The sequence below is a fragment of the Canis lupus genome, chromosome 6 (assembly GCF_011100685.1).
Source record: "Canis lupus familiaris isolate Mischka breed German Shepherd chromosome 6, alternate assembly UU_Cfam_GSD_1.0, whole genome shotgun sequence".
In the NCBI taxonomy this organism is placed as follows: domain Eukaryota; kingdom Metazoa; phylum Chordata; class Mammalia; order Carnivora; family Canidae; genus Canis; species Canis lupus.
The window spans coordinates 43762514-43826163 of NC_049227.1; the positions used below are offsets into that span (position 1 = coordinate 43762514).

At 37.6% G+C, this 63650-nt stretch overlaps 1 protein-coding gene across 4 annotated transcripts; it reads left to right on the forward strand.

The window, feature by feature from the left end:
* The first annotated feature begins 702 nt into the window (after positions 1-702).
* LOC611915 (calcium-binding mitochondrial carrier protein SCaMC-1-like) lies at positions 703-50585 on the forward strand. 4 transcript variants are annotated; one of them, XM_038541162.1, is made up of 10 exons: positions 703-988; positions 20470-20596; positions 26852-26939; positions 28215-28326; positions 35949-36107; positions 38660-38812; positions 43602-43709; positions 46140-46307; positions 48319-48469; positions 50443-50585. In XM_038541162.1, the coding sequence occupies exons 1-10, from the start codon at positions 737-739 to the stop codon at positions 50451-50453; spliced, it is 1329 nt and encodes a 442-aa protein (XP_038397090.1). In that variant the 5' UTR covers positions 703-736; the 3' UTR covers positions 50454-50585. The 4 variants fall into 4 exon arrangements, with proteins under 4 accessions (XP_038397090.1, XP_038397087.1, XP_038397088.1 ...); XM_038541159.1 differs by lacking the exon at positions 50443-50585 and adding an exon at positions 49661-50436; XM_038541160.1 differs by lacking the exon at positions 50443-50585 and adding an exon at positions 49661-50436 and having other exon boundaries at positions 703-919.
* Positions 50586-63650: the final 13065 nt, after the last annotated feature.

Below are 63650 nucleotides of genomic sequence, written 5' to 3' on the forward strand. Positions count from 1 at the left end.
GAGGCGGGGTGCGGGCGCCCGGACACATCCCCAAGGTCCCCTGCAAGCGCCTCCGAGCGAGGGCGGAGGCCCCGGGAGGGGAGGAGGGGGCGCCGCCGCGGGAGGCTCCAGTCCGCCCCGGCCGCTCACCAGCCGCCGCCAGCCGCTCCGCGCCCGGAGACCCCGGGGGCTCTTCCGCGCCGGCCCAGCGCAGGTGGGCCCGGGAGCGAGCGCAGGTGGCCAGGGAGCGAGCGCAGGTGGGCCCGGGAGCGAGCTCAGGTGGGGCCGGGAGCGAGCGCAGGTGGGCCCGGGAGCGAGGGCCGGTGGGGCCGGGAGCGAGCGCAGGTGGGCCCGGGAGCGAGGGCCGGTGGGGCCGGGAGCGAGCTCAGGTGGGCCCGGGAGCGAGCGCAGGTGGGGCGGGAGCGTCCGCGGTGCGGGCACCGCCGCCTCTGGCGCCTCGGCTTCCTGCTGCGGGGCGCGGCGCCCGTCGCGAGGCGAGGGCCCGGCTGGCACGAGGCGGGCCTTCCGAGGGCCTCCGGGGGGCGCCCGTGCCCAGCGCGCGGGTCAGCTCGCCCCAGGCCCTGTCGGGCCGTTGCGTCGGCCGCCCGGGCGCGCGAACCGCCTGCCTCCAGCAGCCCCGCTAGGCGGCGGGGCGGGGGCGGGGCCTGGGGGCTGGGCGGGGCCTGAGAGGGCCCGGGGCGGGGGGCTGGGCGGGGCCGGGCCGGGGCGGGGCTGGACCCCACGGGCCGGCCGGACCATGCTGCGCTGGCTGCGGGGCTTCGTGCTGCCCACGGTGGCCTGCCAGGAGGACGAGGACTCCTTCGGCTACAAGATCCTCTTCCAAAACCTGGACCGCGACGGGGACGGCTTGGTGGACATTGTCGAGCTCCAGGAGGGGCTGAGAAACTGGAGCTCCTCGTTCGGTGTGAACTCTGGGGCTGTGAGTGACCGAGGGGCGCGCCCGGGAGCGTGGGGAGCTGTGCCGAGAAGTCGTTCCAAGAACCGCCTTGTAAGCGTGGCGATCTCTTCTGAGAGGCCGCAAAGGACAGCAGTGCACCCCAGCGAAACACGTTCTCAGCCTCCTTTTTTTTTTTTTTTTTTTTTTAACATTTTATTTATTCATGAGAGACACGCAGAGAGAGGCAGGGACACAGAGGGGGAGGCAGGCCCCCTGCGGGAGCCCCGCATCCCAGGACCGGGGGTCACGACCTGAGCCAAAGGCAGCCACCCAGGCCTCCCATCCTGCCTTCTTAAAACAGTCACTTTCCACAACGACCAGAGCCTTCTCCTCGGCTCTTTGGGAGACGCTGAGTGGGTTTCTGGAGACTCGCCATCTACTGAACCCGCTCAGAATTTCAGGGGCCATGTCAGTTGGCCTTTGTGAACTCCTGAGCCCTTTTCGCGGGATGTTCGCGGCCTGGGTTCCTGCGTCAGGGTCTTGTACAGAAGACAGGCACACAGGGATCCTCAGATGCTCTTTCTGACCCGGACACCAAGGTCTAAGGGGAATCAGACCTGAATGACTGACTGACTGACTGACCGACTTAGTGCTTTATGTAAATTGGGGATGTCTTCCTTCTCTGGACCAGTCTTGGCTTGATTATTTAAGAACTGTTAGGTGAAAGTTTCAAGATATCAAGAAAAGCAATTATTCTATTTCCCCTCTGTCAGTGCCGGACAGTCCTCAGGTCATCCCACTTGGTTCAGCTCTCTACTGGCCAGTCGTGTACAGTTAGGAATCCGCAATGTTCCCAGGGCTCAGGAAATTCCTGTATGTGGTAGGACTAGTGGAACTTCTACTTATTATACAGCCCCTTGCTCTATAGTAAGATCTTCGGCCCAACGTGATGTAATGTGTGACCTTATGTCAAAAGACCACATACTCTTTAGCTACTGGATTGTCCTGCTGGCTGAGGCCCTGCAGGCAATGCGGCAGACACATACCTAAGATATATGTCAAGATGAAACACTGCACCTTTCAGGGTGGGATAGTTTCAGAGTCATTAACTTGCTGCTCAGTGGCTGGTGGGTTTCCTGAAGGGATGATGTCATGTCGGTGGCCCAGTATTAGTCTCTGATGCTACTAAGTTGGGCATTTGGCAGCAGCAGCAGCTCTATTAGGTCTGGGGAGCGGGAGTCCATGCTGTTTGGCCACTCCATATGACAGCACTGCGTAAGTCCGGGTGTTCATGGTGTCCACCGAGAGAGCCTGGCTGACTTCATCTGGCTGGGTCATTCCGTCTACTTGGTTGTTCCGTACCTCTGCCTTGGTAGTAACTATACAACGTAAACCTATTTTTGCTTGGTGTCCACTCCCATAGATCCCCCTTTGTACGTATCCCCCATACCTCTTTGTCTCTGATTTCTAGTCTTTTTTGCTTCCAGGCTACTGGCCATGTGACCAAGCATTACTACTGGCCATGAGCCTATCTACATTGTTATCCCTTGACACTTCTCTTTTTACATAAAGCGAATATTCAGGTGCAGTAATTGAAATTGTTTTCACTGAGTAGATTTCCTCTCACTGCTACCTTTCAGGATTATTCCTGAGTAGTGCCAAGCAGTGCCTAACGGACCTTTTGCAGTTTGCACTCACATACTAAGAAATGTGTCCATGAATCAAGCTCATCCCATTTAGTCCTGGTCAGCTGGTCATATTGAATCTCCATGTAGTTATAGGTGTGAGTTTGGGGAGAGATAATGGTCTAACAGTGATGGGGTGTGGAACTTTGCTTGGCTCTTTGTGTGTGGGGCTTGCTTGTGCTCAGATTCCGCTTGTGCTTGATCTCAGATATACTGTTCCATCATATGGTTTGCTGCTGCAGTCACCAAAACTTATAACTTGGTGGGTTTGCCTAACTCAAGATAGGCAATCCGGCTGTATGTCGTTTGATATCCTAGGTTTCAGCACTCTGTTTCTTTCACGGCCCCCTAGCATACCAGGAACTGCCACAGTTTTCTGCAGTAGATTCTCCTTTTGAGAGAATTTGCTATAAACCCCACATCACATCTTTTCTGCCTTTGGTACTTGCAATACCACAGAATCTACTGGGTCAGGTGGCCCAAGAGGCAGGGCTGCTTGCTACATGACTTGGATCTGCTGAAGAGCTCTTTCCAACTATGTCCCTATTGAAAGGTGTTAACATTTCTTGTTCCTCAGAAATGGGTCACAAAAGTTTTCTTAATTTTGAAATATTTTACTTCCAGAACTTGAAGAGGCCTCTTTCAGGTATGTGTTTCCTTCCTAGATGGGTATGAGATACAACCATTTGCCCTTTATTTTCAGTGGTGGTAGGGATATGTCCTGACACCCTTCAGACTACTGGTCCTGGAAATTAATTAATTCATGTGGTAGATCCCTGAATCCTCATGGACTCTATTATCTCCCACCTTCTGGAATACATGTATTTTACCAATGCTTCCAACCTATTGCTACTTTTTTAAAATAAGAGAATTATTATTATTTTTTAAAGATTCACTTATTTATTTTTAGAGGAAGAGAGAGTGTGTGGGGGTGAGGAGCAGAGGGAGAGGGAGAGAGAGTCCCAAGCAGTCCTTCCACTCAGCTCGGAGCCCAGTGCGGGGCTTGATCTTGGGATCCCAAGATCACAACCTGAGCGGAAAGCAAGAGTTGGACACTGAACTGATTCACCCCTCATCACCACCCCCAATTGCTATTTCTTGTTCATCTAGTCAAACTAATGTGATGTTACCAATATAGTGAATGTGTAGATGGACCAGGTCCCTCTGTGACAGAGGGCAGGAGATTTAAACATATATTATTGCCTACGCCATGGGAATGCCAACTGCTTCTGGTTCTCCTTCTTAGTAAATGGAAAACAGTGCATTCATCAGATCAGTGTCCCTGAGGCTGTGTTAATCTGCTCTTGTAAAGATACCACATCTGGATCCAAAGCCTGCAATTGACTCCTCTGCTGCTTGGTTGAGTTTGAATTAGTCCGCTGTCATCCTCCACTGTGATCCACCTAGGTTTTGTAGGACTCGGCATAGTGAATTAGACGATGGACACTTCCACTTTTGAATTCTTTAGTGAGTCTATTAAGTACCAATCTGTGCTATTTATTTTGGGATGTGATTTTTCTCCAATTATTTTGTTGTGGTAAAATACATATAACATAGGGCGCCTGGGTAGCTCCATTGCTGAGCGTCTGCCTTTTGTTCAGGTTGTGATTCCAGGGTCCTGGGATCAAGTCCCACAACAGGCTCCCCGCAGGGAGCCTGCTTCTCCCTTTGCCTATGTCTCTGCCCCTCTCTGTCTCTCATGAGTAAATAAAATCTTTTAAAAATGCATATAACATAATATTTATCCTCATAATCATTTTTAAGTATAGAGTTCATTGGTATTAAACAGATTCATAATGTCGTGCAAGCATCTGTCTCCATAACCCTTTTCATCTGGTGAAATGAAAATTTTATGCCCATTAAAAAATAACTTCTCATTCCTCCCTCCCTATAGCCCTTGGCAACCATCTTTCTACTCTCTGTGTCTATGATTTTGACTAAGTACTTCATGTAAGTGAAATCATATAGTATCTGTCTTTTTGTGATTAGCTTATTTCACTTGGTGTCATATCCTCAGAGTTCATCCATGTTGTAGAAGACATGAGAATCTTTACTTTTTAAGCATGAATAACATTCCATTGTATATTTATATCACAGTTTTGGTGCTGTATTATTGCCAATGCATTGATGGCCTACAGTAACATCTATCCAATTCCATAGTACTTGTAATTGGTATTTCTCCTGAATTTATCAAAAGCTGAGGTCATCAGCCAATGCATTCTCTTCCTATAACAGTTCACCGTCTACCCCCCATGATGGCGTATCATGTGGAGTCTGCTTCCTAAGACCATTTCTGGTGCCAGCTGTCAGTGTTGTGTCCCATGATAGCTGCCTGTGATACTCAGATTCATGTGCAAAAAGTTTACTGAGGAATACTTCTAGGGCTAATACCTGTGAGAGCTGGAGTGTGAGTGAGTAAGAGTGCTTGGTTTGGGTATTTGAGGTCCCTTAGAAACAGCTAGGTGGATACAGCAAGTAGCAGTCGTGTAAATCTTGGAGAGATGTCAGGTTAGAGACGTACATTGTCAACATTATATATTTAAAGCTTTTTGTTGGGCGAGGTTCCCTAGGTAGAGGGCATATAAGACCTGCTCTGGAGACTGAGTCCTGGACCATTGCAACAGTTTGAGGTCAGGAACAGGAAGAGCCAACATAGGAGACAGAAGAGAAGTAGTTAATGATGTGGAAGGGAGGTCAGGAGAGTATTGGGAAAAAATGTGGGTGCAGTATTTCCAGGAGAGTTATTATATGGAACTGAGAGGTCTGTTGAGACATCTTGTAAGATGAAGACTGAATTTAACTGTGGGGTTGTCAAGGTGAGGGAAGTGTCTAACCTTGAGTAATTTCATGTATGTGTGTACCTTGTTTGCTGGTTGTGTCTCTGAGGAAAGTGAGAGGGCTAGGATCCTGAATTGCTGGCTGCCTGACCACCTTCCTGTGCTAGTGATACGCTAGTGAAAAGTGATGGTGGGTGTACAACACAGAGGATGCTCTGAGCTGGAGTTTTGGTCTGGCTCTGCATTTGATTCCTGTCTGTGATGAGGGAAGTGGTGCTGGGCTACAGGTGGGCCTTGGTCTTCTTGCCTTCCAAACACAATCCAGGCTAGTGGGTCTCCAAACTTGAATACATAGAAAGGAAAACTATTCTTGTATTCCCAAGGATTGAGTGAAATCATTTTTATCATGTTATTTAGATATATCTTTAAATAAAAAAAGCATAAAATATACAAGTTTATAGAGCTTGTATACAAGCTCTATACATAAAATATACAAGCTTATAGCTCTTTTATAATCATAAATCCTAACAGATATACAAATGAAACACAAACAAGACTATAAAAACCACTGAAATTCTAATTAATAACATTTATTTAATGGGACAACTAATAGCATTAGGCTGGAACTAAGTTTCTACTCTCTTATGAATATTCTACTGATTGGTAAATTTGTTTGAGTTAAGCATCCTGAAATTGTCACATGTTTGATGTTTGCTTATTTCTCCCCCACTTTCTTTTTTTTTTTTTTTTTGTTTGAATATTGTGAGAACTGTCATTCATGTAGCAGGCTCTGATTTCACTGGATTTTACTTGGCAAAGAATGCGTTATTGCCTATGAGGTGAACCTCTGTTCTCCTTTTCATCAGCCCTCAACAAAGTGGTATTACTTGAAAGTAGCTGGTGTGTGAACTCAAATACACAGGGGCAATGAAATCAATATTAGGCCTACTTATAAGGTGGCTATCTGGTTGTTAGTGCTATTGGTCTTCAGATTACCTTCAAAAGGAAAACACAAAATTAGCACATTTCCATAGAAAACACTCAGACCCCGAGCAGTTTGTTGATTTCAGGCTGAGAAATACCCAGATTGTGAGCAAATTTAAGTTGTTAGTGCCTTCTTTTCCCCTGGGCTCCACCCTGTTTCCCACCTCCCCTTAGAAGGGCCTAGAAAACCATCATAGAGCTTACTATGCAGAAAGAAATGCACAAGTCTTAGAATTCTCATTATAATCTTTTTACTCCATCCAGTAAAACTCCCCTGTTTTAGGACCGGGCCTCATTATTTTTGATCTGCTATCAGTGCTCTTATTCCTTTAGGAAGGAGAGGAAAGTAGCAGGAAGACAGCTTTCCTTCTCTCACTACCACCCAAACCTTTCTGTGATTTCTGGAACTTTTGTTCTGTGGTTAAATAACCTCTCTCAGCACACAACCTCTTTGCAGAGCTTTGCCTTCCCCTGCTGTTCTGAAGTGAAGCAGCTCTCCTCTGAAGAGTCCTCCTGTAGCCCTCTCAGGATTGGAGTCCCTCCTCCCCTCTCTCCTCTCTCCCCTCTAGCCACCTGCTTCATGGAAGCTCATGCCACCTGCCATCTGATCTGACCATTTTATTCTTTGCTGCTCACTGACCTTCTACATAAACTTTTTTGTCACTGAAGACTCAGCACCTGCTAACAGTCTTCATCTCCACTGCAGTTGAAGTCAGTTGGTAGAAAATCCCACCTGACGATTCTGATAAAAAAGTGTTTCAAAGGTTCCAAGGAGAAGAAAACATTTTTCTGATTACCTTACTCCTAATAATCTCTATGACCATTTAAACTCCATGGCGTACACAGTATAGCATCTTAGGAATACCTGCTTTCCAAAGGAAAAAAAAATACATACCTTGGAGTTTCATTAAACAAACACTACAATAGAAAATTGTGAATTGCTTTGGAAGACTTGTTCAGCAAAGGGAATAGAAGAGGAATAAGTGAAGTTGGTAGACAAGGACTAAAAATTTCAGGAAAATGAACAAATGAATAGAAGTTTTTCTTTCTTTTATTTGAGAGACATAAAGTGTGTGCATGTGTAGGGGGAGGGGCAGAGAGAAGAGGAAGAGAATCTTCTTTAAAAAAAAAAAAAGATTTATTTATTTTCAGAAACTGAGAGAGGAGACATGAGCAGGAAGGGCAGAGGTGAGGGAGAGGGGATTCCAAGCAGACTCCGTGCTGAGTATGAGCCCAATGGGTTCGATCTCACAACCCTGAGATGACAATGTGAGTCAAAACCAAGATGCTTAACCCACTCTGCCATCCAGGCACCCTAAAAGGACGAAAGAGAATCTTAAGCGGGATTCATGCTTGCCACGGAGCCCGAGGCAGAGCTTCATCTTACAACCCTGAGATCATGACCTGAGTGGAAATCAGGAGTCAGTCACTCAACTGACTGAGACACTCAGGCACCCCTGGAAGAGGTCTTTCAATCTTATATAGTATTATTTTCATACATTTATAAAATATGGAAAAATTTAGGGAGAAACTTTAAAATTTGGCTGTGATACCCTAGGATTTATTATTTAATTAAAAATTTGAGAGCTTTATAATGATAAATAATGGTAATTTTGCCAATTTGTATTCATGTATTTCTAGATATTTCAGATTTCTAGTAAGTTTGCCAATATTAAAGCAAAGGAAAAATCTAGTTGAAATGTGTTTCACTTATCAGTGAATAGATGTTATGCTATATGATGATAAATAAGAGAGTGCTTCAGATCTTTAAAATTAATTTTAGTATTATATAGGGTGAGAAATCAATGAAAGACATTATAACTACCCTCCATCACCTCTTAAAGGTATAAAGACTTAGTTATCCTCTTACAATATGAACAAACAAAACATCATTTCAACAACTTTCCTGCAACACAAAAAATGTGTACAATTTCTTGTTTTTGTTTGTTTTCCTTAGAATAAAATTCTAGGTGAGTAACTTCAAGCTCAAAAGGTATGAATAAGGATCTTAGTACATACTGCAAAATTAGATTGTACTCATTTATTGCCATGTACAAGAGTGCTTTTTCCTACACCCTCACCAACAGTAGGTAATTTAAAAAAATTATTACCAATTCAATATGACACCTAGCATATTAATAATTTCAAATGAGAGGGATGCCTGGGTGGCTCAGCGGTTGAGCACCTGCCTTCCGCCCAGGGTGTGATCCTGGAGTCCTGGGATTGAGTCCCACATGGGGCTCCCTGCATGGAGTCTGCTTCTCCCTCTGCCCGTGTCTCTGCCTCTCTCTCGGTGTGTCTCTCATGAATAAATAAATACAATCTTAAAAAAATAATTTCAAATGATAAATTATTTCATCATGCCATCTGGTCTTAATACAGAGGTTACTTTTTTAAAATTCATAATGTTTTTGGACCTATTTTTCCTTTTTTTTTTAAAAAAAAGATTTATTTACATATTTTACAGAGAGAGAGAGAGAGAGAGAGAGAGAATGAATGGGAGGTGCAGAGAGAGAGGGAGAGAGAATCTGTGCCACGTGCAGAATCTGACGCAGGGCTTGATCTCACAACCCTGAGACTGCGGCCCCAGCTGAAACCAAGAGCTGGATGCCCAACCAATTGTGCCATAAAGGCGCCCCTCCTTTCCTTTTATATATAGTCAAATATGTCAGTCTTTTGTTTTTGGTTTCTTTTGTCTGAGTTTGATTCTAAATGGTTAATATAATGTGAATAGTAATTTTTAATCTTCCTGTGTATTTTTTATTCCTTAGCGATTTGTATCCAATTTCTACCTGCATAGGTTGTTAGGTTCGGGTATGGAAATCATATTTAAGCCAGCAAACGTAAAAAAAGGTTTACTTTCATTAACAATGCAAATTGAAACAAAGATAAATTTTCTTTCCTTCCTCTTTCCCTTCTTTTCTTTTTTCCTTTCCTCCTTGTCAGTTAAGATTGGCAAACATTGGAAAAGTTTGATGATATTTGGTATTTTTCATAATTTGGGAAAGCAAGCACACTATGATATTTTTGATGAGAATATAAATTGACATTCCTTTTTAAAAATTATTTATTTTAGTATAATTGACATACTAATGTTATATCAATGTCAGGTGTGTAACACAGTGATCAAACTTTCCTATATGTCATACTGTACTTACCACAAATGTAGCTACCATCTGTCACCATACAACTCTATTACAATGCTATTTCTGTGATTACTCATTTCATCACTAGAAGTCTTTAATCTCTCACACTTCTCCACCCATTTTGTCCATCTTCCTACCTCTGTCCCCTATGATGACCATGAGCTTGTTCTCTGTATTTGTAGGTCTGATTATGCTTTTTGTTTATTTGTTGGTTTTGCTTTTTAGATTCCACATATAATTGGAATCGAGTGGTATTTGTCTTTCTTTGTCTGACTTACTTCCTTTTTCATAATACCCTCTAGGTTCAGCTGTGTTGTTGCAGATGGATCTTGTCCTTTTTTATGGCTGAATAATGTTGTATATATCTGCCATATTTTCTTTACCTATTCATCTATCAGTAGACACTTTGTATCTTGGCTATTGTAAATAATACTGCAATAAACATAGAGGTATATAAATCTTTTCAAATTAGTGTTTTTATTTTTTTTGGGGGGGGGCAAATACCCAATAGTTGAATTATTGGATCATACAGTATTTCTGTTTTTAATTTCTGAGGAACCTCTCTCCTGTTTTCCACAGTGGCTGCAACCAATATACATTTCTACTAATAGTGCATAAAGGCTCCTTTTTCATTACATCCTCTCCAGAACTTGTTATTTCTTGTCTTTTTTGATTCTAGCCAGTCTGACAGGTGTGAAGTTTTGATTTGCATTTCCATGAGAATTAATGATGTTGAACATATTTTCATGCATCTGTTGGCATCTCTGTGTCTTCTTTGGGAAAATGTCTATTCAGTTCCTCTGCCCGTTTTTTAATCAGATTATTATTTTTTTGGCATTGAGTTGTATTAGTTTTTTATATATTTTGGACATTAACTCCTTATTGGATATATCATTTGCCAATATCTTCTCCCATTCAGTAGGTTTCCTTTTTGTTTTGTTGATGGTTTCCATTGTTGTACAAAAGCTTTTTATTTTGGTGTAGTCCCAATAGTTTATTTTCCTTGCATCTGAAGCTATATCTAGAAAAATATTGCTATAGTTAGTATCAGAGAAGTTACTGCCTATGTTCTTTTGTAGGAGTTTTATAGTTTCAGGTCTTTAATCTATTTTGAGTTTGTTTTTGTGTATGGTGTAAAAAAGGGGCCAACTTTCATTCTTTGCATGTAGCTGTCCCATTTTCCTAGGACCATTTATCAAAGAGATTATCTTTCCTTGATGGTACATTAGTGCCCCTTTTTGGTAGAAAATTGACCATATAAACGTGGGTTTATTTCTGGACTCTATTCTGTTCCATTGATCTATGTGTCTATTTTTTTTGTGCCAGTACCATCCTGTTTTGATTACTGCAGCTTTGTAGTGGATCTTGAAATCTGGAATTGTGATACCTCCAGCTTTGTTCTTCTTTCTCAAGATTGCTTTGGCTATTTTGGGTCTTTTGTGGTTCCACAGAAACTTTAGGATTATTTGTTCTGGTTCTGTGAAAATACTGTTGTTATTTTGGTAGGGATTACATTGAGTCTGTAGATTGCTTTGGGTAATATGGATATTTTAACAATATTAATTTTAACAATCCATGAACATGGAATGTCTTTTAATTCGTTCATGTTGTCTTCAATTTCTTTCATCATTTTCCCCCCTTTATCATTGTTTTATAGTTTTCAGAGTACAGGTCTTATACCTCCTTAGTTAATTCTATTCCTAGGTATTTTATTCTTTATTGGTCTACTGTAAGTGGATAAATGGTATTGTTTTCTTCAATTTGTCTTTCTGCTATTTCATTATTAGTGTATAGAAAGCAGTCAATTTGAAGAGACCTTTCCACTAAAAGCATCTAGATCAGTTTAAGATCTCCATCTTTGAGCAGACATGTAGGGTGGCCAAAGAAATGGATTAAAAAATGGTAGGTGAAGTGGGGTGCCTGGGTAGCTTAATCAGCTAAGTGTCCCGACTCTTGATTTCGGCTCAGGTAATGATTTCAAGGTTGTGAGATCGAGCCCTGCATTGGGCTCTATGCTGGATGTGGACCCTCTTTAAGATTTTTTCTCCCTCTGCCCCTCCCTCTGCCCTCACTCTCTCTCTCAAATAAAATAAATGTTAAAAAAAAAATTCATTGTCTGATGCTTCATTTGCTTACCCCTTAGCAGTACCAGCCATTAGATGAAAGTATCTGGCAGAGATTTTTTTTTTATAAAACAGAGGCCATGCCAAGTTTGGGTAGAAAAACAACACACCACCGCGTCACACCAACAGTCAGGACTTCCTGCCCCTGAATTTTAACAGCCATCAATCTGGTCAGGAGATGCACATTCAAGTCAGTCAAAAAGATCAAATGGATACATGCTGATTAAGAATACATTTCCTGGGGGCACCTGATTGGTTCAATCAGTTAAATGTCTGCCTTCAGCTCATGTCATGCCTTTGATCCCTGGGGTCTTGGGATGGAGCTCCTCATCGAGCTCCCTGCTCAGTGGGGAGCCTGCTTCTCCCTCTCCCTGCCGCTCCCCTTGCTTGTGCGCACTGGCGCTCTCCCTCTGTCAAATGGATAAATAAAATCTTTAAAAATATATGTTTCCTGGTGCTTGCTGCGGCAGCACATGAACTAAAATTGGAAAGAATATGTTTCCTGAAATCTTGCTAGGAAGGCAACTTAAGTGAAACTGGTTCTGATAGAAAGCATGCAAGAGAGTTAAGTGCAAGGTGGAATTTGTTTTTTCTTTACAGAACAGAAAATTGACTGAAAGAGCTGTGTCTTCTCATTTTTTGTACCCTAAGAAGAGTACACATATCACCTCTTCTGGAATCTAACACACTGGCTTCATTTTCAAAATGAATCATTTTATTTCCCTCGAATGCAACCATATATTTTAAATGTTAAGCATGTGATAGGTACATGATTTCTTCAGTAACCCCAGGACTTCTACAATGCTACTCTGGAGCTTACAGCCAAATAGTCCAGGGAGTCAAATACTAAAGGTTTCTTCACAGTCATACCTTCCTTTGATATTTGGGTTATTGAACACAGACTCACTGGATAACTTGTCTTAGTATTGTCCATTTCTGTTTCTTAAAGTGTGAGCTGTATTTTTTCTTCCTTTTGTTTTCATTTTATTTTATTTTACTTCACTTTACTTCATTTTGTTTTATTTTCAACACGATAAGTGTACTCTTTAATCCTCATCTCCCCACCCACCTCCCTTTGATAACCATCAATTTGTTCTCTATAGTTAAGAGTTTGTTTCTTGGTTTCTCTCTCTCTCTTTTCTCTTGGCTCATTTTTTGTTTCTTAAATTCCACATGAGTGAAATTATATGGTATTTGTCTTTCTCTGACATATTTCACTTAGCATTATACTCTCTAACTCCATCCATGCCATTACAAATGGCATGATTTCATTCTTTTTTTCCCACAAACTAAAGTTATTTTTAGTAGTGTGAGATACGTAAATTGTTCACTTCATTCTGAGCATGATCAATTAATTCATACTCTGAATGGATACAGAGCAGGATATTATGAGATTCCTTGTCTCTCATGGAGCTATGATTTGTACTTTCCTGACAAGTTTATTTAAAAAATGATTGGATAATTTCATCCTATATTTAAGCATTATTCGAGGTAATGAATCAATCTTTACAAGATACTTAGGGTACTGGAGAACTTGTCTTCAGAAGATGACAAAATTCACTTATAAGTGGCTTTATCCAGCACAGTGCCCTTGAAGGGACTAATCCCTACTCACGTGTAGAGGGTTTCTTTTTTCTCTTTTTTAAATAATTCTTTTAAAAAGAATTGTAATTGATCATCCAATGTTACATTTCAAATCACACAAGTAATTGTAACTATAGAAGGACCATATCTTCATTCTTTAACTTTTTGTTTGCTGGTTTCTTTTGTTTTTAAACAAATTTTTATTTGTTTAATTTTATTTATTTACTTGCAGGTGGAGGAGGGGGGAGGAGCAGAAGGAAAGGGAGAGAATATCAAGCAGAATCCCTGCTGAGTGGAGAGCACCATGGGGGGGCATAATCTCATGAACCTGAGATCATGACCTGAGCTGAAATCAAGAGTTGGATGCTTAACCTGCTGAGCCACCCAGGTGCCCCTGTTTTTTTTTTTTTTTTTTTTTAAGTTTTTATTTAAATTCCAGTTAGTTAACATGTACTATAAAACTATTTTCAGGTGTACAATATAGTGAATCAACAATTCCATACATCACCTGGTGCTCATCACAAGTGCATTCCTTAAACCCATTCCCACTCCTCCTCTCACTACCATTCCCTGTCTCCCCCCACCCCCTTCCCAACCTTACCATCAGTTTGTTCTCTAGAGTTAAGATTCTGTTTCTTGGTTTGCGTCTTTCTCTTTTTTTTCTCTCTGCTCATTTGTTTCTTAAATTCCACATTTGAGTAAAATCATATAATGTATCTTTCTCTTATTTTGCTTAGCATAATACTTTATAGCTCCACCCATGTCATTGCAAATGACAAGATTTCTTTCTTTTTTGTGGCTTTATCAATTAATGTATTGCTGGATAATTGGGCAGGTTCCATAATTTGGATATTTTAAATAATGCTGCAATAAGTATAGGGATGCATGTATCCCTTTGAATTAGTATTTTTGTATTCTTTGGGTAAATGGCCAGTAATGTGATTCCTGGATTGTAAGGTGGTTCTATTTTTAAGGAACCTCCATACTGTTTCACACAGTGGCTGCACCAGTTTTCATTCCCACCAAGGAATGTTTCTCTGATGAGTGATGTTGAGCATCTTTTCATGTGTCTGGTTGCCATTGTATGTCTTCTTTGGAGAAATGTCTATTCATGTCTTCTGCCCATGTCTTAACTGGATTATTTGTGTGTGTTGATTTTGATTAGTTCTTTATAAATTCTAGATACTAGCTCTTTATCTGCTATGTCATTTGCAAATAACTTCTCCCATTCTATCAGTTGCCTTTTAGTTTTGTTGGCTGTTTCCTTCACTGTACAGAAGCTTTTTATCTTAATGAGGGCCCAATAGTTCATTCTTACTTTTGTTTCCCTTGCCTCTGAAGACTTGTCTAGTAAGAAGTTGTTCTGGACAAGGTCAAACTAGCTGTTTTCTCCTCTAGGATTTTGGTGGTTTCCTGTCTTACATTTAGGTCTGTCATCCATTTTGAACTTGCTTTTGTGTATGGTGTAAGAAAGTGGTCTAGTTTCATTCTTCTGCATATTGCTGTCCAGTTTTCCCAACACCATTTATTGAAAAGACTGTCTTTTGTCCCCATTGGATATTCTTACCTGATTTTTTGAAGATTAGTTGACCATACAGCAGTGGGTCCATTCCTGGATTCTCTATTCTGTTCCATTGATCTGTATATTTGTATTTGTGCCAGTACCATGCTGTATTGATGATTACAGCTTGAAGTCTGGAACTGTGATGCTTCCCTCTTTGCGTTCCTTTTTCAACGTTACTTTGGCTATTTGGCTATTTTAGGATTCTTTGTTCTAGCTCTGTGAAAAATGCTGCTGTTATATTGATAGGGATAGAATTGAATGTGTGAATGTGTACTTTGGGTAGTATGGACATTTTAAGAATATTTGTTCTTTCAATCCATGAGCATGAAATGTTTTTCTGTTTCTTTGTGTCTTCCTCAGTTTCTTTCATAAGTGTTCAATGGTTTTCACCTTACAGATCTTTCACCTCTTTAGTTAGGTTTATTCCTAGGTATCTTATGGTTTTTGGTGTAATTATAAATGGGATTCGTTCCTTGATTTCTCTTTCTGCTGCTTCATTATTTGTGTATAGAAATGCAATAGATTTCTGTAGGTTGATTTTATTTCCTGCAACTTTGCTGAATTCATGTATCAGTTCTAGAAAATTTTTGGTGGAGTCTTTTGGGTTTTCTACATAAAGTATCATGTCATCTGTGAAGAGTGAAAGTTTGTCTTCTTCCTTTCGGATTTGGATACCTTTTTTTTCCTTTTTGTTGTCTGATTGCTGAGACTAGGACTTCCAGTACAATGTGGAACAACACTGTGAGAGTGGACATCCTTGTGTATTTTTGACCTTAGGGGAAAGCTGTCAGTTTTTCCTATTGAGAATGATATTAGATGTGGACCTTTTGTATGGCCTTTATGATGTTGAGCTATGTTCCTTCTATCCCTACTTTCTTGAGGGTTTTTATCAAGGAAAGATGCTGTATTTTGCCAAATGCTTTTTCTGCATCTATTAAGAAGATTATGAGGTTCATACCCTTTATTAATGTAGTGTATCACACTGATTGATTTGCAGATGTTGAACTACCCCTGCATCCCAGGAATAAATGTACTGTTGGAGTTTATTAGCTAGTATCTTAAGAATTTTTTCATCCATGTTCATCAGGGATATTGATCTGTAATTCTCCTTTTTAATGGGATCTTTGGTTTTGAAATCAAGGTAATGCTAGCCTCATAGAATGAGTTTGGAAGTTTCCCTTCCATTTCTGTTTTTTGGAACAGCTTCAGAAGAATAGGGAATAATTCCTCCTCCTCCTCCTCCTCCTCTTCTAAATTTTATTTATTTATTCATGAGAGATGCAGAGAGAGAGAGAGAGAGAGTCAGAGACATAGGCAGAGGGAGAAGCAGGCTACCTGTGGGGAGCCTAATGTGGGACTTGATCCTAGGACCCTGGGATCACGACCTGAGCTGAAGACAGATGCTCAACCACTGAGCCACCCAGGCGCCCCACTAATACTTCTTTAGATGTTTGGTAGAATTCTCCTGGGAAGCCATCTGGCCCTGGACTCTTGTTTGTTGGGAGATTTTTGATTAAATTTCTTTGCTGATTATGAGTCTGTTCAAATTTTCTATTTCTTCCTGTTTCAGTTTTAATAGTTTATAGATTTCTAGGAATTGATCCATTTCTTCCAGATTGGCATATAAATATTCTCTTATAACCGTTTGTATTTATGTGGTGTTGATTGTGATTGTTCCTCTTTCATTTGTGGTTTTATTTATTTGTTTTCTTTCTCTTTTCTTTTTGATAAGTCTGGGCTAGGGGTCTATCAATTTGGTTAATTATTTCAAAGAACCAGCTCCTGCTTTCTTTGATCTGGTCTATTTTTTAAAAATTTCTATATCATTTATATCTGCTCTAATCTCAATTATTTCCCTTCTGCTGGTTTTAGGCTTTATTTGCTGTTCTTTTCCTGACTCGTTTAGATGGAAGATTAGGTATTTGAGACTTTCCTTGTTTCTTAAGGAAGGCCTGTATAGCCATATAATTCTGTCTTATGACCACTTTTGCTGTGTCTCAAAGTTTAGACTGCCATGTTTTCATTTTCATTTGCTTCTGTGTATTTTTTCATTTCTTCTTTAATTTTCTGGTTAACCTATTCATTCTTTGGGATGATAGGTGGGAAGTTCTTTAACCTCCATTTATTTGTGGTCTTTCCAAATTTGTTCTTGTGATTGACTTCAAGTTTCATGGTGCTGTGGTCTGAAAACATGCATGGTATGATCTTAGTCTTTTTGTACTAATTGAGGCCTGATTTGTCAGCCAGTGTGTGATCTATTCTGGAGAATGTTCCATGTGCACTTGAAAAGAATGTGTATTCTGCTGCTTTAGGTTGAAAGAAATGTTTTGAATATGTCTGTGAAATCCCTCTGGTCAGGCACGTCATTCAAAGCCATTGTTTCTTTGTTGATATTCTTAGGTCAACAGTTTAAATAATCTGTTGCTGTGAGTGGGGTGTTCAAATCTTTTATTACTATTATATAATTATCAATTATTTTCTTTAAGTTTGTTACTAATTTATTTATATATTTGTCTACTCCCAAGTTTGGGGCATAAATACTTATAATTGTTAGTTCTTATTGGATAGACCCCTTTAGTATGTTGTAGTGCCCTTCTTCATCTCTTACTACAGTCTTTGGCTTAAAATCTAGTTTGTTTGATATAAGTATGCCTATGCCAGCTTTCTTTTAATGTCCTGTTAGCATGGTTCTCCATCCCCTCACTTTCAATCTGGGGGTGTCTTTGAGTATAAGATGAGTCTCTTATAAGCAGTATAGTCATGGTCTTTACCGTATGTCTTTTGATTGGAGAATTTAGATTTTAGAGTAATTATTGATAGATACGAATTTAGTGCCATTGTATTACCTATAAAGTTGCCCTTCCTGTAAATTGTTCCTTTGTAGTCTTTGTTTCAAAAGAAAGACAACAAAAGGTGTCTCTTCCCTGCTCATAGGGTTCCCTTTAACATTTTTTGCAGATCTGGTTTAGCGTTCATGAACTTGTTTAGTTTTTCCTTGCCTTAGGAAGTTTATTTCTCTGTCTATTCTGAATGACAGCCCTGCTGAATATAGTATTCTTTGCTGCCTATTTGTCCTATTCAGGACATTGAATATATCATGCCATTCTCTTCTGGCCAAGCAAATTTCTGTGGAAAGATCTACTGCTAACTTTATGTGTCTACCCTTATAGATTAAGGACCATTTGTCCCTAGCTGCTTTCAGAATTCTCTCTTCATCTTTGTATTTTGCAAGTCTTACTTGCAATAGTATGTCTTGTTGTTGACTTGTTTTTGTTGATTTTGAGAGGAGTTCTCTGTGCCTCTTGGACTTGAATGCCTGTATCCTTCCCCAGATTAGGGAATTTCTCAGCCATAATTTGTTCAAATAAACCTTCTGCTCCTTTTTTCCACTATTCTTCTTCTGGTACTCCTATGATACTGATATTATTGTGCCTTGTGGAATCGCTAAATTCCCTGTCTAAATTTATGATCTGATAATTTTCTTTCCCTCTTCTTTTTCAGCTTCATTATTTTCCATAGTTTTGTCTTCTGTATCACTTATTCGGTTCTCTGCTTTTTCCATCATCTTTCATTACTGTGATTAGATCTAGTCAGTTTTGCATCTCAGTTATATCATTTTTTATTTCAGCCTGACTAGTTTTTAGGTCTTTTATCTCTGCAGCCAGTGTTTCTCTGGTATCTTCTATGCTTCTTTCAAGCCCAGCTAGTATTTTTATGACTGTTGTTCTAAATTCTTGTTCAGATATATTGCTTATATCTGTTTTGAGTAAATCCCTGGTTGTGATTTCTTCTTGATCTTTCTTCTGGGGAGAATTCCTCTGTCTTGTCATTATGTCCAGGTTTCTGTCTTTCACATGTTATGAAAGCTTGTTGTGTTTTCTGCTCCTGAGAGTAATACTATATTAAGAAGGAGTCCTACACTGTCCAGGGCCTGGCACCTTCAGGAAGTGTTTCTGGTATATGCTGTGTGCACTCTGCTATTGTGTTTTGGCTGCTTTCCCCCACAGGTCAGTCCTCTGCAGAGTTCCTCCTTGCTTACAGTGGGGAGTGTTTGGACTTTTAACTAAGTGTGCTTTGATTTAGTTTGTTAAGATATGCTTAAAAAGGACAGGGGGAGCCTGACCCAAGAAAAGAGAAAAAGAAAAGGAGCAACAAACGAACAGACAAACAAAAAAGTATAAGCTTGAGTCCAAAGAAAAAACAGGGAAAAAAAAGAATGAAAAGAAGCCTGATCCAAAAAATGAGAAAAGGTAATAAAGAAACCAATAAATGAGCAAAAGACTATGAGCCTTATTCCAAAGAAAAAAAGAAATAAAAAAGAGAAAAAGAAAAAGAAAGCCTGGTTCTATTTCCACCAGGACTGAAGCTGAGTCTTTGCAGCATTCTATGACCCGTAGACTTGGTACATGAAAGGGTCCTGTGTTGGTCTTCTAGAGAAGAGGCTGGCTTACAGTTAGAACTGCACTTGTAAAGATGCTCCTGCCAGGCACAGGGGCCTGGGGTTTGGTGTAAGGAACTCCAGCCTCCACTGGAGGTGCTGTTTCTCTCTGAAGTCTGACAGTGCTCGTGGGCAGCGGGTGGAAGATGGTGTCACCCTACCCTCTTCTCCTGTGGAGGAGAAGTTGTGGCCACTGCTTTTCAGAAGGCCCTCACAGAAAAGTGAACAATCTCCTCTCCTGTGTCTCAGGCTTTCATCAGATCCCTGCCCTCAACCTGTCTGTGCCTGGGCCATGATCGTACCTGGTGCCACTGTTCTCCTGTATTTTATCTCTGGCTGGTGGCTGGGTTTCAAAATTCCCAACCTTACAGGGTACAGCAAGGTGTGGACCTGCTCCCCTCCCCCAGAGAAGAGCCTTGCAACATTGTGCCTGTTCCTCTCTGCCCCAGAAAAGCAGAGGCCTGGCCGAGCAGGTGGCTGGAGTCTATGGTGAAGCACAGTGACAAGCTGCAAGCAGGTTATCTGCCCTCTGCCTGTGTGTCTGTCCCTGGCTGTTGAACTGCTGCTCAGTGGTGCCCTGTGAGCCTTTCATCCTTGCAGAGGCAAAAACCCTCTTCCAAATGTATTCCTAGAAGGGGAACTTTCTCTCCCTGGGCCACTCAGCGGATCTCCTTACCACAGTGTCTTGGGGAAACCCTGCGTACTGCCCTCTCTCCCTCTCTCCCTGACTTGGTTCTGTGAAAAGGACTCCCTTTCCTCTGTGGCACCAAGGCTTTTCTCTCCCCCAGTTCCCGGCTCCAAACTTCACATCTGCCATGTTCTCTCCCTCCAGTTGTGCAGATTGTTTTCTTAATCCTCAGATCGATTTCCTAGGTGTTCAAAAGGATTTGATATTGATCTAGCTGTGTTCGAGGACCGAGGAGCCTACCACTCCTCTGTCTTAAGTCCTCCTAGAATTTTAAGTATTTTCTCTCATTTAGTTAATAGAGTATGAGGTCTCTGATGGCAAAGAATATATATTTTAGTATCTTTCTTCTCTCAAGGTACTTGGCATTCATTGTTTACCTCTAATAAATACCTGCTTATCAGACTCAGAATTATTTGAAATGACATGGTGACTATTGACTCTAATAATTGCACAAGTTTAAAAAAATCACAAATGTACTTAGTCTTGTAGCTGTGACTGAAAAACGAAGACAATAATTAATGTGAGTGAAATGTGCCAATGTTAGCATGCTATAGTGTATCTACTTGCAGTACATCTCTGCAATGAGTTTCTTTTTTCTTGTAGGAGATTTTTAAAGCTGGAAATACCAATGACGATTCAGGATTGGACTTTGGAGAATTTATGCAGTACCTTAAAGACCACGAGAAAAAAATGAGGCTGGCATTTAATAGTCTGGACAAAAATAATGATGGTATGTGTTTGTGTTTTATTCCCAATTAGCTTAATATTAATAATTGTCAGTACCAAAGGACATTGTTTTATCAACCTTTAACTGACTTGTACCATCAATGATTTAGTTATTTTTATTACATATCTAGCAGTAATTTTTTGTTTCTGAGAATAATATATAAACTATATATATATTATTATATTGTTATAATTTTTGTGTTGTTACTTTTTTTTTTAATAACATAATTTGTCCTCTGAATTTAGAGCTCCTTGGCTTAGGGAGTAGGCCTCTCCACTCTTCTGCAATGTATGAGCTGAAAGTATATGGTAATTTTAAAAATGACATTGTTTACTTGCTGATTTTGAAAATAGTTTGGTTGCGGGAAAATTAGATAACACAGAAAATATCTTAAAAGAAAGTTAAAGTTACTTGTAACCCTGCTGTGTGGGGATCAGTTTTAACATTTTAATGTGTTTTTATATTTCCTTCTGGACTTTCTAATTTCCGTTTTCTTTCTTGGTTTCTCTTTCTCTCTTTAAATGAAATTGTAGTCACACTACATGTCATCTGGTGTCCTACTTTTTTCTTTTAATGTTATAATGTAAGCATTTTCATTTCATTTAATATTCTTCACAAACATAGTTTTTAATGACTCTGAAATATTCTGTTTATGAGTTGACTTATCATTCCTATATTGTAAGACATTTGGGATGTTTCCAATCTTGTACTCTTATACATAGTGTTGCAGCCAGTATCCATGCTGATTTACAGAGGAAAGGTGTACTTTGTCACAAACCCTTAAATCAGAAAGACTATAGGTAAAAGTAGAACACCATTTCTGCATCCAAATATGGCTAAGCAACCGTGGGTAATTAGAACCCAATTATACCCTATTTAGGAAACATATGTATTAATTTTTAAGTTTTCAGAAATCTAGTTTTTGTTAATTGAAAAATTCTAAGTGTACCAAGAGAGCTATACTGTGTACCAGTTCTAAGTGTACCAGCAGATAAGGGTCATACTGATGGATTCTTGGGTAAAACAAAGTGTAACCTGAATGTCGCAGGCTTTAGTGACCTGTGATACCCAAATTTCAGGGCTTCAAGCTTCCATTCACTTTCCAGAAAGAAAAAGGCCTTTCTGGGTCCTGCTACTGAAATAATACCCAGAAGCTTTAGTCTATTTACTAATGTTTTTCAGTTAGAACTGGTCATCAATTGCTGCTGATCTTGGCTGGATAGTTCTGCTCTTGTGCTATTCTGGAATTTCACTGTTATTGGTGATTACCACCATGATCATCATTTGTAAGCTGAAAATCCACTGTGTCAGATAACCAGTGAAATTATAATGTCCTTAGTAAAAACACAATGCTACTATTGTCTCTGGTAAAGCTGCAAATCAGTGCTTATAGCTCTTAGTAATAAAGAAAATACTTTTTCTGAGGCAAGATGGAAATCTGAAAGTAATATAGTGATTAGCAATATAGATCTTTGAATTTCTGCCTTGACTAGTCAAACTGGAATATCACAGCTCAGTCCCCAAAGTTCTGCAGAGGTACTATTGTGGTAGAGCTATTGCCAAATTCCCATGGGCTTCATTTGTTTTGAGCTGTGACAGTTGGTATGAAGCTCTACTGTTGGCCCCAGGGCTACTGCCCACCTGAACTGCAGAGCTTAGGCACTAGCAGAGGTGCTAGGTCTGATTGAGCTGCCTTCTTTCTGTGTCATCATTGTTGCTTCAGTGACCACTTTTGTGTAGAGCTCAGCCAATTTACTTTGGCCAGCATGCTTTTTGTGTGGAAAAGGGAATATATCCTCTGTTATGTGTTGAATTGTACCTGTACCTCATACTCCTCCTGTACCTCATACTGTGACCTCCTGTACCTCATACTGTGACCTTATTTGGAAATAGGTCTTTACAGAAGTAATAAGTTAAAATGACATTAGTGCCCAATACGTAATATGACTGGTGTCATATAAAGGGGAAATTTGAACTCAGAAGCAGATATGCACAGAGGAAGATGATGTGAAATGTCCATTTAGTATCATGGAGTCAGGGATGAAGTGATGATGCATCAACAAGCCAAGGAATACCTGCAGCTACTAGAAGCAAGGAGACAAGCACTAATAGATCCTTCTCTGGTATCTTCAGAGGGAGCATGGCCCTGCTGACATGACACCTTGTTTTCAGACTTCTGCCTTCCAAAACTGTAAGACAAATTCCTGTTGTTCTAAGCTACCCAGATTGTGGTACTTTGTTGTGGCAGCCCTGGGAAACTCCTCCCCACTGTTATACTTAATCAAGTGTCTGAAATACTAGAATATTTGGGGCCTCAAGGTACAGTTTTCTCAATTCATATGAACATGCAGTCACTTTCTTCCAGAGTGCCCAATTGCTTCCATATTGGCTGAGATAGGGTAATTTCTGGTATCAGGTGTGTGTCATTGACCCTGGAGCCAACATTTCCTTCTGAGTTCTATTACGGGATCTGGCTCATTACATCAGATCATCCCCTGCTTTTCCTTCCTGATATCATTGTTCCTGTTGGGACTCTCCCAGCTCATTACACATTGTATTTGTTAAAAATTAATAGTAGACAAGATTCAGTTTTTACCACCTGCTTTCTGTCCCCCAGGAGGCCTTCCAGGCCTTATGCCAATCAGTGGGGGCAAGAGGATGCATGTGGGCTGGTGTACTGTTAAACTCACTAGCAGGAAGTGCTCAAGCCCCAATGTGATCTGATCTATTTAACTTCTCTCAACAAGTAGTATCTGAGCTCCTGCTCCCATTCAGCCAAAATGTCCATGGAATGCGGTTATAATGATGTGAATGAAGTAATTATTGAACATAATTTCATCAGTAAGATTCTTCTTTTAATGGATTTTTTTTTTTTTGGATATTGAGGAAATGGTAGGAGAGGGACTAACTTTATTAGACTTTATTTGCTATGTCTTATTTTTGTCTTACACAAGTCATCACAGTAACTGCATTTTTAGAGGTGAGAACAAACACTGAGGCTAAGGAAGGTTAAATAATTTTGCTTTCCATTGGCTCTCCCAGTGAATCACATCTCTCAGGATGTATGCCTTTGTTAGCCGTGAACCATACAGGCCTAGGCTTGGCCATTTGACTTACTTCAGCCATTAGGACATTAGCAAGGCTTTAAAAAGTACTTGTACATTGAAACTTGTCCTGTTGGAATTCTCTTTCTTCACATCCTGAGCCACCTGAAAAGAGATCTATCAACCCAGCTGGAGAGATCGCTCATTTAGTTTTCAATTGTTCTACATTTCCATCTGAGCTAACTAACAGACATGAGTGAAACCGTCTTGGATTTCTAGCTGTAGTTGAACGAACCTTCAGATGATTAAATTCACAGGAGGAGCTCAGGCAAGACCAGCAGAAGAACCAGTAAGTTTAATCAAGCTCAGATTGCATACTCATAATCAAACACATCGTTTTTAACCACTAAATTTTGGGATAGTTTGTTACCTTTTTTGGATAGTTTGTTATTTAGCAATAAATTGCTGGTACAGCAATGGAATATTTTGCATTTCTTCCTGGAATTGCAATGCTGGAATGGTTGCGGTCCTCCTCTCCATCTAACTACTGTTATTCTGCTGAATTCATTTCAAGTCTATCTTCTCAGTGAAAATTTGCTGCAAATAATTAAAGACAACTTTGAATCTTTAGTTCATAGGCCTTCATCATATTCTGGATCTCATTACCTAATTTTTTTCTACATCTTAGCTTGGAATTTTAGCTTCTTTCAGGTAAAAATTGCTTGATGTATTTTAGTTCAATCAAGTAAACAGTTTTTGAGCACTATATGTGAACTGTTGCACTTGGATTTGTGTTAACAAAAGAGTTCTGAAGTTAACAATTTTGGGTAAATTAATAATAAAGACACAAAAGGTAGACTTTGATAGTTGCTGTTGAAGCAATATAGGAAGAGCTTTATTGTGCCCAGGGACAATTTAGTTTTGTGCTGAATCAATACATAAACAGAAAAAAAAAAAGGCTGAGGGGCTTTTTTTCTTTCCTCTTTCTTCTTTAGGGGCACCTGGGTGCCTCAGTCAATTGAATATCCAACTCTTGCTTTCGGCTCATGTCATGATCTTAGGGTCATGGGATGGCGCCCTGTGTTGGGCTCCATGCTCAGCAGTGAGTGTACTTTAGTTTTTCTCCCTCCCCCTCTCCCATTACTCACATGCTCTCTCTCCTCTCTCTCTCTCTCTCTCTCTCTCTCTCTCTCTCTCAGATAAATATATAAATATTTAAAAAAACAAAAAAACCCAAAGGGTTTCTTGAGCAGAGAGATTATAGTTTGAACAAAGGCAGAATTAGGAAATTGTCAAGGTGAGAATTGGTTAATATGGCATTTCAAGTTTGGCCCTAACTTACTATTTTTGGGGGAAGATTTCATTGACATATAATATATATAGCAATGTGCATAAATTCTAAGTAAAAGCTCCACAAATTTTTCTGAGATAAACATACAGCATGAAAACAGCATCCAGATTAAGAAGCAGAATATTACTAGCATCTCAGGAATGTCCCTTTTACATCCCATCCAAATCACTACCACCCTTCAAAGTAGCTATTATCCTGCTTTCTAGTACCGTATGTAAATTTGCAATCAATCTTTGTTAAACAAGTAAGTGTACCTTGCTCATACTGTACCTTTTGCTGAAAAATGTTTTTTGTTTCTTTGGTGATCTCTTGTTTATCCATTATAGTACTTCATCTGTGACTTTTAACTCTTATTTATCCCTGCAGTACTTTTTATTCATAACCTTTCTGTAACATATATTTGGCACAGAGTGATATATTTTTAAAATAAGTAAGTTCATCCATACAAGCTCCTCAAGGGCTGTTGTTTTATTAATCTCTGGCTTCTCTCACATTTAACATAGTGATTTTAATAGTACACTTTCAAAAATTTTTTATTTTTTTTATTTTTTTATTTTTTATTTTTTTTTATTTTTTTTTTAAACTTTTATTTATTTATGATAGGCACACAGTGAGAGAGAGAGAGAGGCAGAGACACAGGCAGAGGGAGAAGCAGGCTCCATGCACCGGGAGCCCGACGTGGGATTCGATCCCGGGTCTCCAGGACCGCGCCCTGGGCCAAAGGCAGGCGCCAAACCGCTGCGCCACCCAGGGATCCCTCAAAAATTTTTTAAATTATCAAATTAATTAATATAGTGTTCGAACATTGTAATGGGATATAAAGCAGAGGATTCTGTTTCCCCAGTTGGAGAAAAATTTGATTTCTAGGTTAAGGAATAGACCAGTAAATTCTACCCTGTGGAGCTTGGAACACTAGGGGCCTTGGAGTGATCACAATTCTATGCACAAATACTAGGCTTTGTCTATGGGCTAATACATATGTATGCTATTTATAAATGTATGCAGACACAGCCATGGTTCATAAAATAGAAAATAAAGATGTGACTGAGTTTATAGTAGTTTTTTGTTGTTATATATTTTTCAACTAGGTTACATTAGGCTGATTTTTTTTTAAACATGAAAATGCCCTTATATTGTAAAACATTGAGTAGCCTCACTTATTTGTTTTACACAAGGGAGGGATCAAAGATTTTTTGGACTTGGAGAGTGACACGATGAGTTAAGTGTTTTGGAGTTTGAGGTGCATATGGAATGCTTAATTTTTCCTTCACAACATTCAGTAGCATGAGATTGTGATGCATAGCAGGCTTGTATTAAATATATCAGTTGATTCAAGTTATTTAACACAGGATATGGTTGTGTTAAAGTTTGCGTTGTATTGTATTTTAGGTATGTTATTTCTTTAAAAACTTACCTCTTTGGAGTTAGCTCTTTAATTTTTTTCCAAGTAGGTACAATAATCTAGATCTGTTGCAGATGCACAGTCTCTTATGGAAACCCTTAGGGTAAAATGTATTTAGAAATTTAGAATTTGGGTTTTGAGAAAAGCAATATAGTGCATATATGATATATAATACTCCAAGTGGGGTTTGGAGCATCACAGTGCAATTATATACATGAACATTTCTTCAGTGAAACAAATGAATGATCACACAAAATCAGATAAATAATTGACTACCAAATAAATTTTGGTGCCAAATTTATAAAAAGTCATGTAGTTTTCAGAGCTTTTAGCCTTTTTATTGTGAGTATGGGAATACAGGTAAAAAAATATGGGCTTTTAAAAGACTATTGTATTCTAAGTATATTTTGCCTTGTTATCTTTTAAGATACTTTAATTTGATATTTTTTCACTTTTTAAAGGAATAATAGAAACTTCAGAAATAATTGCTGCTTTGAAATCACTGGGTATGCATATTTCTGAAGCTCAGGCAAAAAAAATTCTACAAAGGTCAGCCCTTATCTTTATTTTTGATAGTTTTAATTTTTATTTAATATTCCATGTTAGAAAGTAATTGCTATAGGTGTAGCTCCTCCCTCTCTCCCTGCCTCCCTCCTTTCCCGTCTGCCTGCCTGCCTTTTTAGGTTTGATAATATCAGCTTTTATTGACAGAGTTATAAGAAAGATTGTTAAGGAATTTATTGAATTATGAGAATACTGTTGACTAAATAATAAAGTGTACATACTTTATAGAGTTCCTAGAATAAAATTCTCCCTGCTTTTAGTTTAAAGAATAGGTGTAATTTGCTTGAGCAATTGATTTTTAAAATTTTTAATTTTTTTATGTACAAAAAGCTGTGCATAATTAATATATGCAACTTGATAAGTTTGGAGGTAAGTATATACCTAGGAAACTATTACCACAATCTATGCCATAAACATATCCATCCCTTCCAAAGTTTCCTCTCTTATTACTATTATTTTTTGTGATTAGAAACTTATCATATAAGAAACTATTTTTTGTAGTTAAAACTTAAATTTATTTATATTTTATTGAGGTATAATTGATGTGTAATGTTAGTTTCAGGTGTACAATGTAATATATATATTTTTATCACAGTAAGTCTAGTTAACATCTGTCACCATATGTATTTAAAATTTTTTTCTTGTGATGAGAACCTTTAAGATTTACTCCCTTAGCAACTTTTAAAAATATGCAGTATGGCATATTACCTATAGTTATATGCTGTACATTACATTCGCATGACTTACTTATTTTAGAACTGGAGTTTGTAACTTTCGACCTTTTTCACCCATTTCACTCATCCCCTAAACTTCTGCCTCTGGCAGCCACCCACCAATCTGTTGTCTGTATCTATGAGCTCTTTTCTTTCTTTCTTTCTTTTTTTAAGATTTCACTTATGAGTGAGATCAAATGGTATTTGTCTTTCTCTGTGTGACTTATTTCACTTAGCAAAATGCCCTCAAGTTCCATCTATGTTGTATTAAATGGCTAGATTTCCTTCTTTGTTGTGACTGAATAATATTCCACAGCAAGTGCACATGTGTATATGTGTGTGTGTGTGTGTGTGTGTGCATCATGCCACATTTTCTTTATCCATTCATCCATTAGTAGTCACTTAGGTTGTCTCTATGTAAGAACAATTAACATAAGATATGTCTTAGAAACTTTTAAAATGTTCAATAGTAATTCTTATACTTAGTACTTATTTTTAGAGTATTTGTTATAAATGTTATAAGCACTATTTTTGTTTTAAATTCCAGCATCGATGGTGATGGAACATTGACAGTAGACTGGGATGAATGGAAGTACTACTTTTTACTTCATCCTGCAACAAATATTGATGAAATTGCTCGTTTCTGGAAGCATTCTACTGTAAGATTGCTTTATATTTTGCTCTATTTTTCTTTTTGCCACAAATGTCATATCTGTTATTATGATTACATAATCTTTATAATACTTCCAGCCTCAGTGGCTAAAATAACAACACTATTCCCTCCTTATAATGTTCTACTAGTTGAGCAAAGAGTGTTAGTATTATATGTACAAACGTAGCTATTACAGTTTCTTTGTCTGCTAAAACTTAGAACTTACGGTAGATACTCATTTACTGAAAGGGTCTACTTTGTGTTGAGAATTACTCTGATATAGTTAACTGTCCTAGGAAAGTGGAAAAATAATATACTTTTCTCTTTTTCACAGAGTATATCAGGAATGATATACTCAGCTTTCTGTCCTAGGAAATGTAAAGTAAAAGATTAAGACTCAAAATTTCAGAATCAGAAAGGAATAAATGTATAATCTATCTGTTCTTGTTATGTAAGCACTTGACTCAGAGTTGTGGGGGACAGATGAGGTTTTATAATAAAACACTTTTTTCTTTTTTAGATCTCAGATGCAGAGGGTTAAGTTAATCATTTATTCATGGCTACTATTTGCATCCCTCTCATGGATACTATAGGGCAGGATGAAGAGCAGAGGTTTCAGAGTCAGATGCCTAGGGCTGAGCTTCATTTCTGTCAACCACTAGCTATATAACCCCTCTGTGCCTCAGTTTTCTCAATTATATACTGGAGATAACAATGGTAAGAGTTTTGAGAATTAAATTAGTACATTAGTGAATTTAGAAAAGAGCTGGGCAGGTAACATTTATCTTCAATAAATGTTACTTATTATGATAGGTACTTATTCTAACATGTATAGTCTGTGTCTTCGATATGTATATATTCTTAGGAATCATGTAGTGTTTCGTGTGTGTGTGTTTAATTTAGACAGATAGTAGTCTGCTAAAGGCCACAATTGATTTCTTGATTTGTTCACTCGGCGTTATGATTTTAAAATTTGTCCTTGATATTATGTGTTCACCTAGTTTATTGCTTCTAACTACTACATAGGATGCATTTAGCACTCTTCTTTATCCATTCCCTAGTAATAGACATCTAGATTTTCTCCAGCTTCATCAAATAAATCAATAAATCAATAAATCTATAAATGCAAACTTTCCTCTTTTGTACCTTAGAGAATTTCACCTGGATTTCTGAATCAAAAGGATATATTATGCCTTTGCAAATTTTATGAGGTTATCTGGTCTTAATCCTAAGAAAGATAGCCATGTTACCTCCCAAATGACTTTATATACCAGCTTACATTCCCACCAGCAATGCATGAAGGTTCCTGTTTCTCTACAAATTGCTTGGTATTATCAAATTTTCTATTATTTTCACTCTGTTGAGTATAAGGTGGTATTTTGTCTTAATGTTCATTCCTAACATGTCTTCATAGAAACACTAGAGAGTTACATGTTCTTTTCTATGAATTGTTTGTTTTTATCTTTGTCTATTTTTTTCAAGATTTGTTGAGATAGAATTGACATATGACATTGTGTGAGGTGTACAACATTGATATTTGATACACTTATGTATTGTGAAATGGTTGCCACAGTAGGGTTGTTAACACCTTCATTACCCTCATATAATTGTCATTTCTTTTTTGTGGTGAGGACATTTAAGATTTATTCTCTTAGAAACTTTCAGTACATTATGAACTGTAATCACCATGCTGTATGTTAGGTCCCCAGAATTTATTCACCTCATAACCAGAAGTTTTTGTCCTTTGACCAACACCTTCTCATTTCCCTCAATCCCCAGCTCTTGGTAACTACCATTCTACTATTTCTATGAATTTGGCTTTTTTTAGATTCCATATGTAAGTGATGCCATAAAATATATTTGTCTTTCTCTGGTTGATTCATTTCATTTAGCATAATACCCTTGAGGACCATCCAAATTGTTGCAAATAGCAGATTTTTCTTCTTTCTAATGGCTGGATAATAATCCATTGTGTATATGGCAGCTTCTTTATTTATTCATCTATGGCACTTAGGTTATTTTCCTAACTCGGTTATTGTGAATAATGCTGCAGTGAACATGGAGGTACAGGTATCTTTTTGAGATCCTGATTTCTTTTTTTAATGCTTTATTTATTTATGAGAGAGAGAGAGGGAGTGTGCATACTTAACCAAGCAGGGGAAGAGGCAGAGGGAGAGGGAGACAAGTAGGGAGGGACCCTGAAATCATGACCTGAGCAAAAATAAAGAGTTGGACACTTAACTGACTGATTTGTCTAATGTTTACTTTTGTTATTTATTCTCTTGGTGTCATATCCAAAAGGCCATTGCCAAGACCCACGTAAAGGTCATTTTTCCTTGTTTCCTTTAAGGAGTTTTACAGCTTCAGATCTTATGTTTGAGTTTTTAATCCATTTTGAGTTAATTTTTCTGAGGGGTTTAACGTAGGGATCCAATTTCATTCTGCTGCATGTGATTATCCAGTTTTCCCAACATCATTCTTTGAAGACACTATTCCTTGTCCACTAAATATTCTTGGCTCCTTTGTCAAATATGAGTTTACTGTATATGTAAGGGTTTATTTCTGGGCTCTCAATTCTGTTCCATTGGTTTATGTATCTATTTTTGGTCTGGTATCATACTATTTTCTTTACTATAGCTTTGTAGTATAGCTTGAAATCAAGGAGTATATTGCCTCCAGCTTTGTTCTCTCTCAGGTTTGCTTTGGCTATTTGGAGTTTGTGTTTCCATGTGCATTCTAGGATTTTTTTTTTCTATTTCTGTGAAAAATGCCATTGGAATTTTGTTAGGGATTGCATTGAATGTATAGGTGGCTTTGGGCATGTGGACATTTAACGGTATTAATTCTTTCAATTCATGAGCATAGTATATATTTCCATTGATTTGTGTCATTTTCAATTTCTTTTATCAATATTACCTAGTTTTCAGTGTGCAAGTCTCTTACCTCCTTGGTTAAATTTTTTCCTAAGTATTTTATTGTTTTTGATGCTATTATAAATGAAATTGTTTTTTATATTTCTTTTTCAGATATTTTGTTGTTAGTGTATAGAAATGCAGCTGATTTTTATATATTGATTTTGTATCTTGCAACCTTACTGATTTCATTGATTAGTTCTAACAGATTTTTGGTGGAGTCTTTAGGATTTTCTATATGTAATACCATATCATTTGTAACAGAGACAATTTTACTTTCCCTCTGATTTGGCTGCCTTTTTTTTTTTTTTTCCAAGAAAGAGTGTGTAGGGAAGGGCAGAGGAAGAAGGAGAGAGAATCTTAAGCAGGCTCCATGCTCAGTATGTAACCTGACACGGGGCTCAGTGTCATGACCCTGAGATCATGATCTGAGCTGAAGTCAAGAGTCAGAAGCTTAATTGACTGAGCCACTCCGGTGCCCCTAAATTCCTTTTGTTTCTCTTTCTTGCTCAACTGCTGTGGCTAGGACTTTCAGAATTATGTTGAATAGGATTGGTGAGAAGAATAGTCACCAATTATCTTGTTCCTGATCTTCAAGGAAAGGCTTTCAACCTCTAATCATTGAATATTATGTTAGCTATGGGCTTGTCATATATGGCCTTTAATATGTTGAGTTATATTCATTCTATACCCAATTCTTTTATAGTTTTAATCAGGAAAGGACGTTGAATTTTGTCAAATGCTTTTTCTGCATCTATTGAGATGATCATATGATTTTTATCCTTAATTCTGTTAGTGTGATATATCACATTTTTTGATTTGTGTATGTTTAACCATCTTTGCATTCCAAGGATAAATCCCATTTATTGTGATCCTTTTAATATGCCATTGTATTCTATTTGCTGATATTTTTGTTCATTAGGGCTATTGGTTTGTAGTTTTCTTGTAGTGTCCTTGTCTGACCTTATTATCAGAGTAATACTGGTATTACAAAAATGAGTTTGGAAGGGTTCCATTCTTTTTATTTTTTTGGTAGGGTTTGGGAATGATTGGCATTAATTCTTCTTTAAATTTTGGTAGAATTCACCAGTGATACCATCTGGTTCTGGGCTTTTCTTTGTTGGGAGATTTTTTGATTAGTGATTCAATTTGCTTTGTCATTATTGGTCTGTTCAGATTTTGTTTCTTCATGATTCAGTCTTAGTAGGTTGTATGTGCCTAGGAATTTCCCTAATTCTTCTAGATTATACAACTTATTGGCATATAATTGTTCAAAGTAGTGTCTTATGACCCATTGTATTTCTGTGGTATCAGTTGTAATGCCTCTTCTTTTGTTTTAGCTTTTATTTATTTGAGTCTTCTCTCATTTTAGTCTAGCTAAGGTTTGCCAATTTTGTCTATCTTTTCTTAAAAAACAGCACTTAGTTTTGTTGATCTTTTATTTTTATTGTTTGTTTTTGTTCTTGGTCTCTATTTCATTTATTTCTGCTCTGATCTTTATTATTTCCTTCTTTTTGCTCACTTTGGTCATCACCCAGCTATCCTATCCCTCCATCCACTCCCCCCGCCCGAGTGACTCTCAGTTTGTTTCCTTGTGTTAAGAGTTTGCTTCCCTCTCTGTTTTCATCTAATTTTATTTTTCCTTCCCTTACCCTATGTTCATCTGTTTTGTTTTCTTAAATTCCACATATGAGTGAAATCATATGGTCAGTCTTTATCTGACTTATTTCACTTAGCATAATACTAGTTCTTTAAGGTTTAAATTTAGATTGAGATTTTTTGTTTCTTGTGGTAGGCCTGTATTGCTATGCACTTCCCTCTAAGAACTGCTTTTGCTGTGTGCCATAAGTTTTGGTATGTTGTGCTTTCATTTGTCTCAAGGTATTTTTTTCATTTCCCCTTTGATTTCATCTTTGACTTATTCAGAGGCCTTAGCCTCTGCATTATCTCCTTTATTTTTGCGTTTAAATATCCTGCATTTAAGCACAAGATTTAACATATTTAAGTCAGTACCATTTTTAAAAAGTGTAATCCTACTGAAGTCCCCTCTAGCTGCCTTATCTTTTTTCTCTCTTCACAGCTATACTTCTCATTCACTTCTCAACTAACTGGCTTTGCTTTCACTACTTTATAGAAATTCTTTTACCAATCCAATCTCCCTACTGTTAGTTCAGTGGGTATTTTCTAGATCTTCCTGCTTTCTCTTTTCAAATGTTCTCTTCAGTTGGCTTCCTTGGCAGTGCATTCTCTTGGCTTTCTTCCCACCTCTCTGTCATTACTTTTCTGTCTCCCTTGAGGATCATCCTCCTCAGCCTGTCTCATATATTAGTTCTCTTCTATGTTCTATTTTCAACCTTCCTTGCCTCTCACTCTGTACATTTTTTTCTAGGCAATCCTACTTACTCTTCCACGTTGAGCTACCAGATACAGGCCAATTGATTGCTCCAAATCTTTTTTTTTTTTTAATTTTTATTTATTTATGATAGTCACACAGAGAGAGAGAGGCAGAGACACAGGCAGAGGGAGAAGCAGGCTCCATGCACCGGGAGCCTGACGTGGGATTCGATCCCGGGTCTCCAGGATCGCGCCCTGGGCCAAAGGCAGGCGCTAAACCGCTGCGCCATCCAGGGATCCCGATTGCTCCAAATCTTATGTCTTTGGAGCACACCTTCATTCTACATGTGCAAGCATTTATTGGATATTAATTGGGACACCTCAAACATATACTACATCATTTGTCCCCTAGACATTCTTTTACCATTTCACTGAATGATGTCATCACCTTCCTTGTTGCCCAAGCCAGAAATGTCAACATTATTCTAAAGTCTTTAGCCTTGCTTTACCTTCTTTCCATCCCTATAGATAGTCTTGCAGTTCTTAGAATATCTGCTGTCTTTGAACAAATTATTTTCTTTGCCTAGAACATTCCGTTGGTTAATCCCTACTCCTATAGGGAGATAGTACAGTGTGATGGACAAGAAAGCAACCTTTGGGGATCCCTGGGTGGCTCAGCGGTTTGGCACCTGCCTTTGGCCCGGGGCGCGATCCTGGGGTCCCGGGATCGAGTCCCGCATTGGGCTCCCAGCGTGGGGCCTGCTTCTCCCTCTGCCTGTGTCTCTGCCTCTCTCTCTCTCTCTCTCTCTCTGTGTCTATCATGAATAAATAAATAAATTAAAAAAAAAAAAAAAGAAAGCAACCTTTGAAGTCAGAATACCTGGATTCATATTACTTTGCTACTTCTAAGTCACTTTACGTAAAAAGTGTACCTTGACAGTTCCACTCATCTCCTCCCACCACAAAAATAAAAGAATTCTACACTCCATTAAATATCTCTGTACTGTGTTAAGACACTCTTTTTGCTACCCTTGTTACCATACTTATTCCTCTGTATTATAACTGCTTGTTTCCTTTCCTGTCTTTTGTATTATACTGTAAGATCACAGAGTAAAGAAACTAATTTCTGCACCATATTATGAATACACAGTCCAGCACCTGATGTGTTAATTAATTCAGCAAATATTTACTCAGCACACTTATCTCCACTGACCAAAGTGCAAGGTATACAACCACGCACAAAAAAGACCACATTGCTGCTCTTCTCAGGCTTATGTTCTAAAGGAGGAAACAAGCAAAAGATGGAAATGAATTAATTAGTATTGTGCTAAGTATTAGAGAGGACTCCATGGAAAGAGCCAAGGAGAAATGTCCTAGGTAAATGGAAAATCAAGGACAAAGTCCTGAGGTGGAATGGTACTTGTGAAGGGGACACTCAATGAATGCATAAATGAAGGTGGGAAAACTAAGAAGCAGGGAAGTGACTTGTCACTTGAAACCTAGTGATTGACAAGTGAAAAACGAAACCTAGATCCTCTGCGTTCAGTGTGACACTCTCACCAGGGAGTCACATTGCCTCAACATTTAGTAAAAAATGGCTAATCTTAGCAAAAATATGTATGATGACTAAAAACAAAGTGAAATGCAAACGCTGTTCGAGTCCAGAGTTTTAAAAACAAAATTGTCATTTGAGAGAAGAGTCAATGTAAATAATAGAGAAAGAAGTTAAAGCGTATAAACTACCACTCTCGAATTCTGACAGAATAGGTAAGTACATAGTGGAATTTGAGAGAATTTGAAATAAAATAGAGAAACTTAATTAAGCATTTATTCCTAACATATTGTGTGGCAAGCATTGTGCTGTGTGACTAGGACATGATCCCTGCCTGAGAGTTTACATTTTTCATGGAAAAGATGAATCTAAATAGCTTGATAATTTAAAATTAATAACTCTAATTTAATAGGAATGTATTTTACAGATTTTAAATCTATATGTGAATGTATTATTAAAAATCATTTGGGGGATCCCTGGGTGGCACAGCGGTTTGGCGCCTGCCTTTGGCCTAGGGCGCGATCCTGGAGACCCAGGATCGATTCCCACGTCGGGCTCCCGGTGCATGGAGCCTGCTTCTCTCTGCCTGTGTCTCTGCCTCTCTTTCTCTCTCTGTGACTATCATAAATAAATAAAAAAATTAAAAAAAAATCATTTGGTATAGTACAAGTGGTGAGAAAATTGTCAGTATTCATTAACAGGAGGTGAGATATGAAAACAGTCTTTGGGTTTTGGTCTTTGTAAAAAGTTATCCTTTAAAAAATTATCCTATTAATTTACCAAGAGTTTATACTTTTCTTTATTGTGTAATTCATATTTACATTTCATCAGATAATTGACATAGGGGAGAGTATATCTATTCCAGATGAATTTACTGAAGAAGAAAAGCGTTCTGGAGATTGGTGGAGGCGTTTGGTGGCAGGAGGAATAGCTGGTGCAGTTGCAAGGACATGCACAGCACCATTTGACCGCTTGAAAGTCATAATGCAGGTAGTTTCTCATTAAAATTTCACATTTTTCTGAAAATGTAAATTTTCTTATTTGTAATATTAAAATATTTCTTAATTTTCTTAAGGATGCTTGTGTGCTATTTAAATTAATTTTTATTTGAAGTAATAATAGAACACTCTACTAGAAGTTTTTTCAGAACTCTAACTGAATATATCAAAGAAGTGATAAGATACAATTAGTCTTATTAATCGATTATCTATAGACCCTGGCAACTACATAATAGCATGGTTCTATTGTACTATTTAAGTATAAAGCATATTTTTAGGAATTGGAAAATAAGTTACCTAGAGTGTACTATTGATTGATATTTCACTAGAGGTAATGTTGTCTAATTATCTTTATTTTACTGAATAATGAATTGTCAATAGTAGTTTTAAAATAGTGCATAGTTTAATCTGTGAACTGTCAAAATTTAGTATTTGCTGAATACTTTCGTCACAAGGGTATAGAAATTAACAACTCACAATCTAGTGAGTTTAAATTTGTAATTAAATTCATATACCTGGGTGTTTTATTGTCTTTGCGTTTTTTGGTAACCTTGGTGACGTTTGGTAATGGATTATGAATAGGTTTTTTAAGTTGTTGTCTGATCTCTATTTGTTATTCTTAGAAAATCTTACTTCTGATAGACTCAGATATAGGTAGGAGCTCTCAGAGGTGATAGCCTCCATTTCTCAACAAGCTTCCTGAAATTCTCCTTTGGCTTCCTTCCTTCTCTTAGCCAAAAGTTTAGCGTGTTCTGTGGATTCTTCCTTATTTTTCTTAGCACGTTGTTTCTTCAGAGGCATCATTTGTGTCTCAGGACACATGGAGCAATGAGACGCTGAATGCTGGGCCCTTGGGTCCTGGGTTTCACATCTCTTTGTTCACAGGCTTTCTGACAACATAGTGGTGGGCATCACCTTCTGCAGAGATTAAAAAGTTTGCAGATCCTGCTAGCTTTTGTGGGGCACCAGGTGATGAGGCACAGTAGTATCAGCCTAGAAATACCCTTTTTTGTCCTTTTTTACAATTACCAAGTTGAGAACACTCAGGTCTGATCCAAAATGCAACCCTGAACAGATTTGGGCTTTCTTTCTCCAGATCTCCTGTGTCTATAGAAAGAATGCCCCTTACTCAGTAGCAGTGCTCACCTTATGAATAATTTATATATTATTTTTTGTTTTTGTGATTAACAGTATAGCATGAGGATGTTTTCATGTTATTTCAAATATTCTTCAAATATTTCAAATATTTGTGTATTCTTCAGGTATAGATTTTAATGACTATTATTTCAAGTAGATGTGTCATATTAAATTTTTTATTGTTTTTCTTATTCTTGGACATGTACATGGTTTTTAAAATTTTTTAAATTATAATTCGGAATTGTTCATAATGATGAACATCATTGCTTGTAAATCTTTTTTTTGTATTTAAGATTACTTATTTAGAAAGAATTCCTAGAAGTTAAGTAATGCTATGAACATTTTTAAGGCTGTGTGTGTGTACATATGTGTATACTGTTAAATTCTATTCCAGACTTTTTCTTCACACAGGACATGAGAATGCCCATTTCACTTTGCTTTCTCATTATTATTCTCATATATTTGAGATAAGAGGGTGTTTTACTAATGTTCTAATTTTAACTTTCTTAAAAATAAATAATAATATTATTTTTATTATAAAATAATACATTAGAAAAAATGGGAAACTACAAAAAGTATAAAGGAAGACATTAAAAATGACCTGTAATCCTTTTGTATTGGTTTGCCAAGGATGCTCTAACAAAATATCACATACTGACTGGCTTACACAACAGAATTTTATTGTCTCACAGTTTTGAAAGCTCTAAGTCTGAGATCAAGGTGTCTGCATGGTTGGTTCCTTGAGGGCAGTGAGGAAAGGATCTGTTCCAGGCCTCTCCTCTTGGTTCATAGATGGCTGTCTTTTCTCTATGTCTCTTCATATTGCCTTCGCCCTGTACATGTCTCTGTCCAAATTTCCCTTTTTTATAAAGACAGTAATCATATCAGATTTTAGGGCACACTTTTAGACCTTACTATAAATTGATTATCTCTGTAAAGACCCTAACTTCAAGTAAGGTTACATTCTGAGGTAATGGGCATTAGGACTTCAACATAGAAATTTCAAGGGGACAAAGTTGAAGCCATAACAGGTTGCTACCCTAGAAGTATCCACTATTGAAAATTTGATGTCCTTTCCTCCATTCCTTTCTCAGTGCATATTTCAGTGTACTCTTTAATTTTAGCAGCAACAACACATTTTGTGTATGCAAAAATTTTCTGATAATTAAGTTATTCCTGTTTTCTTTAAGTTGTTCTCTTTGATATATAAGATTAAAGTGTGTATTTGGGAACAACAACAACAGAAATAATCTATCAATTTATATGTCTCTAAAGGACAATGAAAATGGCATTGAAGTTCATAGATGTATACATTTATGTATCATCATTACTTTATTAGCAATAATAACATCAATGACATATTATCAACAAAATAAATTTTAAAATAAATTTCCTGTTCATTTGTAGGTTCATAGTACAAAGTCAAGGAGAATGAGATTGATTGGCGGTTTTGAGCAGATGTTAAAAGAAGGAGGAATTCGCTGTCTTTGGCGGGGAAATGGTGTAAATATTTTTAAAATTGCACCTGAGACAGCGCTCAAGATTGGAGCCTATGAACAGGTAAAATGTTATCGCCTATGGAATTATGTGATAAAGATCAAATTTTATTTTATGATTTTTAAAATTTTATTTATTTATTTCTCATATTGAGAGAGACAGAGAGAGAGGGAGAGAGCACACAGGCAGGGGGAGGGGCAGAGGGAAAGGGAGAAGCAGGCTCCCACTGAGCAGGGAGCCTGATGTAGGACTTGATCTCAGGATCCTGGGATCATGACCTGAGTCAAAGACAGACACTTAACCCACCTGAACCACTCAGGCATCCCAAAGATCAGACTTTAAATTTAATTTAAAAAAATTAGACTTTAATGAGAGAGAAAACTGGAATGTACACAGCAGTAAATGTCACTGTAAATACAGGCATACTGAGAAGATATTGCAAGTTTGGTTCTGGATGAGCTCAATAAAGTGAGTCAAATTTTTGGTTTCCTAGTTCATATAAAAGTATGTTTACACTGTACTGTAGTCTATTCAGTGTATGATAGCATTATGTCTAAAAAATCCTATGTATATACTCTAATTAAAAGTGCCAAGCATCATCTGAGCTTTCAGTGAGTTGTTGTGATCTTTTTGCTGGTGGAGGGTCTTGCCTGGATGTTGAGGGCTGCCAACTGAGCAGGGTGGTGGTTGCTGAAAACTGGAGTGGCTGTGGCAATTTCTTGAAATAAGACAAAATGATGTTTGCTACTAGCATAGGGGACCTTTTGAAACTCTACATTGTTTCCTTAGTAACTCTGTTACCTTTACATTTATATCCTGGGACTGATTTTTAGCTGTCTATAAGGATCTCTTTGAATGCTGCAATGGAAGCCTTATAGGGTTCATAACATGGTTTAAGGAGATAGTTAGCCAACTTGACATTGTCTTCCTTCAGAGTTTCTAAGACAATGAATTAGAATCAGCCAACTCCACAATCCTTATAATTATGCCCATGCTGTTCAAGTATTAGGGCAGCTGCATAATGTAATGTTTTACTGTCTACTAGTACTTCATCCTAAGCTACTATGACTATGAACCTTAATAATCATAATGCTACAGCATACCATAGATTATCATCATCCCACTTACCAACAAAGACCCCATTGTTTGCTAAGTGACTGGTGAGTGATCCAGTTCTAACATCAGCAGGCCAACTTTGTAGGACCACTTTTCAAAGAACCAGCTTTTGATTTTGTTGATTTTTCTCTATTAAATCTCTATTTTCAATGTCACTGATTTCTGTTCTAATTCTTATCATAGTTTTTCCTCTGCTTACTTTGGATTTAATTTGCTCTTCTTTTTCTAGTTTTCTGAGGTGGAAACAGATTACTGATTTTTAGATCTTTCGTATTTTTAAGTATATGTATTCCATGCTATATATTTCCCTCTATGTACTCCTTCTCACTCCTTTTGAGAAATTGTGTCTTCATTTTAATTTAGTTAAAAATATTTTAAAATTTCTCTTGAGACTTCTTCTTTGATCTGTGTTTTATTTAGAAGTGTGTTTTTAAATCTCCACATATTTTGATATTTTAAAAGATTATCTTTCCATTACTGATTTCTAATTTTCATTGTAGTCTTAGAGCATCCATTCTTTTAAATTTGTTAAGGTGTGGGCTATGGGCCAGAATGTGGTCTTTCTTGGTGAATGTTCCATGTAAGCTTGAGAAGAATGTGTACTCTGCTACTGTTAGATGAAATAGTCTATGGATATCAGTTGATTGATGGTGGTGTTGAGTTCAGCTATGTCATTACTGATTTTTTTTTCTGGATCTGTCTATTTCTAATAGAGGTTGCTGAAATCTCCAGCTATGATAGTGGATTCATCTATTTCTCTTTGTACTTCTATCCGTTTTGACCTCATGTAGTTTGGTGCTCTGATGAAAGGCACCTATGGGCTAAGGATTGTTACATCTTCTTGATAATAAACACCTTTATCATTGTTAATGCCCTTCTTTATCCCTGGTAACTTTTCTTTGTCTGAAGTCTGCTCTGTCTAAAGTTAATATAGCTACTCCCACTTTCTTTTGATTGGTGTTAACATGGTATAATTTTCTTCATTCATTTACATTTAATCTATATGTGTCTTAATATCTAAAGTGAGTTTCTTGTAGACAATATATAGTTGGGTCTTGTTTTTTGACACACTGACAATCTCTGACTTTTATTTGGTGTATAGGCCTACTTTTGAAGTAATACCAACTGTTTTAATTTGAATTCCCCTCCTCCCCCCTCCATAGAGTCTAGGTGCAGCTAGTTTATTTGTGAGGAAGAAGGAACAGTGAGACACAGAAGGAAGACGGGCCAATATAAGGGTATAAGTAAGGTTTCAGCTATAGGTGGTAGGGGCTTGATTCTGAGGGAACTTCTAGGAAGTGTACGGAATAGCTCCCAGAATTATCTGTCTGACGGAAGAGAGCTGAGCTATTTATCTACCAGGTTATGTCCTATATTATATGAGGATTGCTCTTAGGACTTTAAATTCCCCAGACTTCTGGGCTGGATAGGCTCCCATAGCTTCAGAGAAGGCCCTTAGGCAAAAAAGAAGAGAGATGAGAGGCTTTTGCTTTTGATGTGTTTCTGTCAGTGAAGTGAATCTGTGAGTCTGCATAGAACTGTCCAGATGTAGGTGGGGCTCTGGAAGTGCCTACCATGGCCAGCTAAAGCCTGCTTAGGTTTGGGGGCCTGAGAGTTGCTTCAGAGAGCAACAGAACATAGGGTGTTACAGGCTTTGCATATGGGTTTTCTAGCATACAGTTCTTTCAAAAACTTCTTACACTTCTCTGTTTCTAGTTAGTATCACATGGAGTAGCAACATCCAAAAATCTCTCCTCTGATATTTTATTTTCCAGCTCCTGTGCTTAGTCATTTCCCTTCTCTCTCATTTTTATAGCAGGCTATGTTGATGTCAATGGAAACAATAGGCTGAAATCAGATGACAACACCCCTAATCTGATTTTGTCAGATAGGCAAGCTCTTTAGAACAATCTCCTTTCCTTGTGTTGTGGTACAGAGCAGGTGGCTTTTCCGACTAGAAGCCCACCATTCTTGACTATCAAGTCAGGCTAAGAGAACTCCCTTAGCAGCGCTCCATTTCCTTCCATTTCTGCTTGAAAATTGGCTTTGGAGAAGGCTCTGAGGCAGAAAAGCAGAGAGCTGCATTAGCTCATGTCTTAAAAGATCTTGATAAAAGCAGCAAGGAGTGGGCAACACCGACCACCATTCTGAGATTTTACAGTTAGTTTTCCTAGAACTTTAGGCTCGAAAAGCACATGATCTACCTTCCAAATTATCATAGGCAGTTTTATCATGCATTTCCACAAAGCATTAGAAAGATCATCATCTTTTTAGACTGTAATATCTGTGTCCTAACAATAAAGCCAGTGTCATATATTTTAGGTTTTATTTATGGTAGTACCCCACATCTAGTAACCAATTTCTGCTCTTGTTGGGGTTCATCCTAAGCTGTTATAATGAACAGATTCCAAAATACAGTAGCTTAATGAGATAGAGGCCAGGGGTCCAGGGCTAGCAGTACACCACTCTGCCATCTTCAATACATGGCTTCAGAGGTTGCTTCCATTTTTGCCATTCCTCAGGTGGAGGAAAGCATAGTCTGGGATAAGCATCTTTAAAGAGATGTCAGAATTTACATACTCAACTTCTCTTTTTACTCACTGGCCAAAATTAGTCACTCAGCTACACAACCTAGCTGCAAGAAAGAAGAGGGAAGTGTAGTTTGCAGCTGAGTCAGCTCTATTACTAAAAGGAGGAAGGAAGATATTACTAAAAGGAGGAGAAGTTAGTACAAGGGACATACAGCAGTCTCTATTACCAACTGAATCAATCACACTTTCTTTATTTTTTTTTTTAAGATTTTTTATTTATTCATGATAGAGAGAGAGAGAGAGGCAGAGACATAGGCAGAGGGAGAAGCAGGCTCCATGCCGGGAGCCCAATGTGGGACTCGATCCTGGGTCTCCAGGATCATGCACTGGGTCAAAGGCAGCCGCTGAACCACTGAGCCACCCAGGGATCCCCAATCACACTTTCTGATAGGGAGTTACTGATTTGAGGACTAGAGTTAGTTCATAGAGAATAGCTGAATCATATTGATGATAGGCCTCTAGAAACACCAAACAGGAAAACATCTTGCCTAGGAGGTGACAAGATAATCAGTTTGCTAATGCTATTTTGGATCCTAAATGAGTTTCTAGTTTCAATCTCCAAGAAGCTTGACTTACTGTAGTTCCTGTGAAGCCTGGACCTTTATGCTATTTGTTTTCCTTATTTCTATATGTGTCATTGCGGTAACCTCCCTGCTATGTAAGTTAACTGGAGTAACTCATTATTTCTTGTAACGAAAGAGCCTCTCACATTGTTACTATTCTTGATTATCCAGTAATCAAACAATATTAAGTACCTTGCATATGTAAGGCATAGGGCTTTAGTCTATTTAGAGATAACATACACAATCCTTTCCCCCTTTTTGTCATTTACATGCTTTTTATGAAATAGTACATTCATGAATATGCTTAAATGACTCACTCTTGCTAGCTCATTTTGTGGGGAAAAAAAAATTGGAGGCCTAATAGAGGAGTCTTACTTATTATCTTAGACAACTAATTGCATAAAAATTAAAATCAAGTATTCCTCTAGATGCTAATATCAGATGTCTAGAATACTTTTTCAAATAATTTTATAATACTAATTAATGTTTTAAACTTAGGAACTATATATATATATATATATAGAGAGAGAGAGATATTACATTTCAGTAATTTTATACATTTCAATACTTTTATTTATACAGTATAAGAAGTGGCTTAGTTTTGATGGTGCTAAAATAGGAATTATTGAGAGGTTTATATCTGGCTCATTGGCTGGTGCAACTGCCCAGACCTGTATTTACCCCATGGAGGTATGTATTATTATAAAACTTTAAGTAAAGTAATGCTTTCAACACAAATTATAACATTTTAAAAAAGATTTATTTATCAATTTATTAGAGAGAGAGAGAGAAAGAGTGTGAGTGGGGCTCTGGGGGTAGCAAGTGAAAGGGGAGAGGGAGAAGGAGGTAGAAGGAGAGAAGTAGATTCCACGCTGATCTCTACTCCACTTGGGGCTTGATCTCACAACCCTGTGATCATGACCTGAGCCAAAAATCAAGACTTGGATACCCAATTAATTGACTAAGCCACCCAGGTGCCTCACAAATTATAATTCTTAAAATAAATGAAAGTAGATCTGGATTTTGTACAATAAGCAGCTTAATAGCTACAGGATTCAAATCTCATACCAAGTGTTAGTTGGCCCTAGTAAATGTTTCTTTTGTTTGCTTGTTTATTTAGGATCAAGGTGGTATTGTAGATGTATCAAGAAGATAAAAAAATCATTGATTGCTTGCTTGCTTGACTGATAGAATCACTTAATCATTAATCAAATCAAATCTGTATTACACAGCTACTAAGTTTAAGGTATTTTTCTAGATGCAGAGACAAATCAGACAAGCATTTTGATCATGCAAATTATAGCCTAGATGGGGAGCTAAAACATGTACATCAATAATGATGATCCAAAATAGAAAGTAAAAATCCTGGAAGGGAGATCAATATGAAGTGTTATGGAAATTCAGAGGGGAGAAATTATTTCCAGTTAGGAGTTTCATGAAAGACATGAATAGAATATGTGAGTTTGGCTTAGATTTTGGACATTCAGAGATAATGAGGAAAGGAATTTTAGGTGGAAATAATGACTTAAGCAAAGGAATGGAGGCAAAAGAGCAGATATTTAGGTTTGGATTGAATATTGAATATTGAATATTGGATTGAATATTGAATATCCATATCCAAATATGGATTGAGGCCAAACCAGAAAGGCTCTTGAATTCAGTGTAAGAAATATAATTTTTATTTCTTAAAAAACAAGAAGCCATTAAAGACTTTGGAGCCTGAAATATAATCTTGGTAAAGTTTTTTAGAGTGAGAGAGACTAGAGATATGGGATGACTACATGCAAGAGATTGCCACCATTCAGGAAAGTGATAGTAAAGCCTTGAAATATATTAACTAAAGGGAACTGACTCATGTTAGAGCTGTCTTGAGAACTGACAGCCTGAGAAGTGGAAGGTAGGACAGAGAGAAAGGAAGAAGGTGATGCTTCGTCTGGGTTCTGTGCCTAAGTATTTAGGAGAGCTACATCTGAGTGATGTAACAGAGTTTGAGAGTGGCGGAAGTAGTCCAGACAGTGAGAGATGATGAGTTCAGGTTTGCACATATTTAATTTGAGTGGTTGGTAGACAACCAGGTTTTGATTTTCAGCAGGCAGTTGCAAATGTGATACTAAGGACTTAAGAGATTTCAAGTCTTGATGTGTCATCTGCAAAGAAGTGCTAGTTTAAGCCATGAGATTATATAGAAAAAAAGCAGTGTTTTGTTTTGTTTTTTTAATCCTGAAAAGAAAATTTTTGAGAAGACCTTAATTTAAGGAGTAAGTGGGAAAAAACCTGCCAGTGAAGTAGACAGAGAAGATTTACTTGGGTAAGAAGGGAGTGAGTACACTGCCCTAGGGAGGGCAGACAGTTTTAAAAATGGGTTATTGAAAGTGTGGGGTGCTACGGGGAAGTTCTTGAAACAAAGCCTTGCAATTGATGACTCAGAGGCAGCTCCATCAAGAAACACAGTTTGCCCAATCAAGAAAAAGTTTATGCCTTTTTTTTTGGCTGTTTTGGAGAACCTTTTCTCCCAGTATTTATAGTCCTCCCTTAAATTAAATTAATGGAAATTAAGAGGATGAGGAGTAAGTTTCTATCAGGAGAATTGCACGGGAATGTTGATCTTGTTAGGCTACTGCTTTATAAGCACATTTAATCATATTAAATGAATATACTTTATCTGCCTCACTGTTACAATAATTTCCAGAATATGTATTTTAAATATGTACAGAATACATTTTTTTTCATATTGCTTCTTCACTTTAACATAACCATATATATTTTTTAACTTGGAATTTGGCTGCAGTTGCTTTATTTTGAAGCAATAATGTTACCTCAAATGAATTTGTTTTAGAGTATGTTACCTGATAGTACATTAAAGAAGGTTGAGTAGATGTTATCAACCAAAACCATAGTGATTAATTACATTTTCCTGTTTAAATAATTTTTTTAAAACTCGGTATTATATCATCTGTTAATAGTTAAAAGCCAAGTAGGGAGAAGCTAAAATTATATATAAGATTACTTTCTTTTCTGATTTCTGTGATAATAAATATTGTAATGTAATACAGTTATTGCATTCCTAGAGGAGTTGAGTGAATCTGATCAATATATTTTTATAATATTCTTCACATTTAGGTTCTAAAGACCAGACTGGCTCTAGGTAAAACTGGACAGTATTCAGGGATCATTGATTGTGGCAAGAAGCTTCTCAAACAAGAAGGTGTTAGAACCTTTTTCAAAGGTTATAGTCCCAACTTGCTAGGCATTCTACCTTACGCAGGTATAGATTTTGCTGTTTATGAGGTGAGTTTATTCTCATAATGTGACATTAAGTGTTAGATTTGAAAATTTGGTATAATAATAGTCTTCATTCTAAAAATCTAGTTGTAAGTAGCTTCTGACCAAGAAGTTTGGTTGAGTTGAATGGTTTTATTTGGTTTTTCATTTTGTGTAATAGTTGTCTAGTATTCTAATAATAACTCCTTTTTTGCTGGGTTTTTGTGTGTGTGTGTGTGTGTGTGTGTGTGTGTGAATTAGATTTTACTGATCATATTTATAGACCTAAATGCTGATACAATGGTGGTTCTTAATTCTGAATGCATATCAAAATCATTTACATGTAGATGTTTAAAAAAGAAGATTCTTGGGCTACCTCTCCCTCTGCCCTCCACCCCCGCCTGCATGCATATTTGCACACGTGTGTGCTCTCTCTCTCTCTGTCTCTTAAATAATAAATAAATCTTAAAAAAAAAAAGAAAAGAAGAAGATTCTTGGGCTACATCCAAGAAATTCTGATTTAATTATTCTGGGAGGAGGCCTGGAATCTAGGTTTTTAACTCTCTAGAAAAATATGATGTACAGTTAAGATTGAGAAAGCTGAGATGATTGTCCAGGTGTGAAAATGAGAATTGACAGGGGGAGTCCTTAGGGGGGATGGAGGGAGAGGCAGCATGTAGATAAGGCAATAAGGCAAATCTCCTGAGTGTAGTGCTTGCTGATGAGGCAGAATTCTGAGTTATTCCTTTTCTAGCCAATCATTTCATTTTTATGACCATACGTATGTTTTAGGCAGGCTGTTGTAATAATATATACCATTTGGTCATCAGAACCAGGTCAGAGTATGTGACTAGTATCACTTAAATTCATTCACAGTGCAAGAAGGACAGCTCTCCAGCCACAGGCCCAGTGGTATTTTTGGCAGGTGGTACCACAATCACATGAAAGATAGCCAATTTTGTTTAGCACTTTAAAAAATGCGTATATCTTTTATAGATGTTTAAAGTATTGAATATTAGAGCATATATTTCTTTTCTCCTTTGTTTTCTTCCTTCTGTGATCTTATTAAAATAAATTCATTGCTCCTGTTTATGTTGGGCTCCCTCCATTCTTTTATTTCTGCAGTTCAATATCTTTTGCCTTCTTACCAGAGTGATGTTACACATTTCTCTTTTCATTATTGCATGACTGATGAATGCACTGAGTTAAGACATTTTGAAACATATTTTTTCAAAAGCATCAAATTACACACTTCATGGCAGTTGCCTCAGTATATAATGGTAAAGCTGTATCCTTTGATAAATGAACAGTTCTAAAGGCACTTAGTGATCTTTTAAACCTACTATTTTAAGATAATTTTTTCTCGCCACTTTTATTCAAGGAAAAGAAAATTTGAAAAGATGAATCTTTCCTAAAAGTTTAGAAAATGTGGTTTTGTTAACATAGAGTGGATTATGCAGTCTTCTCTACATTATTCTGTTAATCCCTCTGAGAATCTCCAGAATTTTGCTTGTGTCTTTCAATGTCATTACAAACCAAAACAACGAGGCAAAATAGAACAAACAAAATCAAAATAAACAAAACACAGACATACAGATGCAAAACATAGGAGTATTCAAACTGAGGCTGTGTGAATACATTTATTTGAAAACATCTGTGTGCCCTGCCCCTGGTAGGACAGTAGGGAGATCACCCCCTCTGTACACGGAGTAGGAACAATCTTTTGTAAAGATTTTGGAGAGAATAGTTATTAAGATCAAACGATTAAGCTTCATTCTTATTTATCAGTGTGTGACTTGATAACTCAGTTTCTCTGAATTAGTTTCTTATTTATAAAATGTATAACATGGAGATGACAATATTGACTTATTAAGTTTCTGTAGGCATTAAGTGAGATAACATCTATGAAAATGCTCAGTGTAATTCTCGAATGAAGAAGCTACTCAATATGCTTATTGAAATTGAATGAGCAGTGAACTTTATTCTACTTAGACTTGCATGGTGGCTAAAGGATATTTACTACTATCTTCTTTGTTAGCTTTTGAAGAATTATTGGCTAGAACATCATGCAACAGAGTCTGTAGACCCTGGGATAATGATTTTGCTGGGATGTAGTACATTGTCTCACACTTTTGCTCAGATAGCCACCTTTCCTCTGAACCTTATCAGAACTCGCATGCAGGCTCAAGGTGAGTTTTTTTTTTTTTTTTTATTTAATGAAGTAATAAGTTAAAAAGTGATTAAGAGTATTTTTAATGAAGCATTAATAAAAATTAAGTTAAAAACAGTATTAAAAAACTAGGTTGTTTTAAATGAGTAGAAATTAATGGTTCAAAAAAACAAAAACTGTAGAATTGTTAAATCAAAAGCAGACTCTGATTTTTAAGGCACACATCTCGAATTTATTGTTTTATTATAGAGCCTTTTGTTAATTTAAATTTTATTTCTCCTTCAATGTTCTTTTTTTTTTTTTTTTTTTTTTCCTTCAATGTTCTGTTTGGGACTTTCCACATTTCCTCCAGTTACTAATGATCTCTTTAAGGAGTTTATAATTAGGAAGTACCACGATGAACAATAGAAAAGATTTCCTTTCTTCAAATTAAGTCAACAGTTACTCAATATGAACATAAAATTTCCCCCTAGTTCTGCATTGTTATATTCTGCATCAAGAACTTAATATATTTGTGGAATTGAATTTGTATTTTAATCCCTCTAGCAAGGAGATATTAACCAGAAGGGAGAGTTACCTATTGTGTTCCTCTTGAGTGAAATGTTAGAGATTTAAATTTTAAGAAAATACTTTTATTACTTTTCAAGAAGAAAAAAATCTTACATAATTCTATTATTATCTTCCTCAGAAAATTATTTAAGGAGTCATGCAGTACGTGATTCTTTTTTACATTTGTTTTCTTTTTAGTAAGATTTTTGGATTTTATTGCATTCCAGGTGGGGAATCTCTCTACCCACCCCATCACCTTTCCATTGCCCTATCAAAGTTCATACTCAATTCCAAGTGCTCCTTTGAGGTCCCTTATGAAACTTTCAAGTCCAATAGAACTTTTTGCAATGATAGAAATATTTTTTATCTGTGTTATCCAGTATGGTAGCCACTAGTGACACATGGTTATCAGACACTTGAAATTTGCTAATGTGACTAAGCAACTGAATTTTTCGTTTTACTTAATTTTAATTAATTTAAATTTAAGTAGACACACATGTCTAGTGGCTACTGTATTGGACAATACAAGACCATTCTATAAGTAGAGAGAGAGGTATATTCTGAAGTCGTTTTAGCCTCTGTAAATTCTTATTAATCATTGGGCTATCTTAATGTATAAAGATTCAATATTGAATTACACTGATTTTTTTTCAATTTATAGCACTGGAAGAAAAAGGAACAACAACTTCTATGATTCATCTTGTTCAAGAGATATATTATAATGAAGGAAAAAGGGGATTTTTCAGAGGTCTCACCCCAAATATCATAAAGTTGCTTCCTGCAGTAGTCATCAGCTGTGTAGCTTATGAAATAGTGAGACAACATCTGGAATTAATTTAAAAATGAAATATCAAATTGTCATTACCAAAATCACTTAATTGTAAGATAATACCTGGCTTGTAAAGAGAAGTTGGTCTTTTCCTAAAAGGAAAGACATATCAAATAATTGTCAAAACATTTTTTCTTTATCTATTACAAAATTTATAAGTTAAATAACCCTTTTGGTAAAGTTCTTTCATAATTTAAAATTCTTAATATCCACAGGCTCCTATTTACATTTCCCACTCTTCTCCCCTGAGTCCTAACTTGAAACTTGTTTTTATTGGGTTTGGATCTACCGTGGTAACATTATAAAACATTTGGTCACTTGCAGCCACTGAGTTAACCTTTTCCTATTTAAATATTTTTTTGAAAGGCTGAGCTTGAAAATGTCTAATACACTAAAACAAAAATCATTGCATTTAAAATTGATGTTACAGCAAATGATCACAGTTCATGTCTCTTTTTTAAGCAAAAAGGAACATTGCTTTCATAATGTCTTCACAGTTCCTTCTATCAGATTGTGGATGGAATAATGATAGCACGATAGCATATTTCTCTTCTTCAGGTACTTTATTTGTAAATATAAACACTGTTGGTTCATTTTTTTTCTTTATATTTTAGGTTGTTTATAAGTCAGTATTGAGAACAAATCAGCATTGGACAAGTTTTCTTGTTATCTTCTGCTTGAAAAACATTTGAGAGGAAGAATTTTATTTTATTTATTTTTTTATTCTTTTTATTTTTATTTTTTTTTTGAGAGGAAGAATTTTAAAGATTAAATCCATTATATCATACTTGTCAAAGCAATTCTTATTTTAGCCTACTAGTTGATTGAGTCGACCCTTGGAAATCCTAAATATTCCTCTGCACTTTTATGAAAAAAATGAATCCTATTCTCTGCTGGAATTAAATGAGAGTGTGGTGAGATGCTGGTAATGGACTGCGTTGGCCACAACCCAGGCTTCAAATGAACTGCCTTGCTAAACTGATTCAAGTCCAGGCTTTGAGCCTTGGTCTTGCTGATCCGCAAATTTTTTAAAAAATTATTTATTTATTCATGAGAGACACACACACAGAGAGGCAGAGACACAGGCAGAGACACAGGCAGAGGGAGAAGTAGGCTTCATGCAGGGAGCTTGACATGGGACTCGATCCCGGGTCTCCAGGATCACATCCTAGGCTGAAGGTGATGCTAAACCACTGAGCCATCCGGGCTGCCCTGATCCGCAAATTTGACTTTATTAATTTCCTCAAGATCATCACTTTCTTGGTGGAAGATTAACTAATCACAAGATTGAGACACATATCACAGTGCAAAGTTATTCATTTATAGTGGAACTTAATACTTCCTACTCACTAGAATACTTTCATCCGTTCTCCAGGGCACACTGTTTCCTGGTATTAGGGTGCCTGGGAAACCAAAGAAGTCATGAGAAGATTGATGCAGAATTAGAACAAAGAGAGGAATGTTGTACTCCGACCTATCCCAGTTAAGGTGGGAAGAGGTGGAAGCTTGTGTACAAAGAAGAGTAGTTGAGGCCCGACCTGGGAGAGAGGAGGGGATTGTGGAACTGAAGCTAAACTAAGCCACAGATCACCAGAGGGGAGGAATGCAAAATCTCATGTAAAGCCCAGGAGTGGCTGTGTAAGAAATTTGAGTAATGATGGTAGTTGTTTGGATAGACTTTCACAAAGCATTCCAAATTGATGAGATAGCTTGAGTAGTAATGTGGAAATCATGGTGATGGTGGTGGTGGGGGGCGGTTCATAGAGCATTAGGGAATGCCTGGTCATTTTGAAATATATGGTGTACAGGAAGATATAGTGAGATAAGAGGCAACTTGCTGTAGGCTGGTGCCAGGTCATGGAAAGCTGCGAATCAAAATGTGGCAGTGACATATTCTGGTGTAAGAAGATCACCGACAGCAGAAGAATGCCATTGACAGAGGAGAGGGGAGAGCCTATGAGACCAGTTAGGATATTATTTTCATGGCCAAAATTACAAAATGCTGGCTTCTGAGTAAGGGCTTCTCTTTAGAGTGGGTAGATCCAATTATTGTTGTCTCAGAAGTCAAAGTCCAATTTATTTTATTAAGTTCCTGCTATATGCCTGGAATTATTTCAAGACACTTTTAAAGGTTCTCTTGCTTAATTCTAACAGAAAGGTGAGATTTTTATTTTTTTTAATTTTTGTTCCATTTGTGTAAACAGAACAAAACCAAACAGAATAGTTCACCCCTTCTTGCATCCCCTGTACCCTACCTCTTGCAACCACCAATCTCTTCTCTATATCTCTAGGCTTTATATCTGTGTTTTAGATTCTACATTTAAGAAAGATCATCTGTTTGTCTTTGTCTTAGTTATTTCACTTGGCATAATGCCCTTGAGGTCCCTCAGTGTTGTCACAGATGGCCAGATTTCATTCTCTTTTATGGCTGAATACTATTCCATTGTATATATATCACAATTTCTTTATCCATTCATCTATTGGTAGACCCTTAGGTTGTTTCCGTATTTTGGGTATTGTAAATAAGGCTGCAGTAAACATGGGGGAGTATATGTCTTTTTGATATACTGTTTATGTTTTCTTTGGATAGTGCCCAGAACTGGAATTGCTGGATCATACGGTGGTTCTACTTTTAATTTTGGGGGGAACCTTCCATAGAGGTTACACCAGTTTAATAATTCCTGCTAACGGTGCATAGGAGTTCCCTTTTCTCCAAACCTTAACAAAACTTGTTATTTCTTGTCTTTTTGATAACAGCCATTCTGATAGGGATGAGGTGATATCTCATAGTGGTTTTGGTTTGTGTTTGCCTGATGATGAGTGATGTTGAGCATCTTTCACATACCTTTTGGACATCTACATGTCTTCTTTGGGAGAATGTCTATTCAGATCTTCTGCCCACCCTGCCTTTTTTAAAGATTTATTTGTCTGTTTGAGAGAGAGAGAGCGAGTGTGAGAGAGCACACGCATGTGCAAGGAGGAGGGGCAAAGGGAGAGGGAGAGAATCCCAAGCAGACTCCCACTGAGTGCAGAGCCTGACGCTGGGCTAGATCTCAGGACCCATGAGATCATGACCTGAGCTGAAACCAAGAGTCAGATGCTTAACCGACTGAGCCACCCAGGTGCCTCATCTTCTGCTCCCTTTTTAATTGAACTTTTTCCCCCTATTGAGTTGTATTGTTTCTTTATATATTTTGGATATTCACCCCTTATCGAGATACGTGGTTTACAATTATTTTTTCACATTATTTTGTTGATGATTTCTTTTGCTGTGCAGAAACCGAAGACTTGTTTTTAAGTTTTTGCTTAAATTCCAGTCACTTAACATACTGCGTAATATTAGTTTCAGGTGTACAATTAGTGACTCAGCACTTCCATACAATCCCTGGTGCTCATTACAGTAAGCACACCCCGTAATTCCCATCCCCTATTTCACCCATTCCCCACCTGCTTCCCTTCTAGTAACCATCAGTTCTCTATAGTTAAGAGTCGGCTTCTTAGTTTGTCTTTCTCTTTTTTTCCCCCTTTGCTCATTTGTTTTGTTTCTTAACTTCCACATTTGAGTGAAACCATATGGTATTTTCTTTCTCTGACTGACTTATTTCACTTAGCATAATAATCTCTAGCTCCATCCTTGTTATGGCAAATGGCAACATTTCATTCTTTTTCTATAGCTGAATCATATTTCATTGTATGTATATACCACATCTTCTTTATCCATTCATCAACCAGTGGACACTTAGCCTGCTATTTGGCTTAGGCGTAATTTGGCTATGTTGATAATGCTGCTATAAACACCGTAGTATGTGTATCCCTTTGAATTAGGTTTTTTTTTTTTTTGTATTCTTTGGGTAAATACCTAGTAGTTCAGTTGCTGGATCATAGAGTAGTTCTGTTTTTACTTTTTGAGGAACCTCCAAACTGTTCTCTACAGTGCCTGCACCAGTTTGTACTTCCACCAGCAGTGCAAGAGGGTTCCCTTTTCTCCACATCTTCATTAACACCTGTTGTTTCTTGTGTTGTTGATTTTAGCCATCCTGACACATGTAAGGTGTGTCTGTGTAGAAACTTTTAGTTTGATATAGTCTCACTTATTAATTGTTGCTTTTGCTTTTGGTGTGAGATTTAAAAATATCATCACCAAGACCTGTCAAGAAGCTTACTATTCCTGTTTTATGGTTTCTGGTCTTATATTCAAGTTTTTAATCCAATTTGAGTTAATTTTGTGTATGGTGTAAGATAGTGGTCCATTTTCATTCTTTTGCATTTAGAAGTGCAGTTTTTCCAAACCATTCATTGAAACACTGTCCTTTCCCTATTTTGTATTCTTGACTCCTCCGTTGTAAATTAACTGACCATATATGCATGCGTTTGTTTCAAGGCTTTTTTTTTTCTTTTCTATTATGTATCTGTTTTTATACCAACACTGTAATGTTTTAATTATAAAAGCCTTATAATATAGTGTGAAATCAGGGAGTGTAATGCTTCCCATTTTATTCTTCTTTCTCAAGATTGCTTTTGCTATTTGGAGTTAGAAGGTTGAGATTCTCCCAATTTCCAAATGAGGAAACTAAGTTTATAGAGATAAGTACCTTGAACAGATCTCCTAACACTTTCTCTCTCATTAAGGATTGTGCTCATCCCTGACCTTCTGAGCTTCTATTCTATATGAGACCTACTGTGAGCCAGATCCTTGGGGATGCCATGGATGTTTTGTAAAATACCTTAAAGTGATGATTTAGCTCACTGTCAGTAGGGTACAGCCTCTCAATCCTGTGAGATGAAGTGTAAGCCTGCTCTTAGGTACGGAGATGCCTAAAGGGTAACCTCTATGTAAAAATGGTTATCACAATGTAACTTAAACATTGATACTTGGAGTTAATCTTGAAGAAACACCAGAGATCCTGTCTGAATGCCACAGAAGAAAATAACTGGACAATATTTTAAGATCTGTGGTGTTAGAAGTTCAATTTAACACTGAGGGACTTTCTGCATAGTTTTTCGGATACCGTTAGAACCTAAAGATTAGCCTCCCTGTGGGTTACCTTACAGAACTGTGATACAAAATTTTTTTTTTAAGATTTTATTTACTTATTAGAGAGAGTGTGCACATGAGAGAGAGTGAAAGCAGGAGCAGGGGCAGGGCAGAGGTAGAGGGAGAAGCAGACTACCTGCTAAGCAGGGAGTCTGCTCTGGGGCTTGATCCCAGGACCCTGGGATCATGACCTGAGCCAAAGGCAGACACTTAACCAACTGAGCCACCCAGGTGGCCCGTGAATTGTGATACAAATTAACAAAATTCTGTATCTTGGCTCTGGAAGGTTAGCAGCATGTTATACTATATAACTAAGAGTTTTGGATAGGTTAAGGAGTGGGTTGTAGAAAACACCTGGTAAGGTGAATTAAAGATAAAGAAGGACCATAGCAGAAGTGATGATCTGGAGACACTTGGACTTAAGTGCCTATTGAGATTTTTTACTTCAACAAATATACGGACTTCACTCAGAAATGTAAAGGACTCTCTGACAATCACAGAGGCCTTTCAGAAATTTAGTTACAGTCCACTGGAGCAAAACGATAAGCTCTCAGATCCTCAGAGTCATCTTGTAGAGTACCCACTTCTCTAGCTGCATGTATAGCCGTGTTCCTGAAGGCACTGCATTTCCTCATTGCCCAGACAGCATATAAAGCAAAGCAAAAACAAAACAAAACTAGTTTATTAGTCCATTCACTTTTGAGAGAGTAGTTGAGAAAATCACAGCATGTTGATCATAACATGATGACGGGCAGTTGTAAGCCTTGCAAAACCCAGAAAGCATCTATGGGTTCTCAGGGTTTATAACATTTCAGGAAACAGACTATTTTTATTCCCCTTATTTCTTGGTTAGGGTATAATTTTCTCAATGATTCATCTTCAGGTATTAGTAAACCTGTTACACATATGTGGAAAAAATCTTGAGTAAAGCACTTTAATTGTACAGGGAGCTAACCAATTCACTAATCAATGCACACTTCTTTACCTCCATTTTTCATAAAGGAATGGGTATCCTCAAGGATGATCATGGTGGGCTGATAGATAAAACTGGAGTAGTGAACTTTCTCTGAAGGTCTTTAAAAAAAAAAAGATTTTATTTCTTTATTCATGATAGAGAGAGTGAGAGGCAGAGACGCAGGCAGAGGGAGAAGCAGGCTCCATAAAGGGAGCCCGATGTGGGACTCGATCCTGGGTCTCCAGGATCAGGCCCTGGGCCAAGGGCGGCACTAAACCACTGAGACACCGGGCTTCCCTCTCTGAAGGTCTTCATAGAGTGTCCATCTCTGCCTTGTTCTAGTTCCACCTTAGATGGTGTCAAGTGATCATCAGCCTTGTATAAGTGGTCTCACTGTGCCCCAGAACAAAAGGAGTCCAGACTGGCAAAACAACTAACAGAACAACTGGAATGTTCTTCCCACTAACATTCGTCTCCCACTCGGGGTCACATTCAGTTTAGTTTATAATTCAACATGTGCAAGGTACTATGCTAAGCCAGGTGTCTAAAGGGCAAGAAGCCTTAACATTTACACAGTCCTCTAAACTGACAGCTGTTCACCATGTACCAACATGTGGGTAGTTCTACATGAGGGAGAAATCTACTTATCTAGCTCTCTTCTGCTCTGGCACTTGTGCTTCAGCTAACTGTCTGGGGCCTACTGTGTTTATAGAGAAATTGATAGCCTTTTTTCTCCTTTTAAGCTTCTGACTTTATCTCGGAGAGATAGCTATAAGTTGAACCTGGTCCTGCACCTGGAAATACAGCCCTTTGAGGTTTACAATTTTATGCAGAGGTCTCAGTTCTAACCCTTTACCTCATTTAGACCCAAGGTCTCACATCTTTTCCCTGTGTGGCCATTGCCTGCATTATGAAGCTCAAATGAGATCACGGATATGGAAGTATTCTAAAAGCTACAAACCTTATATAAGAGTATTATAATGCTTAGGGCGATTAATGTCCTTGTGGTAGGGGTAGAGAGTAAGAGTACTTTGATTCAGAAGGACCTAAGTTCCATTCTGTTTTTATCATTCATTGTCTTTGTAATTTGGAGAGTCAGTTAATCTTTGAGTCTCAGTTTTCATCTTTTTATTTATTTAATTTTTTTTTTAAATTGAAGTTTGATTTGCCAACAGCTTCCTTTTTTTAAAAAGTGGGGACAATAATATTGCCTTTTTAAAAAAATCATTTATTTATTTGAGAGAGAGAGAGAGAGATCGTACACATGCACAAGTGTGGGGACAGAAAGCAGAGAGGTGGAGAAGTATACTCTCCGCTGAGCAGAGAGCCTGACTCAGGGCTGGATCTCATGACCCCGGGATGATGACCTGAGCTGAAGGTGGATGCTTAACTGACTGAGCCACCCAGGCACCCTTTAAAAAAAAAAATTAAAATTTTTTTTAATTTTTAAAAATATTGCCTTTAAAAAAGAAAAAAGATTTATTCATGAGAGACACAGGCAGAGAGAGACATAGGCAGAGGAGAGGAAGAAGCAGGCTCCTCACCAGGAGCCTGATGCGGGACTCGATCCCAGATTCTGGGATCATGACCTGACCCGAAGGCAAGCGCCAACCACTGAGCAACCCTGGTGTCCCTAATATTGCCTTTTAAAAACCTTATTTACAAGATTGTTTTCAGAACCAAATGAGATAAGGGATATGAAACTATTTCATGAACAGCCATTACAAGCCTTAGTTTATTAATCCATTCAGTATGGAGAGAATACATGTAGACTTTTGTAGGATATGATTAGACTTCAAAAATTGGCAACTGTAATGTTGGTTATGTTCCAGATCACTTAAGTAATGTACAAAGGTTGGCTCTATCTGGTATGCTATTGTCCTGCAAGGAAGGATTCAGCTATTTCCAGGGGAGAACTGTCCTGGAGTTGGAGCACTTTGAGGGTGCTCATAAGGACTTCTCTGCAGGCAGAGTACTCAAACCTGACCTTCTGGTCTTTCACCTTCTGCACAGTTCTTTCCACCTGTGATCTAAGTCATGGGCTTAGGGGCCCTGTTTCTCGTCTGCATTTTCTCATGTATCAGGATAGCAGTTGGTTTCGACAGAGGACCTACAATGTCCCAAAGACTGAGGGAAATAAATTGTTACTCTGAGCTCACTTATCACAAATAAATAAGTTTTGACTTTAAAAAGAGTAAACATGTTTTTTGGTAATCTTTGCTTCCTTGTAGTAATTGTAATTTATTGCAACTCTATTAGGTTTTTTACATACTTTGTCTCATTTAATTCTCTAAAAATTTCTATAAAATAGGTCACCGCTGTTTTAGAAATAAGGCAGACTCAGAGATACAAGTAATTTATCCAAGGTAACACAGTAATTTAAATTGAATTCTGCTGATACAAAACTAATGCTTTTTCCACAATAGTATAATGATCTTACTGTCTCAGCCTCTTAGAACAATGTTACATGAGACAGAATGAGGCTGGGTGTTTATCATTTGTTCTAAGACAAATTTTTCTATATAAAAATTCCAGTCTGGAAGTCAATAAAGTGTGAAGCTCAAGTCTTGCCAAGTTAGCAGGGTTTGGGTAAACTCCTTGGATTTCTCATCAAAATATCAAAAGAGCCATGCCTTCCTTAAAAGTGAAGTCTAGGATTTAGGACTAAGGGCTAAAATAAACCTGCCCTAACAGAACCTAAGGTGTTAGGTTTTGTTAGGATCAAGGTGATCTGCCAATAATTTTTTTTTGACAGACAGAAAGCTGTACCTATTTAATGTATACAATTTGATAAGGCTGGAGATAAGTATATATACAACTGGGATTCTTTTATTTTTTATTTTTTAATTTTTTTATATAAATTAATTTTTTATTGGTGTTCAATTTGCCAACATATAGAATAACACCCAGTGCTCATCCATCAAGTGCCCCCCTCAGTGCCCGTCACCTAGTCACCCCCACCCCCTGTCCACCTCCCCTTCCACACCCCCTGGTTCGTTTCCCAGAGTTAGGAGTCTCTCATGTTCTGTCTCCCTTTCTGATATTTCCGACTCATTTTTTCTCCTTTCCCCTTTATTCCCTTTCACTATTTTTTATATTCCCCAAATGACTAAATATTTTTAAAAAATTTAAATTCAGGCAATTAACTCATAATGTATTACTGGTTTCAGAGGTAGAGGTCATTGATTCATCAGTCTTATTTAATACCCAGTACTCATTACCTCAGGCATCCTTAATGTCCATCACCCAGTTACTCCCTCTCCCTAACCTCTCCCCTCCAGTGACCCTCAGTTTGTTTCCTATGATTAAGAGTCTCTTATGGTTTATCTCCTACTCTGATTTCATCTTGTTTTATTTTTTCTTTCTTCCCCTATGATCCTCTGTTTTGTTTCATAAATGCCACACATGTGTGAGATGATATAATTGTCTTTCTCTGATTGACTTATTTCACTTAGCATAATATCCTCTAGTTCCATCCATGTCATTGCAAATGACAAGATTTCATTTTTTTTCTTTTTTTTTTTTAAATTAATTTATTTATTTATGATAGTCACAGAGAGAGAGAGAGAGAGAGAGAGAGAGAGAGAGGCAGAGGGAGAAGCAGGCTCCATGCACCGGGAGCCCGACATGGGATTCGATCCCGGGTCTCCAAGATCGCGCCCTGGGCCAAAGGCAGGCGCCAAACCGCTGCGCCACCCAGGGATCCCCGGAAGATATAATATCCCAGTAGCAACCAGCATACTTAATGCCCAGATTTGGGTTCATAATATCTTTCTCCAATAAAGGAACCAGGGATTCTTTGGAGAAATAACTGATTCTAGGACTGAGGAAGTACATATACATATGATAAGCCGGAAGCATCTTTTAGTGCCAAAAATTAAGGAAGTTTTCACAAAACCAAATCAAATCAGAAAACCAAAACCATACACATGCACACATTGATGTAGATATGTCAAAGTGACACAGGAGTTAACCGAAAGAGCTCCCAATCTTCAAAGCTGGAACATTTGAGCAACAAAATTAATGAAGTAGTATTGGATTATAGCCCAACATATAAAATAAATATGCACAACTCTGTACTGATGTAAATAAATTATTGAATACGTAAATAAATGGAGAACAGACAGATCTCCCTTGCAGAATTCTGAATAATAATAATGTAGATACTTCTCCTTCAACCCCCCATTCACTAAGTGTGGGGTATGCATAGTAACTTCCAAAGAGTACAATATGGAAGAGAAGAAAAAGAGTAACTTTATTGGAGAACTCTGACAAACATTGCCACAGCCAGATAATCAAGGTCAACATCAACCAAGTTGCATGATATTATGTACTATTGATATCATGTGATGAGAATGGTTCTTTACCTCTGTTTATTCCTTCCAAAAACCTGCAACCTCATAATCATGAGAAAAACATCAGAGAAATCCAAATTGAGAAACAATTTACAAAGTCCTTTGTCAGTACTCCTCAAAATTGTCAAGGTCATCAAAAGTAAGGAGAGTCTAAGACACCATCACAGCCACACCAAGAGGAAGTTAAGGAGACATGATGACTAAATGTAATGTGGTATCTTGGCCACCCAAGATTCTGGAAAGGAAAAAAGACAGTAGGTTAAATACTAAGGAAATCCAAATAAAGTATCAGCTTTAGTTAATAATAATGTATCAGTATTGATTTTTTAATTGTGACAAATGTATCACAGTAATTTAAGATGTTAATGATAGGGAGATATCAGGCAAGGGGTAACTGAGAATTCTCCATATTATATTCACAACTATACTGTAAGTCTAAAATTATTCTACAGTCAGATTTTTATCCAAAAATTGTTTTTAAAATGCCCCCCACCGCCACATTTCCAAGTTGCTCCCTAGGCGATGGTGTTATTCTCATTGAGTACCTACTGAGCTAGTTCCATACATTAGGCTCTGATGCCTTACTTCTCCTCACTCGCTTAGAATAATTTAATGTAAGGTGGAATGCACACACTTTTTAGGAATTGATAAGGACATTGTTTCACTTGTCATGGGGTTTGTGTAAAATATTTCCATTTGGTAATTTGATTTGCTGCCTAGTTCATAATTGTAATACTGATGATAATATTAATTATATTAAAACATTGATGATAGTAATATTGATAATAAACTCCAGAGAGATGGAGAGCAAGCTGGGTTTCTTGTTAACTCCTAATAGTTAAGAGTTATGCATGAGGAGGTGGGATTCTCAGACTTATTACTGGAAAGACAAGAGAAAACAGTCATTGGTGTGTTTTCCCTTTAAGAAATTAGTGTTTTCTTTGCTGTTTAGAGTAGAAACTGACTCTAAGAAAAGTGGCATTATTCTGTTAAAATGCAAACCAGTCCCAGCAGTCTTTTTCTTAGCAAAGATACTTGATCTAGAATCAGAAAAGCCTCAAGAGGAGGGAATGAATTTTTGACCTGACATCTTCCTTCTATATCTCCTTTAAAATAACTATAATCACTTAACATATCAGAAAGCAAGGGATATAAAAAAAAAGCTCTTTGCTTCTATAAAAGCTATAGATTCTGTGAATAAGTAAAAGAAGACTATTGTTAAGAAGACACAGGCATGTCTGAAAATATCAAATTTCACCTTATTAGTAGAAAAGTCAGTTCAAGAGAACACTATGCCCTTAGAAAGTAGGAGATATATGTCAGGAGAAAGACCATATGAATTCAACAACCTCACCAGGAAAGGACAGTGTAAACATATCATGAGGTAGTGATACAGCAGACACATTATGAAACAGAGGATAGTACAGAAGAGTTTGGGGCACCTGAGTGGCTCAGTCCATTAAGCATCTGACTCTTGGTTTCAGCTCAGGTCATGATCTCAGGGTTGGGCCCTGTGTTGGGCTTCATGCTCAGCAGGGAGTTTGCTGGAGATTCTCTCTCTCTCTCTCTCTCTCTCTTCCTCTCCCTTCGTTCTGTCTCTCTCAAAATAAATCTTACGGGGTACCTGAGTGGCTCAGTTGCTTGGGCATCTGCCTTCAGCTCAGGTCATGAGCATGGGGGTCCTGGGATGGAGCCCTATGTCGGGCTCTCTGTTCACTGTGGAGCCTGCTTCTCCCTCTCCTTCTGCCTGCCATCCCTGTGCTTGTGCTTGCTCTCTCTGTCAAATAAGTAAATAAAATATTTTTTAAAATCTTTAAAAAAGGAGGAAGAGTTCGTGGGAACACCTCATACAGCTCCTGGAAAGAAAAGCTTACCCTAATTTTTGTGGGACTCTTAAGAAAGTTCAGGGCATCATAATACTTTAGCCTATTATAGTTTTGCTTTGCAACAATATATGTTGCTTAATGCTTTTTATTTTACTAAAACTTCCTGTGGATTTTTGCCTGTAAGTTGGAGAGTTAATGCCCAAACATTGAACTTTCCAGAGGAAAAGTCTTTCTCAAGTTTCTGCATACTATTGAGTTAGCGATGTTCAGCTGTCCACAGAATATTCAGTCTCCCTTTCTTCCTGAGAATGCAGCTAAATGTTTCTCAGCACCCCTTGTAGTTAGGGTAGGCATGTGATTAAGTTCTTGCTCATGAAATGTGAGCACAAGTGATGTGTTCAATTTCTGGTCCTGCAATGAGGCTCCTGAAGAGTTTCAAGAAATAGTGCTACTGGGGGCCTGGAGGACCTGTGTAGTGCTGTGTGAGTGAGAAATAACTGCTTTTGAGTTTGAGCAGTTACAGTTTTGGTTGTATTTGTTAGAGCAATAGAATCTATCCTAATATGAGTCTCTTATTGAGTATTTAGTCGATGAATGCAAGAAAAATCCTTCGTGGAACTAATACCCTATTAAGGTGTGGGCATTTTATGTGGTAAATATTTCCCCAATGCAAAATAAAGCAGTAAAAAGGAATAGAGGGACAAAAAAGACAGCAGACATCCAGAAAACAAGAGCAAAGTGGCAAAGTCCAACTATGTCAGTAATAACATTAAATGAGAATTCTGATTATAAACAATTTAACCAAAAGCAGAGATTATCAGACTGGGTGAAAAAACAAGGTCTGACTCCCTACTGTCTACAAGGAGGTATGCTTTGGATCACAAGATAACTAGGTTGAAGGTAAAGAAACTAAAAAGATGTATCACATAAATAGCAATCATAAGAAAGCTGGAGTGATTATACTAATATCAGACAAAATATACTTTAAAACAAAAGGTGTTACTAGAGATAAAAGGAACATTTATAAAAATAAATAGGTCATTCAATCAGGAAGTTATAATAATCAAAAACATGCATGCACCTAACAACAGACCCCCAAAATATATGAAGCAAAACCTGACAGAATTGAAGGAAGACAGACAATTCAGCAATAATATTTAGACACTTTAATATCTCACTTTTAATAAAGGGCATAGCAAGTAGGCAGAAGAGCAACAAGGAAGTAAGACACATGAACAACCCCACACACAAATTAGGCCTGATATATAGAGTACTCTACCTAACAATAGGGGACTATTCCTTCTTCTTAAGTGCACATGAAACATTCTCCAGAAGAGACATATAGTAGGTCATAAAATAATCTCCATAAATTTAAAAGAATGAAAATCATACATAGTGTATTCTCTGATCTTAGTGCAGTCAAATCATAAATTTCACTCCACTGTTAATATTCTAGACTATCCTGAATAGTTTTGAAGAATAAAGTTTGAAGATTCATACTTCTTGATTTTAAGACTACTCTAAAGCTATGGTAATAAGACTGTGGCATTGGCATAAGGGTAGGCATTGAGATTAATTAAACAAATTGGAGAGCCCAGGAATAGACCCATGTATATCTGGTCAATTGAATTTTGATAAAAATGCCAAAGTC

Bases quoted from the DNA above. Each gene is read 5' to 3' on its own strand.
- LOC611915 (XM_038541159.1), top strand. From the start codon at position 737: ATGCTGCGCTGGCTGCGGGGCTTCGTGCTGCCCACGGTGGCCTGCCAG. The intron at 28,327-35,948 runs GTAAGATTGCTT...ACATTTCATCAG, and splicing joins GTTTCTGGAAGCATTCTACT to ATAATTGACATAGGGGAGAG. The intron at 48,470-49,660 runs GTGAGTTTTTTT...TTCAATTTATAG, and splicing joins AACTCGCATGCAGGCTCAAG to CACTGGAAGAAAAAGGAACA.